The sequence below is a fragment of the Nansenia antarctica genome, assembly GCF_963989245.1.
Source record: "Nansenia antarctica genome assembly, chromosome: 12".
NCBI lineage: Eukaryota > Metazoa > Chordata > Actinopteri > Argentiniformes > Microstomatidae > Nansenia > Nansenia antarctica.
In genome coordinates this window covers 9,451,447-9,523,535 of record NC_137682.1, presented here as the reverse complement: position 1 = coordinate 9,523,535, position 72,089 = coordinate 9,451,447, and the positions used below count along the sequence as shown (strand labels likewise).

At 43.4% G+C, this 72,089-nt stretch overlaps 4 protein-coding genes across 4 annotated transcripts in view; 1 reads left to right on the top strand and 3 right to left on the bottom strand.

Annotated features, from left to right (window-relative positions):
- The window catches only part of LOC308168838 (histone-lysine N-methyltransferase 2C-like), a 69,897-nt gene extending 41,317 nt beyond the window's left edge, over positions 1–28,580 (bottom strand). Inside the window, exons 1-13 of the mRNA XM_080543482.1 lie at positions 28,492–28,580; positions 21,483–21,716; positions 15,505–15,897; positions 14,523–14,744; positions 11,832–11,983; positions 11,407–11,516; positions 10,818–10,980; positions 10,525–10,696; positions 10,199–10,302; positions 9,432–9,459; positions 8,117–9,264; positions 4,943–5,956; positions 2,293–4,154 (exon numbers count right to left, since the gene is read on the bottom strand). Coding sequence (XP_080399608.1) covers positions 2,293–4,154; positions 4,943–5,956; positions 8,117–9,264; positions 9,432–9,459; positions 10,199–10,302; positions 10,525–10,696; positions 10,818–10,980; positions 11,407–11,516; positions 11,832–11,983; positions 14,523–14,744; positions 15,505–15,897; positions 21,483–21,715 — 5,601 coding nt within the window. The 5' untranslated portion in view covers position 21,716; positions 28,492–28,580. The remainder of the gene's footprint in view (positions 1–2,292; positions 4,155–4,942; positions 5,957–8,116; positions 9,265–9,431; positions 9,460–10,198; positions 10,303–10,524; positions 10,697–10,817; positions 10,981–11,406; positions 11,517–11,831; positions 11,984–14,522; positions 14,745–15,504; positions 15,898–21,482; positions 21,717–28,491) is intronic.
- A 13,448-nt stretch (positions 28,581–42,028) lies between these two features.
- Positions 42,029–43,466, bottom strand: xrcc2 (X-ray repair complementing defective repair in Chinese hamster cells 2; the record flags this gene model as incomplete). Its single annotated transcript, XM_080543481.1, has 3 exons — positions 42,029–42,846; positions 42,987–43,068; positions 43,446–43,466. 3 exons carry the CDS (start codon positions 43,464–43,466, stop codon positions 42,029–42,031), a joined length of 921 nt encoding a protein of 306 aa, XP_080399607.1.
- Positions 43,467–46,618: 3,152 nt separating this feature from the next.
- On the bottom strand, positions 46,619–60,918 carry dnajc1 (DnaJ (Hsp40) homolog, subfamily C, member 1). The gene is made up of 12 exons (XM_080543728.1): positions 60,616–60,918; positions 58,243–58,344; positions 55,955–56,001; positions 55,597–55,762; positions 54,929–55,026; positions 54,034–54,127; positions 53,447–53,549; positions 52,745–52,911; positions 50,313–50,432; positions 49,237–49,285; positions 48,169–48,623; positions 46,619–47,863 (listed from the first exon to the last, which is right to left on the bottom strand). The coding sequence occupies exons 1-12, from the start codon at positions 60,769–60,771 to the stop codon at positions 47,795–47,797; spliced, it is 1,626 nt and encodes a 541-aa protein (XP_080399854.1). The 5' UTR covers positions 60,772–60,918; the 3' UTR covers positions 46,619–47,794.
- Positions 60,919–62,800: 1,882 nt separating this feature from the next.
- rpp40 (ribonuclease P/MRP 40 subunit) lies at positions 62,801–69,721 on the top strand (the record flags this gene model as incomplete). The annotated part of the gene is made up of 8 exons (XM_080543412.1): positions 62,801–62,917; positions 65,305–65,449; positions 66,981–67,049; positions 67,268–67,363; positions 67,500–67,625; positions 67,975–68,155; positions 68,413–68,547; positions 68,847–69,721. 8 exons carry the CDS (start codon positions 62,801–62,803, stop codon positions 69,043–69,045), a joined length of 1,068 nt encoding a protein of 355 aa, XP_080399538.1. The 3' UTR covers positions 69,046–69,721.
- Between the last annotated feature and the right edge of the window lie 2,368 nt (positions 69,722–72,089).

Sequence of the window (72,089 nt, the reverse complement as noted above, 5' to 3'; positions counted from 1 at the left end):
CACGATGTCAAATAAAGAAATGTTATGACAGACAGGCAGGCAGAAACCACAGCACAGCTCAGACATAGAGAGGTTTGGGACAAATCATACAAGAAGGCTATTTATTTAATCATCTATAAAACACAGCAAGTGGAGAAGACTTTCTAGATGTTTTCACCTGTCTACTACACAAAGGTCAAAGAGCAGTGTCTGTGATGTCACACTTTACTGGAGACGAGATGCTGTTGCTACTCGCTACGTCTGTTCAACCGCACCGCTACCCCACAGTGTCAGTTCGGTTGTCATGGCTACACCATTGATTATTGGCGTGTTCACAAATTAAAGTGTTGATGATGTCAGCGCGGTGACACGTTGCCCCATATTACCACGGCTACCATCGTCAGGGGAATTGCATATTAAATTGTCACTGGGAGCGTTTAGGCCTAGCTTGTTTAACAACCTAATCAACACCATACATCAGAAAAGGCCTAAATAACAGAGTCACTGCCAGGGATTTCCTTTTTGTCTGTTTTATAAAGTGAAATCATTTGAGAGCCATTAATAATAAAAACTGTAGCAGCTGTGGGTTGGCTTTCCACCCTCTCTTTTCCTCCGGTGTTCTCCTTCCCTTCTCATGTGTAGATTTAGCCCAAACCTCCATGCTTACGTGAAGCACTATCACAATACAAATAGCATTCCCTTCAGTGTGAGACATATGCAAGTTTCTATATTCAAAAACATGAACTTGGAAGAAAAAAAATATATATATTTTGAACAAGGTTGCAAGGGGATAGGGAGTAATGGTAGAAAGGGAAGAAGGGTGCAAGGGGTATAGGGAATATGAGTTGAATGCATTAAAAAGGGGCAATCTGGGATTCAAACGATAACAAAGCGGCCGTTGCCCTGGCACTTTGTTTGGTAAACAGCTGAGGGATCAGGCTGGAGAACTACTCAAATTCATAGACAGACATGTGGATGCAAGGACTGATCATCCATGAGATCAACATGATCGTTTTAATCAAGTACTATACAGCATTGTATGGGGTAAAACAGCTGAACTAAGCTCATGAAGCATTTCTAAGTTCTAACTAGGGATGTAACCATACACTCACGTGGATATACAATTTACGTGGATAATATGGTGATATTATGTGGTTCTAGCCCAGCCTCTCTCACTGCAACGTCCATATTCCTCGCATTGTCCGAAACAAATATCGCGATTCATTTCAAATCTCACCGATTTGAATCTTCACAGATTTGTGCATCGCTACATCCCTAGATCTAACTAACTAGAATAACTTTCTAAGAATCAAATGTATATAAAGTTAAAAGTCTGAAAATGGATGGACCAATCCCAGATTGCCCCTTTAATTCAAAGTGAAAAGAAGAAATGTAATCATGCAATGCTAACGGCCATGCCAGTAAATGAAGGAGGTTCAGTGATGGACCAGTACAGACCAGTCGACACAGGTTCTGTGCAGATTGGCTGACATATTGGGGGTAGGTGACACCAAAGGGTACAGTTTAACCACATCCCTGCTCGCTGCAGCCCATATTTGAAACTATCATTATCAACTTCTCCAGAGAAAAAAAAAGCAGAACTCGGGGGGTTAGGCTAGGCTTTTTTGTAGCTGTTGCTCTCTCAAGTTGAGTTCCTTCTCGATATACCAAGTAGAGTGTCCATTAATAGGTACAGGCGGCATGCACCCTTCTCCCTAGTTCCTTCATACTCTCTCTTCCCTCGGCACAACAGAAATGTTTGAGGTGTCCTTCGCGCTTCAATGAGCTCCTTTCTGAATTAAAACATCTCCAACACATACTCACACACAGGCGCGCACACAAGCACACCCCCAACCTCCCTCCTTCACTGCACTCAACATCAAATAAAACACACATTTCACACTGACACTAACCAGTGTGACTGAGACATACAACAAGGGGTTGAATGAGGGAATACTTCCAGGGGGAGGAAGAGAGAAGAGGATGGGAGGAGAGGAGTGTGGATCATATACATAGAGGAGCAGTAGATATTCTCTGCAAGACTAACTACCTAAAGTAGGGAACCCTCTGGAACAGTAGAAGAAAGCATGGATGGATCGAGAGTCGAGACGTCACAGAGCAAGACCTTATAGAGCCAAAAGTCTAAGAACTATACACGATAGAGCCAGGTGCCTTACGGAACTATAAATTATAGAACTACAAACCTTCTTGGAGAGTAAAACATCTTCTTGAAGAGCCAGCTAAGAGCTTCAACCCATACAACTGAGTTCTGAGTGACAGGGTTTTTGATAAAGGAATCAGAACGAGACTAACCTGCTTCACTCTGGGCCTTGCTGGGGAGAACCGTCTCTTGGAGATGGCAGGCTTTCCCATGCCAATCTTGGGGGTGAAGGGGATAACGGTACTGGGAGGCACACTGGCGCTGTATCCAGAGTGGACCTGGGACTGAGCCTGTGGAATCTGGACCCGAACCCGGGGAGGGTTGACCTCTCTGGGGGAAAAAATGTCCTCCCTGGGGGAGGCATCTGGAGAAAAATAAGTGAGCTCGAGTGGGAGCTCAGGGGGTATTCCAGGGGAGGGCTGGGGGTCTTGGTCGTCTCCTCTCCACAAGCTGTGGTGATTGGCAGGTCTGGTATCAGTCTCTGCTGTGCACTCCTCTTCAAGCACCTCCTCGTCCTCCCTCTCTTCTTTCTCCATGACTGCGTCCTGCTCCTCCAACATCGGCTCAAGAACAATCGCAGCCTCAGAAGAAACCAGCTCAGAAGGAGCAGACTCCTCAGTAAAGTTCAGTTCTGAAGCCTCCTCGGTAGAAACCAGTTCTGAAGAAACAACCTCTTCGATAGAGGCCCATTCTAAAGGAGCAGCCTCCTCAGTAGAGGCCAGTTCTAAAGGAGCAGCCTCCTCAGTAGAGGCCAGTTCTAAAGGAGCAGACTCCTCAGTAGAGGCCAGTTCTAAGGGAGCAGCCTCCTCAGTAGAGGCCAGTTCTAAGGGAGCAGCCTCCTCAGTAGAGGCCGGTGCTGATGCCTCCTCAGTAGAGGCCAGTTCTAAAGGAGCAGCCTCCTCAGTAGAGGCCAGTTCTAAAGGAGCAGCCTCCTCAGTAGAGGCCAGTTCTAAAGGAGCAGCCTCCTCAGTAGAGGCCAGTTCTAAAGGAGCAGCCTCCTCAGTAGAGGCCAGTTCTAAAGGAGCAGCCTCCTCAGTAGAGGCCAGTTCTAAAGGAGCAGCCTCCTCAGTAGAGGCCAGTTCTAAAGGAGCAGCCTCCTCAGTAGAGGCCAGTTCTAAGGGAGCAGCCTCCCCAGTAGAGGCCAGTTCTAAGGGAGCAGCCTCCTCAGTAGAGGCCAGTTCTAAGGGAGCAGCCTCCTCAGTAGAGGCCAGTTCTAAAGGAGCAGCCTCCTCAGTAGAGGCCAGTTCTAAAGGAGCAGCCTCCTCGGTAGAGGCCAGTTCTAAAGGAGCAGCCTCCTCGGTAGAGGCCAGTTCTAAAGGAGCAGCCTCCTCGGTAGAGGCCAGTTCTAAGGGAGCAGCCTCCTCAGTAGAGGCCAGTTCTAAGGGAGCAGCCTCCTCAGTAGAGGCCAGTTCTAAAGGAGCAGCCTCCTCAGTAGAGGCCAGTTCTAAGGGAGCAGCCTCCTCAGTAGAGGCCAGTTCTAAAGGAGCAGCCTCCTCAGTAGAGGCCAGTTCTAAAGGAGCAGCCTCCTCAGTAGAGGCCAGTTCTAAAGGAGCAGCCTCCTCGGTAGAGGTCGATGCTGAAGCCTCCTCAGTAGAGGCCAGTTCTAAGGGTGCATCCTCAGTAGAGGCCAGTTCTACGGGGGCATCCTCAGTAGAGTCCAGTTCTAAGGGTGCATCCTCAGTAGAGGCCAGTTCTGAGGGTGCATCCTCTAAAGGCTCCTCTTCTCTAGTGTCCTCCAAAGGCTCGTGGAATATCTCTTTGGTGGGCATGGTTAAAGTATTTTTGGAGTCCTCTGATTGAGTCTCCTCTTCTACATCAATAGGAAATGTCTCCGCTGGCACAGGCCCCTTTTCTGCTTCAGATTCATTGGTTAATTCCAGTTCCTGCTCATCGTCCCCAAGTGCAGCAGGATCCTGGGAAGAGATGGAGGAGACAGTGGCTATAGACCCCTCCGTCTGGGGCGATCTGGAATCTTCTGTCAGGGTGACAGTCACCTGGATCACCTGGGCAGCACCTGGGACAGAGAGGCAACCAATCAGATAAGGGCTTCTTAATCATGATTACACAATAAAAACAAATCAATATTGCAGTCTCATAAGTGACATTTATGGCAAGCGCATCCAAATTACCTCTCAAAACCAACTGCCAGATATCAGAGCCTAATAGGCCATTCACATGATAAGTGGCATCATTTGAACTCTCGACCTCAAACTTGGAAAACAGCTGATTAGGAAGCGCAGCCACTTCCTTCATTGAAAAACAATGGCTCGCCCGGCGTAATGACGTTCTTGCTTATCATGTGAATGTCCTTTAAAGGATAAGTTCAGATACATTTTTTTACCAAATCTAACATGGTGAAGTATCACTCAGTCCCACAAAATGGAATGCAGTGACTTCGGAAAGTATTCAGACCCCTTCACTTTTTCCACATTTTGTTGTCCTACATTTAAAATGGATTTCTTTCTTTTTTTGCCATCAATCCACACACAATACCCCATAATGTCAAAGCGAAAACAACTTTTAAGAAATGTCTGCAAATGTATAAAAAAATGCAATACAAAAATAAATACCTAATTTACATAAGTATTTTGACCTTTTTGTATAACAGTTCTAAAATCTTGTTTTCGCTTGGTCATTACGGGGTATTGTGTGTGGATTGATGGCCCAAAAAAAATTTCGGAAAAAAAAAAGTGAAAAGGTCTGAATACTTTCCGAAGCCAGCATAAGATCGGCAAATTTGTTGTGAGATTTATCAGGCCACTGCAATTACATGGACCTGGAATGTGCCCGTTGTCACTGTACCTGATGGAGACTGTTGGGAGACGGACTCCACTTCCTGCCGCACCACCACTTCTTCCTCTTCGAGAGTTCTGGCACAGGCATGCACCTCCTCCTGCACACCTTCCTCCTCCTCCAGAGGGCTGGTACCGGCCGGCTCCTCCTGCACACCTTCCTCCTCCTCCAGAGGGCTGGTACCGGCCGGCTCCTCCTGCACACCTTCCTCCTCCTCCAGAGGGCTGGTACAGGCCGGCTCCTCCTGCTGCTGCACTTCCTGCTGCACCTTCTCCTCCAAGTGCTGCACCACCACCTCTTCCTCCTCTCGAGTTCTGGTACAGGCATGTACCTCCTGCTGCAACTCCTGCTGCACACTTTCCTCCTCCTCTAGCGGGCTGGTACAGGTTTTCACTTCCTGTTGCTCCTCCTGCTGCAACTCCTGCTGCTCTAGAGGGCTGGTACAGGCCTGCACCTCCTGCAGCACTTCCTGCTGCACCTCCTGCTGCACTTCCTGCTGCACCTCCTGCTGCACACCCTGCTGCACCTCCTGCTGCACCTCCTGCTGCACCTCCTGCTGCACCTCCTGCTGCACACCCTGCTGCACACCCTGCTGCACACCCTCCTCCTCCAGAGGGCTGGTACAGGCCTGCTCCTCATGCTGCATCTCCTGCTGCTGCTCCAGAGGGCTGGTACAGGCCTGCTCCTCCTGCTGCACCTCCTGCTGCACCTCCTGCTGCTCCAGAGGGCTGGTACAGGCCTTCTCCTCATGCTGCACCTCCTGCTGCTGCTCCAGAGGACTGGTACAGGCCTGCTCCTCCTGCTGCACCTCCTGCTGCACCTCCTGCTGCTGCTCCAGAGGACTGGTACAGGCCTGCTCCTCCTGCTGCTCCTCCTGCTGCACCTCCTGCTGCTGCTCCAGAGGACTGGTACAGGCCTGCTCCTCCTGCTGCACCTCCAGCTGCACGTCCTGCTGCTCCAGAGGGCTGGTACAGGCCTGCTCCTCCTGCTGCACCTCCTTTTCAGTCACTGCCATGACGACATCTGGTGGACAGAAGATAAAGAAGACTGACGAATTTGGCTGACCAGACACCTTGGCTTGTAGACCATGAAGTACATTTTATGTTCTGAACACACTCCAGGGCAGGGGTAGCCAACACGGTGCCCACGGGCACCTGGTCGCCCGCAGAGACCACCTGAGTCGCCCGTAGGGCAAGTTCTAAAAATAGCGCTATTTACCATGAAGGTCCCTTTAAAACACGGGTCTCCAACACGTCGCTCGCGAGCTACTGGTAAAAAAGATGCTGCCTTCCCCCAAAAAACGACAACAAATAAATTCACCCTGGAAACCTTTTCCAATTTCAATCCCATACTGATGTCCCCACCCCCTCCAACACAAAAAAATATATCAGCTGTCAATCAAATTGCTACCGTCTGTCAACACGTCGTCACGTGATACGTTGTAGCGAAGACTACTACTACTGAGCTAAAGCAGAGTTCGGTGTTAGCAAGGCAGTGTAGCTTATACAGCGAGTGGCAAGCCCATGAGCTCGTTGGTAACATTAGTCCGCCAGTAGTCTTGCATAGCCAGACCTATCTCCACACTTCACTTCGCGCTGTACCAGCGCTGGAGAATATATACTTTTTGCGCAAGTGTGCGCGCGCGAGACACAAGAGTTTTTGCAGGGTGAGATGTCTGCAGATGAAAGTAAGCAAGTTGAAACGTTAGCAAATATACTTGCTGAGTGTTCTGACAGAGAAAGGTTGTTATTATTGTGACTAGTGTCTGATTATAGTTCCATGGTGTGAATAGTGTGAAAGAACTAGCTAGCTAGCTCAGAGGTGATGAGATGAGCTAGTCTGCTGCACACATGCCAGCAAAAGAGCTAACTGGAAGCACTTTATTATTTTACTTAAAGTAGATATACAATCTTTCTTATTCTGCTAGAATTGGGCTTTATGGTAATTGGTGGATTGAAGCATTGGAACAAACCCTCACTCATTGAAAATGTCTGTTTTCTATAGATTATTTTTCAGCAACCCAATATTCAATTCGAATTATGTTATGAATTGATATGGATCAATTTATACCTTAAATTTAATTATACATACTCTGGTTGTTATGTTTGCCTTTTGGTTGACAGCAAAAGAGGGAGAGAGGAGGATAGAGAGGGAGAGAAGGAGAGAGAGCAGGATGGTGTCGGCACACCAGAGAGAGAGAGCAAGAACCAGGTGAGAAAGTAGACAGGTAGTGAAGACAACATATGCCACAGTCCATGCCACCCCCCGCAAGGCAGCAACCAACGGAAACACTGAGAGCAGATAGCTGAACTGTTCAGTGTCAAGCCTGGAGAAATGGAGATGGAGGTTATAAAGCTCCAGAATAATGTCCAGCTACATTCACAACATTTCTGGAGCCTGGTAGACCCAAGCAACTATAAGAATATTCACCAAGCAGCCCTGAAAGTATTTGCTTTATTTGGCTCTACATGCCTTTGAGAATCAGATTTTTCTGATATGAATGTAATGAAATCTACTACTTCTGAACAAGACCGACAGATGAGCATTTAAATGACTCTATAAGAGTGAACCTAAGTGGATACACTCCAGCATACACAACTCTTGTAGACTCCATGCAGTGACATTCATCTCAAGTGTAGGAATGAGTGAATGCTGGAGTGTATCCAACTAACCTAACTGTAATTATTACACACATGCACATTTTTTTTTGAAAGAGACAAAAGAAGAAAAAAAATACTAATGTTTTCTGACTGAAAAGACTAGAAAAGGTGAATGCACTTATTACACACATGTGGACCATACAATGATACGCTTTTGATAGTGAATGGAGGTGATGTGATACATTGATGTATGGATACAGAATACACTGCTACTACTATAGTGAGCTTACACGTTGACATTTGAAACAGCATGCTAGTGAAGAATCTCTGAGTGTATTGATACGTTATGAGAATGAATGTAAGTAATAAGATATGAGTAGCTCTCGGCCACTTAAAACATTTTCAAAGTAGCTCTCGGACGAAAAAAGGTTGGAGACCCCTGCTCCAGGGAGTGCCATATCTAGAATATTGGAACGGTTATGACCGCATCACAGCCGCACCGATATCCACCAAATCAATGTTATAGCTGTTACTACCAGGTAGCCATCTACCCGTTTAACAACATGCAGGGATAGGTAGTTACCTATAGGGGGATCTGTTTCTGGTTCAGTGGCCTCCTGGGTCAAGATGGCCTGCGTCTGGCTGGGGCTGGCCTGGATGTAGGTGGGGCTGGCCTGGGCGTGGGTGGGGCTGCCTTGGATGTGAGTGGGGCTGCCCTGGATGTGGGAGGGGCTGACCTGGATGTGGGCGGGGCTGGCCTGGATGTAGATGGGGCTGGCCTGGGTGTGGGTGGGGCTGCCTTGGATGTGAGTGGGGCTGGCCTGGATGTGGGAGGAGCTGGCCTGGATGTGGGTGGGGCTGACTTGGGTGTGGGTGGGGCTGACGTGGACGTGAGTGGGGCTGCCCTCGATGTGGGTGTGGGTGGGGCTGACGTGGGTATGGGTGGGGCTGGCGTGGGTGGGGCTGGCCTGGGCGTGGGTGAGGCTGCCCTGGATGTGGATGGGGCTGGCCTGGATATGGGTGGGGCTGACGTGGGCATGGGTGGGGCTGACGTGGGCATGGGTGGGGCTGACGTGGGTATGGGTGGGGCTGACATAGGTCGGGCTGCCCTGGGTGTGGGTGGGGCTGACGTGGATGTGGGTGGGGCTGACGTGGGTGTGGGTGGGGCTGACATGGGTGGGGCTGGCCTGGGCATGGGTGGGGCTGGCCTGGGTGTGGGTGGGGCTGGCCTGGGTGTGGGTGGGGCTGGCCTGGGCGTGGGTGGGGCTGGCCTGGGTGTGGGTGGGGCTGGCCTGGGTGTGGGTGGGGCTGGCCTGGGTGTGGGTGGGGCTGGCCTGGGTGTGGGTGGGGCTGGCCTGGGTGTGGGTGGGGCTGGCCTGGGTGTGGGTGGGGCTGGCCTGGGCGTGGGTGGGGCTGGCCTGGGTGTGGGTGGGGCTGGCCTGGGTGTGGGTGGGGCTGGCCTGGGTGTGGGTGGGGCTGACATGGGTGGGGCTGGCCTGGGTGTGGGTGGGGCTGGCCTGGGCGTGGGTGGGGCTGGCCTGGGCGTGGGTGGGGCTGGCCTGGGCGTGGGTGGGGCTGGCCTGGGCGTGGGTGGGGCTGGCCTGGGTGTCGCCCAGATCGATCTCGATCTCGATCCCCTGTTCCTGTTCACAGCCGGTGCAGATGTAACCGTCCTGTTTGGGGGTTTCAGGGTCCCCCCCAGCCTGCCTCTCACACGCCACATGAAACCACCTGAGAGGAAACAGAACAGCACATTACCCAACCAAGACCCAGACCAGCAGTAACAGTACTGTATGAGCCTTTCCCCAACCCTGATCCTAGCCAGGAAGAACACAGACCATAAACCACATCATCCGGAGCAGGGCGGGAAGTTGACAGCGTCAGATTGCATACTGTACCTGTGGCAGGTGTGGCAGGTGAGGTGGTCTATGGAGGTGTCGGGGGAGAGAGCTAGACCACAGAGGGGGCAAGGCAGGGCAGCAGGTTGGCAACCCTCACACAGACTGAGGTGACTGGCCCACTGGCCAGTACCCCTGACTCCACATTGGCTACAAAGCCGACAGTTCTGAGAGAGAGAGAGAGAGAGAGAGAGAGAGAGAGAGAGAGAGAGAGAGAGAGAGAGAGAGAGAGAGAGAGAGAGAGAGAGAGAGAGAGAGAGAGAGAGGGAGAGGACTCAGTATTGAACTTTATAAACAAGGTTCCTTCCTTTATAACATGTGACCTCATACTGTGCTGAAACTAATTAGGGTATAACAGAATCAAATTCATTGTTTTGGTTAAAAGATTGCAGGCCGGATTAAAACTGTAGTTTGCCAATGCATGTTCTAGGGGCTACCAATGGCCGATGTTTCTACACTTGGCTTCACTCAGGTAATGTCCTACTGTAGATTCCATCTCTGTATGAGGCCTGCCTGTGGGCTCGCTCCACTACTGTCTGTCTACCTTTATATGTGCAAGAGACGGGAGACATCTCCACACCACATCTCCATACTGCATTGTTCATGTATAAAATCTAGATCCTTTCTGGGTCTAAAAGCTGATAATAAAGGCCCTGAAAGCCTGCAGCCTCCAAGTCTTTCAGCCTGAAAATAAAAAAAAACCTTAAGGGACTATAGACTGATGAACAGGGGAGGAAGAAAGTGTGTGTGTGCGTGTCTTACCTTACACCTCCAAGTGTAGGTGGGGACGGCTTCCATTAGAAGACAAAAGGAGTGGTGACCTTTATCACATAGATCACACACCAACATCTGGCTGTCTTCCCCAGGGTTCCTACAACACAGACACACACACACAGAGACACAGAGACACAGACACACACACACACACACACACACACACACACACACACACACACAGTTAGCAAGAGAGCTCAGCGCAACACTGTATAGAGTAAAGCCTAACCTCCTATATGTGTTTGCTCTAAATGTTCTACTGGAGAGAGCAATGAGCATATGGTCCAGAGGTCAGGGGCAGGGCAGTGTGAACTCTCACCTGCAGGTCTGACAGACTTTACATTTCGGGCACTGCCAGCCGGCCCTCCTCAGGGGGGTGAGGACGGTGCCCAGACAGGCCCCGTGGTAGTGCTGCCCACAGCTGGTACACAACAGCAGGTCTTGCAGCTGCCCGGGACTGGCACACACAACGCAGCTCAGAGAGTCTCTGACTGTAGGAGGACACAGGGTTACTCACCCTCTCGCGCACGGACGCACACACACAACTTACGCAAACATACGCCCCCCCCCCCCCCCCCCGCATGCTGTGGAAGGGACTAGATGTCCACTCACATGTGTGTGTAGCGAGCTCCAGGTGGTCAGGGCAGAGGAGGGCGTGTCTGTGTTGGTCCTGGAAGGTTCCGGAAGCCGTGGCACAGGGGTAGTGGTAGGCACGGTAACACCCCTCCTCACAGCACTTAATAGATGCTCCAAGGCGCTTACAGTAGGCACAGAACTGACAACCACAGAAGACAAGTTACAGTAGACCTGACAACCACAGAAGGGGGTAGTGGGGTAGTGGTGGTCTAGTGGATAGTGCGTTGGACTTGTGATCGGAAGGTTGTGAGTTCAAATCCCGCCTGAAGCCACACCACTACTAGTGTGCCCTTGAGTAAGGCACTTAGCCCTCAGTTACTCCAGGGGGAATGTCCCTGTAATTCCTAATTGTAAGTCGCTTTGGATAAAGGCGTCTGCTAAATGGCAAAATTAATTAAAATTAATTAAAAAAGACAGTTACAGTAGAGCTGACAACAACAGAAGACAGTTACAGTAACATAAATAACAATAAAAACATGGGCAGGCTCCCATGTAGCAGGCTGTCTCTCCAATCCCCCAAGGCCAGGTCTCAGGCCTTCACATACCAAGTTTGTCCTTCACTCACCTGGGTGGTCCCTGAGTCGATGGCTTTGTCGACGTAGAGCAGCGATTGGCCCTCGCCGCGACACACCCTTTCCGACCAGGCGGCACACTGCAGGTGAGCACAGCACTGTCCTGTAGGGGACATGGAGTTATCATTGGCCTGATTCATATTACACTGTCGAGGGACATGGAGTTATCATTGGCCTCATTTGTGATATTTTGTTAACTGAAAAGTCACATTTTTGCAAATTGCATCCATATTAACGGTGACGATGCAATAATATGAAAAGGACCCGTGGGCGATGCTCGCGGTGTTGGCCAATCCTGAAGAGGGAGCACTTGGTAATAAGATCATTTTAGCCTAAATGTTTTTATCTGTAGGGGCAAGAGGTTGATTTTGGGATCGGGATGTAGTGCAACAAGACACCCTCGTACAGCGCCACCTACCTGTTGGGTCGAACAGTGACTGGACGTTGACATCCACCGGGAGGCCGATGACACCCAGCTCCTCCCAGAACCGAGGGGCCGGCTCCTCCCCAGAAGGGTCACTGCTACCAGGGGCCGAGGAGGAGTGGAGACCACTGTCTGGAGAGCTGACCCTGCACAGAAGAGGGGGCGGGGGGGGCAGGTCAGACCTTAGATGGGCGAGAGTGAGACAGGTGAGAGCCTAAATAGGAAAGACAGGTCTGGAACCCCCCCCTCCCCGCCTCCCCCCGCCAGATGAGTTAAAACGAAGAGACTAGGGCAGAAAGAATCCTGCAGCTAGTGACTCATCATTGGAGCCATTTCGGAACCAAATGAATTGGCCCAAATTGGTTCTTGCAACATTAGCACGTGCTTACTTATTTGGGTCATATTCTCCTCTTCCCCACTCCTCTCCCTCTCTGGTCAACACAATGCAGTAACCATAGCTACAGTAACTAACGTGTCATCCATGTTTTCACAGTGACATTAGCAGGGCTTAAAGTGGGAAAAAATCCTGTGCCTGAAACTTTTTCTTGGGGAGGGGGGTCACAGTTTGAGATATTGGGAGAGCGGGTACAGAAGACAGCTTCTTGTCTCAATGTTTAAATGCATTAATACTATTTTATAGTCAATACAAAATATATGTCTCAATGTTAAAATGCATTAATACTTTAAATGAATGTGCAACAATACTATGTGCAATATGACAACCCTTGTGTACATAAGGTTCAGATATAGGAAAAGTTAGGATATTTATAGCATAGCATAGAGTACAGCACAGTGTTTTATTGTATAGTATAGTAGTATAGTAGATAGTGTACATAGCCTTTATTTATGTAAACCAGCTCTTTTCCCTTTTTTATTTTACCCTTGGCCCTCGTGTTTTTAGTCTTTTTCCAAGCACCAGGGGAGCCCCCCCTCCTAAATGTCGTTGTATGGTACCTGTACTGTATTACAGTTTTTCTCAATTGCTAAAACACATTTCACAAAACTTTCCTCCATTTCCCCAAAACTCTAAACACAACACACTTTTCTAAAGCTACATAAGCAAAACCACACCTTCTCTCTTCAAAACTCAAACGCAAACCCTACCCCTAATCCTAACCCTAATCTTACTGTAACCCTAGCACCTAACCCTAACCCTAGTTTTTTTTTTGTATGATAGTCATGCATAAAAATAAATCTGCGCTCCCTGTTTAACGTTATATCTAACATTACATATTTTACATTACAGTAAGGCAGATTTTGCATGATAGTCATGCATTTTTAGATATCTATTTCCCCCGTTTAAATGGCATATGATGTCCGAAATTTTACTAAAGTTCAGCCGCGAAGTTGTTGCACTGTTGTCCTATCGAGTTTTACGTAAATAAAGGTTTGAAAAATGTTACCGTATTCCCACATGTACCATAACATGTACAATACTGTACTGTATCACAACTCAATGCAAACACTACAGAGGATCATTACACACAACAATACTCACTGAAAACAATGTTCAGGGTGTGATGTTTTTTATTTTATTTATGGAACTATACCACACACACACACACCACAATCATTTGCAACAAGTGTCTTAAATTTTGAGTCGTTATGTTTAATGAATGAAGCCAGGTGTGTTCATTGTGTTAACATTTTGCTGACTGTGGCAAGCCTTTTGCATCACATGAGCTTTAATTTGAGAATTTGACATTTTGAGCAGAGTTTTTTGCAACTTGTGTTTTAGCAAGACAAAATGTGTTTAGATTTATGAGAAAAGGAGGATTGTGTTTTGTGAATTGTGTCTTCATGTGAAATGTGTTTATGGTTTTGGCAAATGGGAGCTAGTTTTATTAAATGTGTTTAGAGAACTGGTCATTTGGTTTAGAGAATTGGCTTTTGTGTTTTAGCAATTGGGAAAAACTGTAATGACAATAAAGACCATTCATTCATTCATAATACTGTTTTATACTTAATAAAAAATAATAATAAATAGATGTCTTTAAAAGGCCAAACTGATTGCATCACTTATTAAGCCACTATCACTATAACAATACAGAATAAAATATATACATGTCTTTAAAAGAACAAACTGATTACTTATTAAGCCACTATCACTTATATTCTCCTTCTTGGCACCACGTCCTCCTTCTAAGGCTTCCCGTCACTACTCAGGGTTTTTCCTGGCTCAAAATGAGGCGGAGGTGGTACCAGTGGTGTTTGACATCGGGGGGGACCCATGAAGCAGGGCTGTCTGGGGGTCCTTAAACGAGCATCAAACACTTTCTTGCATTCTGGTTAATTGATATGCACCAATTTGTGCCCTTTCGCCATCAATTTATGGTGGAAATGTCATTATATATGTAAAGGAAAATGGCCATTCAAAATATAATGTAATATAATGCAATATAAGGCTCTCAGGCATTCTGTACTTTCAAATATGTATTCTCCTTGAGCAGTCAACATCAACTATCAGCTGTTTCGCTAGCAAACACGAAAGCTAAGTTATTTGTGAAACAGCGCCCCCGCCACCACGTCGGCGCAATGCCGCAATTGCAGTTTTTTTTTTTTTTTTTTAAATTCTCCCGCGCCGGAAATCCGGCACTGTGCCGGAGTACTTTAAGCCCTGCATTAGTGAGGGAATTGAATCTAAAAATGTTAATCATTTTCAACCGACTCCTCCTCCCCACTTACTTTTTAAGACCCAGTCCGCGTAGCCCTGTGATCTTGTTGCCATGGTCCTCGTCTTGGAAGTAGTCGTCTTCGTCGTCATGGTAATCGTTATCCTTCTCTGTGCTGCCCCTCCTGTTGCGGATGTGCAGCGGGACGTATCCTGGTGTCGGACCGAACAGCCTCAGCTCGCCCTGGCCCAGGAAGCTCCTCTCGTCGCAGTAGCAGAAGGCACACAGCTTCTCACTGGGGAGGACAGAGAGGGGTTCAAACTCACACCTCACCTTAACCTCTGACCCCAAACCTTAACCCTGGACCCTAACCCCATAATGCAGGACCGTGAGTAAGTGAGTGTCCTCCTGCCTCCCTCTACATATTGCTGGGGCCTCGAAGTGAAACATTACCGAGTTCATGGAGCATCCTCCCTCCCTCCCTCCCTCCCTCCCTCCCTCACCTGATCACACTAGCAGCCCTTCAATCTTGGCTACCGCTGTGGGCCTCTACACATGCACATTTCCCCCTAACTTGAGTCCCCTCCTCTCTAAGCTCCCTCCCTCCCTCCCTCCTCCCTGCGCTGTGGCTCACTCGAGCGTGCAAGGCAAGTGCACATCCCCTCCTCCACTGAAACTCTCCTGAAGAAAAATAAATCACTCATCCTCTTTTCTTTGCTGGCTTTGGTCTTTTCGACCACTGCATCCTCTACAATGGCCACATCATGTGTGCTACGTGTATGGCAGGCACAAACACGCTGAGTGTGTTTTTATACAAAAATACACAGGCCTTGTGTCCTCTCGAACATACACACACACCCCCCCCCCCCACTCGTCTGCTCCATTTTACAGACAGACAGACAGGCGCACACACGCGCACACACACGCACACACACCCCCCCCCCCACTCGTCTGCTCCATTTTACAGACAGACAGACAGACAGGCGCACGCACACACACACACACACACACACACACACACACACACACACACACACACACACACACACACCTACCTTGTTTTGGCATACTCAAAGGCTGAAGCGGAGGATCCTGCAGAGTCCTCAGATAAAGAGCGCTGGAAGAATGGGGAGAGGAGTCTGTCTTCCCTCAGGCTAAAGATGGGGCTGGTACTGAGGCTGGGACTGGGGCAGGGGCTAAGGTTGGGACTGGGGCAGGGGCTCAGGTTGGGACTGGGGCAGGGGCTCAGGTTGGGGCTGGGGCTGGGGCTATGTTGGGGGCTGTGGATAGGGCTACGGGTAGGGTTGGGACTGGGGATAGGGGTGGTGATGGAGCACGGGCTATGTTTAGGATTGATGATGGGGGTGGGAGTGGGGTTGGAGCAGGAGCTATGTTGGGGGCTGGGGATAGGGCTATGGGTAGGGTTGGGATTGGGGGTGGGGTTGGGGCTGGAGGTGAGGCTGGGGTTGGGGCTGGGGATAGGGATGGGGATGGGGTCGGGGCTGGGAGTGGGGTTGGGGGTGGTGGTGGTGGGGACCAGAAGCGTCACTTCTTCAACTTCTAGCACCAGCTCCTTAACTTCTGTGGGAGAAGATGAAGTTGTTATTAAGCAAGGCACAGACCATTGTCAGTGTGGTATCCCTTCTACACAACCTACCCTGTGAGACGTGGAACTCATCAAGATTAGAAAGCATCCTCTATAAAGTGCTTCGTAATTTGTGATATCACTACCCCGTCCCATTACTATTGGGACAGCAACTTATATTACCCACACTCACCTGCCTGCCAGTATCCACTCACCTGCCTGCCAACTCTAACCTGCTATTCCTGCAGTCCTCTACTCATGCAGACATTATTTTGGACTGGCTTACGGGGACAGTGGGCATCTTTGCCCTCTCTCATGCATTCACAATACTTCCGAAATCATCTGCTCTGCTGGACGGTTTGAAAAAAAATAGTTGTTTGGAAGCGCTGACCCGAAAGTGATTCTCAGCCTCTCGATAAAGAGAGGTGGGGACTAGTGACGACATCCACTCCAGAGAGGAGGACAAAAATGCATAGTTTGCGACAGCCCTGATGGAGAAAGACTGGGTCTTTATTCCTCGCCAACCCCATGTTGTATAGACACAGATGACGTCACTGAAGTTAAGTCAAGCCAGGTCTCTGGTCACAAACTGCAGAACTAAATTGGAAAATGCAGATAAGATTCTAGGCCAGGCACACATCAAAAAATGTGTTGGTTGCACCAGGTGCGAGCTGCAAAAACATTCAGAGTGCCGACATAATGTTTTAAAACGCAATGTTTGATATTCATTCAGCCCTCTGATTGTAATAGCAACCTTAAAGTCTATGAGTTAAGCTACGCGTAAAATTATACATTCAACTGTTTACTGGATCTCAGACGAAACCGTCCAACCAATGAACTAAAATGATTATCCCTACATTATGTTACCAAATAGATATTCTCGAAACTCTGTGATGATACTGAATAAAGCGCCGCCATTTACAAGCACCCGTTAGAGTGGCAGGTGAGTGCCGCCATTTACCAGCCACAGCCACAGCAAAAGCCTACACGCATTTTGCATCTGTCGGGTGTTCATTTTGGAAACTACAAGTTGTGGTAATACAAGGATATTGTATCTAGCTTGCACAAGGCTTTCACGGAGCGGAGGCTTTCACGAAAGCAGCACAAAATGTCCAGTAAGAAAATATAGTTCGCTTTTCTCTCATGAGATGATCTGGGGTGCCTTCACTTGTATAGACTCTGATGCTGCTTCCATTGTGCTTCCGATCAGTTGATACTCAATCAAAAACCTTTGACTAATGACTTGGTTTAGAACAGTCCAATGCTGTCCAACACCCCTCAAGTGTGATATGGTCACAATGGACCTCCAAGGTGGCAGATCCCTACTGAATTATATAACGTGAACAATGGAGTGAATTAAATTAGATTCAAGATCAGTCACCTGGACAGCTTCCATTAAGAGATCAGCTCTCTAGACCACTGAGATAACATCCCGACATGTCATGTGAACAGGTAATAATAAATATTTGCTACTGATTTTCCTACTTTCTGTAACAAGCTATGACAGCTTTGACAACTGAATAGCCGTACCGGCAAGGTCAAATCAATACACGAACACCAGCCGAAACTTTAGTGGAAAGCTATTACTTTTATTTACAATCGCTTCATAATCCATGCAGATTTCAAGGTCATTAGGCTGTAGTACAGTGTACAAAATAATACAAAATGTAATTTGTAGCACTTTTAAAAGGTCAGGAGTGTGTTTATGTTTAAAACTCACCAGTTTTCTGGGTCTCTGTCCCCCCGACGGTGACATCATCTGCAGCCACTGCTCTGCCACGGCCCCGCCCCCTTCAACAAACAGGAAGAAGAAACAGTCAGTGTGTGTGGTTTGTCTATGGTCTGTTTTGCGCAGGGGCTACATTTCCTGTGTCTCTCATTCTCCACATGTTGCCTCGTACGCACATAGAGCACAGAAACACAGTGGCAACTTTGTCTCTTTCTGCTCTCTCGTTTTCCAAGCTGTAGAGACCACCGCTACCGACTTTCTCTCCCCACTACGTACTCTATCAGCACAAGGTGTGCCTGAAGGTCTGAGCAGCCAATGGGACTGAAACAACAATTCACCCGCAACTAGTGCTCAGCTGCTCGTCACCTTGGTGCCCAGAGTAGTTTCATTTACAGAACGGCAAAAAACATGGCGAAAAATAAACATTCATATTCAAAAGTGGATTTAAGCGCAACAGTGACAAAGAGACACATTAAGATTTAGATAGGCATACCACGGTGACAGAAGTCAGCATGTTTGTTAAGTGTTTTAGACCTTAAGATGGTGGCACGTTTCTGGACAAAGGTGCCAAAGTGTCTGGCACCCCTGTTTCACTTCAACATTTCTTCACAGATAGCTGGGGAACTTGTTATTTAAAACAACAGTCGAACATTATTATTTATTGGAGTTCTTAATAGCTAATCAAAATGGGGAAAAACTGAAACATTGGAATGCATAAGCAGGTGTGAAGGATGGGCAAAAGAAGACGGGTGTTGGCCATGGTTACTATATACGTTTCATTTTGTTCTCTTTGTCTAATACCGTCCTTTGGAGTATTATATTTTATGTATACATATTTTTTAATGTTATTGTGTTTGTTTTTGATTTAACACATTTCTTTACGGGGTTGTTTTTGTGTGTCTGTTCACTGGGGTTGTAGTGTAAGTGCATCTTCCTATTACTATGTATTTTATATTTTTAATATGTTATTTGTATTATTTATTTTCTTTTGTATATATGTTACGGTACATGTGGGAATACGGTACATGTGGGAAAACTAGGATTAGGGTTAGGTGCTACGTCCACTTGGTACATGCTGGCATGTCTAACCCTACCCCTAACCCTACCCCTAACCCTAACCCTACCCCTAACCTTAACCGTAGCACCCAACCCTAACCCTAGTTTTCCCACATGTACCGTTTTCCCACATGTACCGTAACATATATACTCTCTGTATTATTGTCTTTGATGGATGTTTCACCTGGGGCGGGATAAGAGCATCACAAGTATGGAAGCGGTTGTTGGGGCTTAGGGGGAAAATGCGGCACAGGTGGCTGTGGCGCAGGAGGTAGAGCCGCTGTCTAATGATCGCAAGGTTGGCAGATCGGCGGTTCGAGCCCCGGCTGGCCACGTGTCAAAGTGTCCTTGGGCAAGACACTGAACCCCAAATTGCTCCCAATGAGCGGGCCGGTGCCTTGCATGGTAACTTGCCACCATTGGTGTGTGAATGTGTGTGTGAATGGGTGAATGAGAGGCCATTGTAAAGCGCTTTGGAATAAGGCGCTATATAAGTCAGTCCATTAAAATGTGTTTAAAAGGATGGTTGAGACAATTTTAAGATGATATTACACCTAAACATGAAAATAGGCTGAACCATGCCTTTAAAAAAAAAAGAAAGACAAAAAGGATTGGATATGATGCAGGTAACACTATTTGATGGAACTTGATAGTTAGAGCCGATCTATCCAATCCTGATCTAATATAATATATATAATAATAATATTTTAGACATTTTCAGAATGAATGGGGCCAGGCCAGCACAGAGCTGTAGTGTGTAAAGCCCCATAAAGAGTACTCCTCCAAAGACAAATCCACACCAAACTAATCTGTCGATCCACATGTCTTAATTCCTGCAGTATCTCATGCAAGTGTGTCACCCAATGTATGTGGTATAAAGCACAACCAACAAAAATACTAAGTCTCTCCAACTCCTAGAGTGAGAAATGTACAGGGTAATAGAGAGAGAGAGAGAGAGAGAGAGAGAGAGAGAGAGAGAGAGAGAGAGAGAGAGAGAGAGAGAGAGAGAGAGAGAGAGAGAGAGAGAGAGAGAGAGAGAGAGAGAGAGAGAGAGAGAGAGAGAGAGAGAGAGAGAGAGAGAGAGAGAGAGAGAGAGAGAGAGAGAGAGAGAGAGAGAGAGAGAGAGAGAGAGAGATTGCTGGAAGTAGTTCCAGCTCTTGAGGAAGTGGTGAAATCCTGGCCTGGATTGGCTGGTTGGGATGGAACACACCCCCTTCTTTACAGGTCCACTGTTTCCCAGCATGCAATTTAAGTGCTTCCTCTCCAGTGCTGCACACACGCTTTCCTCTCCACTTCCACAACCATGATAATACCACATTTAAACTCCTGATCACCCAACGGCTGAGACTCAAAACCTCTGATGTGTTCCAATCACGAGCAGATTCACCATAAGAACAATTACTCAAAACAATTGCCAGGGGAGAGCCTCCTCAAAGCTTCACAGCACCAAGATCATCTTTCATCCGTCACCGACAACAAATGATGATCTGAGTGTCTGCCAGGTGTTGGGTTTTGGATATTTCCAGAAACAAATATGACTACTCGGTATCTAAGGGTGCAAAATACGAAAAACTGTTTGGACAGTCAATGTCGAGGGTAATACCAGGGAAGGATAAAAGAGGAACACCCATTTAAGATGATCTTAGTGCTACAGAGGTTTTGGGGAAACTCTGATGGGGGTATTGGTTACACAGGGCCCTGCACACGGCTTAACTCGAAGATACTTTTCCACACCATACAGCAGGTTTATAACAAATCTTAGAACCTCCCCCAGTGCTGCATTCCTCACTAGAGACACACAAACAAGCATGCAGCGCGGGAACACTGACATGACGTGCTGATATTTGGCCGCCAAATTAGCTTTCACCGTAATAAAACGCACTATTGTTCATCATCTTGCTTTCCCGATCATCCTAGAAAAGGAAACAGTATAAAAACAACACAGGTTGGAAGATTTATTTCGATTTTTTTTTTCTCCATAGCCCACAAGCCACGTTACAAGCATTCACACACTTCCGAAGGAGTTCACATGTTCTAGTTCTTTATATATTATCAACGCTCAAGGCGGACCAACACAAGACCTGCCTAGCAGTGTTGTGGTAGCGTGGTAGTAAGTTGGGGCCAATAAGAACTTATGCATCTCGACCGAACCAGAGGGCTTCGCATTCCGATTCACACCTGAATCCACTCTAACCCAGCTGGGGCAAAGACCCCAGGGTGTGTTCAGGTACGGCAGTGTCTCGGCGGGCGTCTCCTCTTCCTCTTCTGGGCTGAAGCAATTTTAACACTCAAGCTGATCCTCTCAGCTGGGCTCCAGACACGCACGCACGTACGTACGTACACATACAAGCAGTGTATGGGGTTATCTTGGGTCATCGGTTCCTGGCTCTCACATGATTCAGCTGGGAGGCCTCACAGTGAGAGATTACGACGTTGGCAAATTTAATAATTCATGCTTCTTAATAAATGTATTTATCAGACCTAGGAGGTTAGTAGGGGGAACGAGGCTAATTTCCCACACTGAAATAAATCTACTACTTCGGAAGAAATTACCAGATTATAAAAAGGCCAGTCTGACTTGAGTACAGACCCTAATAACACAGTCACAGATACATTCGTCTGCCGTGCTGGACTTGGAAAGTTGGAGAGCAAGAGACACCTACCTCTTTTTGAGTCTGGGCATGGATGCTCGTGTGGGTGCTCTTGGCGTGGGTGCTCTTGTAGGCATGCTGGGGATGGAAGCTCGTGTGGACATGCCGCAGCCCGCGTCCTTGCGGGGCCGACCGCGGGGCCGCTTGTCTGTGGGGGCAGGAGCATGGCTGGCGGAGGGCGGGGCTCGGCTCAGGGGAGGAGACGGTCGCTGGTAACTGTGCAGACTCTGGTCCTCTGATGACATTCTGGAGGAGGAAAGACAGATGGGAGGGGTGAATAGACACATTTAATTCATGTCCATGATGAACATCAAATTGAGCTGCAGGCATAGGCCTTAAGTATACAGGACAGGTATGCAAAGGTATACAGGTGAAGTATAGTACTCTCTGCCCCTTTTTTTTCTCCAGGTTGGTCCTCTCCTTTCTTTGCTCTGCACCTGTCCTCTCTGTTCATCTACTCTCCTCATATCCCCGGTAGAATTTAGGAGCTATGCTTTGACCTAAATTAATTTCTAAAGCGTTTTTTTCCCCCAGCATAGTCGTATGGTATGGTAGAAAGAGTGGAGAAGATACAAAAAGGAGAGAGAATAAAACAAAGGCGCTGTGAGTCTTTACCAGCTGTACTTAACACTTTATTAGGAGCACCTCTACACCTGTCAACAGTCCAAGCTGGTAGAAGTGGTGTGATGGTGTGGGGAATGTTTTCTTGGCTCACTTTGGGCCCGTTAATACCAATCAATCATGGCTTGAATGCCACAGCCTATTTGATTATTGTTGCTGACCATGTACATCCCTTCATGGCCACAATGAATGTACCCATCTTCTAATGGCTACCTACAGCATGATAATGCACCATGTTACAAAGCAAAGGTCGTCTCAAACTGGTTTCATGAACATGACGAGAGTTCAGTGTTCTTCAGTAGCCTTCCTAGTCACCGGATCTGAATCCAATAGAACATCTTTGGGATGTGGTAAAACAGGAGATTCACAGCTTGAACGTGCACCGGAAAAATCTGAAGAACTTGTGTGATCATGTCATCGCGGACCAGCATCTCAAAGGAATGTGTACAACATCTTGTGGAATCAATGTCACGAAGAGGCTGTTTTAAGAGCAAAGGGAGGCCCTACCCAGTATTAGTATAGTGTTCCTAATAAAGTGTTCAGTGTACGTAGCTGTGCATAGCAGCATTTGAACATTGATTTGAGGATTTTACTGGGCAACAACCCTACAGGTCAGAGTCAGTCCTGTCATACATAAAGGCCTAACACACACACCTGATACACACTCACCCACACACAAGCCTCGCTCTCTACAAACACAAAGCAACACGGAAGTCATCTGTATTTAGGTTTAAAATGACAGGTACGCTAAGTGTGTATCGGTAAAAGAGCTTTGGCATACCTGAGAAAACAACACAGACGTGAGGGACCGACATTATCTCATCTTACTAGGGGTGCAACGGTCCAGTTGGCCCACAGTTCAGTATGACCCTCGGTTTTTGTGTCACGGTTTCGGTTCGGTTTCGATATGTGTTTTGGTGAGAAGGAAAAAAATGCTACTATTTTTTTTACAAAATGTTACTTTACTTTATTTTGCTTATACTTATGGAACTTAAACATTTAGACACATTCCAGAATATGACTGGTAGCCTATATTGTATATTATAATATAAAAAATATACATATATATATAAACAAAAAACACTTCACAATGTAAAAGTGCCTCTTAGGCTTGATTACTGGCATTTCTGCCACACACGTTTCTGTTCACTGTTTTCTAGGGGTGCAACGGTTCTCGGTCCCCTTCCACGGTTCAATACACTAGTGAACCGTGGTGGTTTTCGGTTTATGCTGTATTTCATTCAAAGTCAGAGGTCGAGTCGGTCTGGAACGCAGTTGCTTCTTGTTCAAATGTTTGTTCATGGCGAGCAGAGTTGAGAACATGGCAACAGTTTGAGGAATCCCCGGATTGCTACAAATCTGCGTTGTGGGGTCATTCATTCTGGTTTTGGCATTGAATACAGCGATGAGGGAACAAAAACAGTGAACAGAAACACGTGTCGCAGAAATGCTTAACGCATGTCGTATATGCGCATAATGCTATGTGCTACAGCTTGTACAGCTGTCATGGCTAAAGTTCAATGTATGACATATCATTTGAAAGCTTACAATCTGTAGTTTCAGTACAAGTCACATTGGTCAAGTTCTCCTTGCGCACAAAAACACATGTCAAAACTAAACCGAAACCGTGACCCAAAAACCGAGGTTCAAACCGAACCGTGGGCCAACTGAACCGTTGCACCCCTACTGTTTTCATTCCCTTATCGCTGTATTCAATGCCAAAACCAAAAAGAATGACCCCGCAATACAGATATGTAGCAATCCAGTGCTTCCTCAAACTGTTGCCATGTTGCCATACCTGATGCTGCCATACCTGAAAAAGCTTAATGTCAAGCCCTGCCAGGCGTGCCCTGTGCTCTGCCACTGTGCGCTGTGTTAGCTTAAGACCAATCAATGGCCAGACAATCCGATCTTACCTGTATTAGGCCTATGTCTTTTGCTGTCGATATCATGGTGGATCAAGAAAAGATGTTGCAAGACAAAGGGATACTTGCTGCGAGCACTGGCAGAGACAAACACCCGTTTAAGATGGCAAGATTGTAAGATTGCAAACAGAGACTTCAGGATAGTGTTTGGCTCACCCGAGACCTTTGTTGGCAACGATCAATGGAGAAGCCAATCGAGGCCTAACTATAGTTAGTATAGTAAGTACGGTATTCTGCCCTGCAGAAGCTAACCGCAGTAACTACGCAAACAGTGAGTGAAACTGAGAAAAATGGCTTTAAGTCTGTCCTCGAGCAGCAGAGCTAATGGAGGATATCGGTGAGTCCCCTTATTCCCTCTATCTTGACGAAACCACAGACATATCAGTGAACAAGCTCCTTTGCCTTTGTGTGAATGCCGCTCAAAAAATGCTAGCGCTATGATCTGAAAACATGATTCGGTTTTCACCCTACTCAAAGGAAAGCAGCCAAGTTTACAGCGTATTTGCTGTGTTTGGCACTCGCTAGTCGCTAGATATAGTTGCAAATAAGGCCATGCAGCTTCTCCCCAGCAACCTTGAGTATATGTGATCAGGGAAACCTACAACTGGTTTGCCCATTCAGCCAAGAGCCAGTGTGAGTATAGGAACATTTATGAGACGATAAACAACGGGAGCTGTCCATTGAAATTGTTACGTCCAAGCTCTACCTGTTGGTTGGTGATGGCAGACTGCATTGATATAATTGTTGAACAAGGGGACGCTCTCAGACTTCACTTTAACACGGCTTCAAGTGCAGAACACTGCTATTCTGCCCGGTTATTAACAGATGTATAACGTAGATGTATAACATTGTTTCCTGGAAAATACAGGTTTATGGTGGATTTAGCCGTTTTTAGACTGTGGTTAGGCTGGAAAATGTCTGGCAACCCTGGCTGTGAAACCCCCATACGTCACAACTGCTGAGCCTTAAAGGGCCCTCGCCCAATTCCCACCATAGAAACATACTGGTGAATTATTAGCGTCTCACAGTAGCGTCCACGACAATATAGCAATTTATGACGATTTTGAAAAAAACTATAAAGCTATTAACTATAACGCTATTTTCGAAAACCCTGGTTCACGGTTAAACCGTGAAACCACCCAATCCTACCTACCGGTACACTTGTTCTAGCTTGGTTGTGAAATTCAAATCAGGTGTTTTTTAATGTAATATAAAGATCAAATCTATTGTTGGGCTGCAAAAACTAATAGTCAAACCTGTTCCTATCCCATTGAGGCTTTGGTTCTAGGTTGTCCATAAATTTTCCCCTCAAAGTAAAATGCCTCCCAGAATGCATTTCGCACCGGCCGGCAGCGGGGATTTTTAAACCTCCATTGGCTAAAAGCTTAACGTCATGTTAACGTCATTTTATGAAGTTTTCATGTTTTCAGAAAGAAAGTAACCATATATATTCCCAATATGTGTCCAGTTTATCAAAATAACCAGTTTATATATCTGATCTGATGTTTTTTCCCTTCTTCTGTTCACTAGCTACATTACGTTGCTTAGATACCTTCACTGCGGGGTTCGACAGAAACATTGTAACATAATTGCTAAACAAGTTGTAAAATTATTTGGGGGGCCAATATCTTTAGCTAGCTCAAGTAACTAGCTTACTATATTGTGGTCTTAGCAGTTGGTAAAAGAACAGGTTTAAAATAAATATATATGAGCATTAACATCTACAGCAAGCACAATAATAACCAAATTGTTCTGTCTGAAGCTACAATACTGGGACCATTCGTGACTGGGCTACAGGCAGTCAAACACTAGTGTGTAAGACACAAATACACTTGGATTTCATGCATTTCAAGTGGCATCTTTGTAAGCATGACGACGTAGTCATGTCTAAGAATGCATTTCACCATGTGAAGAAGTGAAAAATACCACCGCTCATCCGTGATCAGACTTAGCTGGGTTGCTGCAGCTGAAGAGTAAAACAATGTTTATTGTGAGCTTTCGGTCTCAAGGCTCTCGGACCATTGTAAACAACAGCTGTATGACGCGTCACATATCAATCAACCAATCAACGGTCTGCAGCGTCACATCATAGTATGGATAGTACCTTTCGCTCCGAGTCAGGAAGGGTCGCTAAAATCAGTACGGGTACTATGGCCCAGCATGGGCCAGTTGGCAGTGGGGAAAGCAAAACAAAACGGGCACACAGGTTCTGGTACGGTACGGTAGTGGAGAAGCGCCATAAGTAGCCTTGAAAACTGATGGTTCTAATGGCCCATAGGGCAGGAGCCTATCTACTGTTTCCGTAGTGTGAGGCGGCTTGATGTACAAATACACCCCTGGACATGATGCTGGTATGTCGCAGCAGGGTCTTACCCCCAATCCAACCGTTAAAGCTGAGTTATCTTTACCGAGGGGGGGGTCCATGGACCATGCCACGCCGCCACTCCCCCCCCCCCCCCCCCCAAGGCAGCAAACCTAGGGGAAACTCTGCAAGGGGAATGTTTTTGCTAGATAACCTCAAGTTCCTGCCTCCATTTGGAGCCATGACTCTCAGTCCTGTGATAAAATGAAATGATCACTAATTCTTTACTCAGTAAGGTCACCATAGAATTCTATGGCCTCTCGCACTAAGGCCAGCTTTTAGTGGTTGATATTCCAGGCTTATAGCTGACTAGTAACAACAACAACAACAACAACAACAAGAGTGGTAAGAATTACTGTTTTTGTAATTGATGTCGGTGTTTTGTTGTTGATATGGCCGGTTTGGAGTTTGCCAGCAACACTATAACCATTCAGGGTTCTCCTCAAAGAATGTATGTCGCTGAGCTGAGCCACCTAAACATTTCAATGCAAATTAAACTATACATTAAGAAATTATAGTTACTATCTTTGATCGCCAACGACATTGTACAGTACAGGCCAAAAGTTTGGACACACCTTCTCATTCAATGCGTTTCCTTTATTTTCATGACTATTTGGTACAAAGTAGCCACCCTTTGCTTTTTTGTTGTTAATAAAATATATAATAATAATATGTGTTAATAATAATATGTTATTATATATATATTTAATATGATTATTATATATTTTATTAACAACATTTTTTTATTAACAACAAAAAAGCAAAGGGTGGCTACTTTGAGGAATCTAAAATATAAGACATATTTAGAGTTATTTCACACTTTTTTGTTAAGTACATCATTCCACATGTGTTCATTCATAGTGTTGATGCCTTCAGTGAGAATCTACAATGTAAATAAATAGTCATGAAAATAAAGGAAACGCATTGAATGAGAATCAAGGACCCCAATTGAAATAAGCCAGTGGCTTTCTTGGGTTTTTATCCTGTTAGTTGACCTTGTATGTAATATGTACTTTCATGTACCTACTTCTGCAAATCTTCTAATAAAGTTTTCAATCAATCAATCAATGAGAAGGTGTGTCCAAACTTTTGGCCTGTACTGTAGTTAAAAACGAAAGTGAAAGTCTTATGACGTTCCTCGATGAATTGTTTGCTGTATTTTCGGCGTTAATGCATTTTGCATTAATACGCGATCGGGGTTTTGATCATGCAAACCAGCACCACGCTGTTAAACAATCCTGGGGAAACAACTCTAGCTATTCTGTGTAATGCATGTAGGGGAGCTGTCTGGAGAACTGTGTTGATATGGAGGGTCTTGGGGCGGAGGGGGGGGGGAATAACTTGATAGATGTCAGGTTAGTTCGAAAACAAGTGTGTCTTATGATGTCAAGATTAGCCATTATGTCATTATGTAGCCAAAGTTCCTTTACTAAAGTCCCTTGGAGGACCATTTGTTGTGCATCTCTCGTTCACATGCATTGGCCTAATGAGAACTGTGTCTTTTTGTATACCACAATGCACTCCGATATTAGCCGTTAGCAGCGTACCCGAATAATGCTACTATGTCCCGCCTCTTGATGTGCTTAGATCTTCTTTGGCGACACGAAAACGTTCCGTGAAAAGTTTAATCTTGCTCCTAATCACGTAAAAGCGTAGTTCTTATGTACTGGAAATAAATTAGCCTGGTCGAAAACGAGCCTTATATCTCACGATTGTTCGGTTTCGTCTGATCGGCTATCCGTTGGCTATCCGTTCCATAGACTTGCATGTTGCACTCCAGCAATTAGACGGGCCCCCGAACTCCAGCAATTAGACGGGCCCCCGAGATAGTGGTTCATAGCATATTTACCAACCAGAAATGTCAACTGCGCTCTGGTTGAAATGCGATATCAGATCTATCCGACATAGCTAATGTCTTTGGGAAGACTCCAAGCGTCTTATACTACAAGAGAACATTAGGAGAAATGTGACTCAAAGCACAACAGAATTAAAAACCCATAACACATGACAGCAGCTGTCAAGTGGCCACACGGAAACACCGTCTCCTAGGTGGCTAGCTAACCAGCTGGTTGAAACACACACAAACTATCCGTAAACACAGCATAGAACTTACCTTTTCAACCCTAGATGTTTAAAAGTATTCCCTTCATGACCTTTACATCCATATGAATAACGGAATACTTTCGTTTACAACGAAAAAAGAGTCTGGAGTTCAAAAAGCGACGGTATCAACGAAGGAAAAATAGAGCAATAAACATAGCTAGCTAAGCTAAGCTAATCCTCCACTACTGGGAAAGCATCTCACACGGCTGGGAGAAGCGTTCAAAGTATCGAGAGAGAAAAATAAAAACGCTTCTAGAATTGATTGCAATTCTTGTTTTTTTCTCCCCAGCTTTCAGCTAACTAGTTAAACCAGTGTTAGATTCCACGATAAACTTTTTTCTAAATAACTGCATATGCCTTCTATGTTACATATGGTATAATATAATATAATATCCGAACAACCGTTACTATCAGAGATACAGAAAATCAAGAAGTTTTCAGCTAAAATGTGAAAATTAAAGTTGAAGCGTTTTACTCCATCATGGTGGCCATGTTTAGGAGAGACCGAAGTACCGCCTGTCAACGTTAGTAGGAGAAATAGGTCCGTGTAAACATTCAGTTTTAGAGGTCTAACTCGTTATTGTCCGACGGTAATTAAATCGTTTTCGAAATGAAATAACACAAGGGCATGACTCAGATTAGAGGACCGTACAGTTTTTAAGGCCAGGGTAGCGTAGTAAACGTTTTAAGAAGAAGAAAAGAAAAAAAAAGTCTCGCTGACCCTGCGGAGTGATATACTTGAGTACTCTCCGAGTAAAGGGACCGCTCAGTCATCAGGCAAGAACTATGAAAACCAGGATCTGGAGTTTGTCAATAGTTCTGGACGGGACTGTCTGTGATACTATGGGCTATAAATAAGATACTTTATTCAGTGTAATATATAGCATAGTATAATATATACAATGCAGATAAATTAATTGGCCGTCCAAATCTATGAGAAATCGCATTGTAGAGTATGAAACATCATTGCTTTACCTGCATACATGCATAGAATATACTGAATGAATGAATGAATGAATGAATGGTCTTTATTGTCATTAATATAGTACAGGTACCATACAACGAAATTTGTGAGGGGGGGGCTCCCCTGGTGCTAGGAAAAAAATACTAAAAACAAGAAGGGAAAAGAGCTGGTTTACATAAATAAAGGCTATACACTATCCAATACTATACTATACAAATAAAACACTGTGCTGTACTCTATAAATAAGATACTTTATTCAGTGTAATATATAGTATAGTATAATATATACAATGCAGATAAATTAATTGGCCGTCCAAATCTATGAGAAATCGCATTGTAGAGTATGAAGCATTGCTTTACCTGCATACATGCATAGAATATACTGAATGAGTACTTGAATGGGATGGACAAATATAGACACCATTGCCATGTATCTAATGATGGCGGAAATGTAATAGACATATGTCAACACGGCATCATCCAACATTATCAGCCTGCTGCCCCATGATAGCTGTACTATGTTTTGCACAGCCCTCCGTGTAAGGTGTGAGGCCTCTCTCTGTCTGGTCAGAGTGTGGTTGACTGTGGGAAGAGGAGGACGAGGACGGCCCAGCTGGACCAGGTGCAGCAGGAGGAAATGAGCTGTGAGCGTCTGAAGAGCCTCCACTGTCTGATAGGACAGAGCTGCTCTGATTCACCAAGGGCTCGAGCTGTGTGTGTGTGTGTGTGTGTGTGTGTGTGTGTGTGTGTGTGTGTGTGTGTGTGTGCGTGTCTGTGTGTGTGTGTGTGTGTGTGTATGTGTGTGTGTGTGTGTGTGTGTGTGTGTGTGTGTGCGTGTGTGTGTGTGTGTGTGCGTGTCTGTGTGTGTGTATGTGTGTGTGTGTGTGTGTGTGTGTGTGTGTGTGAAAAAGAGATGTCAGCCTCTTCTCTGCAGTGATGGATCAGAGTAGAATGTTCTCGACTGTATTCTTCAAAAACATTATATGTAAAAACTAGCTCAAAGCCGAGGGCAACCCCAGTTTTTAAATTGTTTAATAATTGTGTGGAACATGTCCAAACAATGTGTTTTCAAATGTGTGGTTAGTGTGTTGTAGTGTGTTGATGTGGTAGGATATTTTACATTTACATTTTTGGCATTTAGCAGACGCCTTATTCCAAAGTGACTTACAACAAATACATTTGTATCCACCAGTCTTAATAGGAATACGTAATCTAAGCTCAATCCAGGAGCCATTGTCAGTCGTGCTAGAAGAAGGAAGATTTTATTTATTTATTGTTTAATATGACATAGGAGAAACAGCACAGGGGGTAGTAGCCGTGGGAAGCCGTGTTAAAAGTGTGTTGAGTGGGGTAGGACTCTTATGTCATGTGAACAAATATTAGGACACCCCATGAAATATTTAGGTATATTTTAAGAAATATGAACATATCAATATTTAATCTTCTTTCAAACAATATCTGAATGAATGAATGAATGGTCTTTATTGTCATTAATACAGTACAGGTACCATACAACGAAATTTAGGAGGGGGGGCTCCCCTGGTGCTTGGAAAAAAATAATAATACTAAAAACAAGGAGGGAAAAGAGCTGGTTTACATAAATAATACATAAATTACATAAATATAGACCACCCTCAGAAGCCAGCCTCTTCGACCTAGAACCAGAGATGCGGGCATGGCTACGCGACACCGAGTTGGACCTCTGACGTTACACGAAAGAAGAAGTACACTATCCACTATACTATACTACTATACTATACAAATAAAACACTGTGCTGTACTCTATGCTATGCTATAAATATCCTAACATTTCCTATCTCTGAACCTTATGTACACAAGGGTTGTCATGTTGCACATAGTATTATTGCACATAGTCTTATTGCACATTCATTTAAAGTGTCGCAGTTTGCAGGTTTGAAATGTACACATTTGTATTTCAATATTGCACTTATGATAACAATCTAGTAGCTGCCATCAAATTGTCTAGATTGTCCAGGGCCTAGGACCTAGGTCTTTGCTGTGTTCAGGGCCTGAATGGCCCTAGGGTAGAAGCTGAGCTTCAGTCTATTTGTCCTTGCGGACATGGTCCTGAACGTGATCCTGCTCCTCTACCTTTCTATCTTCCTGCTCCTCTACCTTTCTATCTTCCTGCTCCTCTACCTTTCTATCTTCCTGCTCTCTACCTTTCTATCTTCCTGCTCCTCTACCTTTCTGTCTTTCTGAGGGCAGCCGGACAAAGTGTTCGTTCCCAGGGTGGGATGGGTCCCTGGAGATCTTGGAGGCCTTCCTGAGGCAGCGTGTGTTGTACAGCTCTTCCAGAGAGGGGAGGGGGGCGCCGATGATCTTCTGGGCCGATCTCACGACTCTCTGTAGCGCTTTCCTCTCCTGCGGCTGTGCAGCTGGAGAACCACACGCATCTTTATCTATTGATAAAGGTGCAAAAATACTGAAAATGTAACTTTGTTATCATCTACTTAACAAAAAATTAACAACGATGAAGATTCCTATTGAGGAAAAAGTTATGGAACGAGAAGCCGTGGTATATCGGCACAGCTAGCGGGATGGTTAGGCACGACGCAAAGCAGAGTGCCTTTATACAACGGTTACCACATTTATCGTTCCGGGTCTGTTGTGAGTAATGGAGAAGCGTACCGTACCCGAACATCTCCTATGCGTGCTGAGTCGAGTCGAGTCGAGTCGAGTCGAGCCGAGCCGAGCCGAGCCGAGCCGAGCCGAGCCGAGCCGAGCCGAGCCGAGCCGAGCCGAGCCGAGCCGAGCCGAGCCGGTCAATGGAAAAGCGCCACTAGAGACCCGCTCAGCGCTCTGGCTCTATTTATTGTTGATCTCCCCAGAGTCTCAAACAGAGTCCATGAGCAGGTCCAGGTGCAGCTCATCAATCTGATTAAGGAGGCTGCGATAGGTTCATCACACAATAAAGAATTCATAGTGGATTATAAATATGATGGTGAGCTGGCCAGGCCCTGCTGCAGTAAAGCAGCCCCAAAACCCTGACATTTTCGCCCCTATGCTTCACAGTTGGTATGAGGTCCTTGTGATTTGGTTTGCACCAAACATGTCTTCTGCTACTGTGCCCAAATAATTCAACTCAGAATTGATCTGTTCAAAGCACATTATTTTAGAAGTCCTGGCGTTTGTGTAGGTGTTCTCTGACAAACTTCAGTCTTGCCCTGATGAGCTTTTTTACAGCAAGGTTTTCCTCCTTGCACACCTCCCATGAAAATCAAACTTGTGCAGTTTCTTTCTGATGGTAGATGCATGTACTTTGACATCAACTGTGGCAAGAGCTACCTGTTGGTCCCATGTCTGCTCTTGGGCTAAATAGCTAGGACTGCCTGACCTGACCATGTTGGCAGTTGTTTTAAATGTTTTCCACAAATTTGGAAATTATGTTCCGGACAGTGGAATGGCTATTTTCTAATTGTTTGGAAATCTTTTTAAATCCCTTCCCAGACTCATATGCATCTACAACCTTATTTCTGAAGGCCGCAGAGAGCTCTTTTGATCTCACCATGGTGATACCGCTCACTTCAACAATCAAGAGCAAACCAAACTAAATGTCTGAGGTTTAAATAAGACCGGCTCCTCCAGAATCGTCTCTCACAATGTCCTAATCATTTGCAACTGATGTGATGCACTTGATTCTAATTTTAGGCATTTTAAGTAGTAATAAATGTGGGGGTGTCCTAAACACATGGTTTTGTTAGAAATAATAAATCTACTTCAATGAAAGGTTGGATGTTTCTCTTTTTTGTGTGTGACATTAAGCTAACTGAAAAAAGGTGATTTTGTTATAACCCTTTTTACTCATCTTTACCAGGGCTGCCAATAATTGTGGAGGGCACTGTATATTTCACAGTAACAGTCCACAGTCACTTTCAAATGTTTGCCAAACAAAACCCCTTGATAGCAAAGTTGAACAGACCATACAACTATATGCACAATGGCTACTTTTAACAATTCCAAGTTTGGTAATGTAATTACCATATTTTTTGTTGGGGTGTCAGCTTTCATATGATACAACATATATGTTGAGTTCGAACACAATCTTTTTTGGTTGTTGGGCTATTGTAAGTGAACTGGATTTACATTCGGTAACAGAATGACGTGATTTATGGGTTTGAATGTCATCCTGTACATGATGATTTAGCTAACATAGGGAGACAAAGACAGAAATACACAATAGACCCTCTCATTCAGGTAATAATGTATTATTTTATCAACTGATGTATAACATTAAAATGGGAAATTGATAAGAAATGTATAAAAACAGTTTTCTTCAATATACCAAAAGAAAATAACCTACACCTTTGATTTTTGTTGTTGTTAAAAACATTAAACACAAGTAGGTATGTTATGTACAGACACAAACACAGAAAGACACCTAATGTGCTCCTAGTTTGTCTCAGAGATAGCCTCTGCAAAAGGAAAACGTTATTTATTGTCTGCAACCGGTGTGGAAAGAAGAATCAGTGCGCTCTTTAATGATTCTTTAATTTCTTTAAACCTATTTTCATGTGATGTGTGCGTAAGTGTGGTTGGATATGTGTGTGGTTTGATAGGTGTGTGTGTGTGTGTGGGGGGGGGGGGGGGGGGGGGGGGTACCTTCCACATCATCAGTCCTCCCATGATGAAGGGGTTGAAGACTGTGAGAAAGCAGTACACAGAGGCTGGGTCAAAACTAGTTCAGAAAGAGAGAAAGTGAGAGGGAATAAGAGAAAGCATGAGGAAGCTCCACTCTTCTGTATAAAATAATACAGAGTGGGAATTAATAACTTAAATTAATAACTGTATGCATCGATCAACTAGGGTACAATTGCAGTAGTCAATACTCAACAACATTCTAATCACTCAATATAATCTTAACATGAAAATTACTTTTCATCTTTTGTAAAATCTCCACAGTCCACAACTCAAGCTTAGTCACACCAAATAGCATGTAGAGCAACAGTATCAAGGAAAACATACAGGGCCTGAACATTTTGCAAAGCTGAAATAATCCATTTGTTTTCATCGCTATCATTTGCCCTCATCAGCAAACTTGTAGGCAACTTTTCCTGTATTTTATTCTGAAATGTTGACTTTTATTCAGAAATTAAATTATTCTGACTTTTATTCTGAAATTTAATTTTTCTGACTTTTATTCTGAAATTTAATTTTTCTGACTTTTATTCTGAAATTTAATTTTTCTGACTTTTATTCTGAAATGTTATTTTCCGGACTTTTATGGATGCTCTAATGAGCTCATCAGTCTGGATGTGTTTTACCTGGAGTTGTAATTAACTAAACACCGTTAGGCGACAGGCCCACTCTCAAGAGTCATGGTCATTATTATCCCCCTCAAACAGATGGCATCTCAGTCCAGTTACGGTGCAGTAACATTCTTCTACCACTGAGTGGCGCTGTCACCCTCCAATGAGAACACATCTCTCAGCGACCCGACGCAATAATGTATCAGAAGTTCTGACTCAGAACGTATAATAATGTAGTCACAAACAATGTTTTAACATTCCGCACATGGTTCAGTCACAGAAGTTTTGACCTGGCAGAATATACTCGACTCTCTAGCGAAATCCGTTTGTCACTGCGTTTTATTAGTATTCACAAGTATTCACGATCAATAACCATTATTGATTGTTCTTCATTCGGTATTTATTCCTCCAATGTATCAGAAATTCAGTATAATATGTTTTATATGTGTCTATATTTTATAGTTACTTGCTGTTTTAACTCGTTGGTTTTTCATGTTTCTCCCTCCCTTATGTTACCATGACCACAGTTAATATGGAGGGTGGTTATGATTATAAAGCCCTATTCCACGGGGAGGTAAGTTGAAACAATAGTCAGGCACAAATGCACAGGAGATAAACTGTTAAAACGTTAATGTGTGTCTCCCTCTTTTGCAGAAAAAGCTCATGAAGGCGTTCATGTTGCTGAAACGTCCGGTGGAGGTCCCCTCCTATATAACAGCTAAGGACATGAGGAACTGGCTGTACACGGACAGGCCCTTCCTGATTCATGAGTGAGTGATTTCTTTTTTTGTGATCAATTTTGTATTATTATTTCAGGGAATAATACAAGGGAGTGGTAACAAAAACTTAAACACAGGAGAGAAATACAATGACAAAATTCAAGTACAAATACAAAATTCCCATAAACCTGCTGGCTATGTCTATGAAGTCTAAGATCCACCTCTGCATAGTCAAAGATGAGTGAGAGATTTTGTCAAACTGTATAGATAGGTTGATATATTCTATGGATAGCAGTCTGATACATTATCAAACTGTATAGATAGGTTATTCTATGGATAGCAGTCTGATACATTATTTTATTCACATGAAGGTATAATGACATGGCTGAGAAAGAGCCCAACTTACAGCTCCATCTCCTTGAACTTGTAAGTAGCCTACTAGGACAACACATGAACATGTTTACTGACATACCCAGCAATAACAGACAGTCAATTCATTTTATTAACATATTAGTGCCCTGACTCTCCTGCAAGAAATAATGTGTAATGTTGTGCACAGCTCTGGAGAGCCGAGAGGCTCCTCAGAATGGAGAAGATGGAGGAGGAAGTCCGCAGGGAGATCCAGGATGAGCACCGCCTCTCACTGCTGATGGGCAGAACGGTATGACAACACAACACACTGCTATTTCCTGGAGACAAACCTCAAAGTGCTCGCTTGAGTCAACTCTCTGTCTGTCACATGAAGGTAACCATGGAGGGGATGGACCTGTTCCTGTGCAAGACCCGACCAGCTGCGGAGAAGGCGGTCAAGAATATCCTCCTTCCTGTCCTTCGCTTACTCCTGAAGGAGGTCGCTCACTCCAGGGTTAAGTTTCAAATGGTTGGAGATCTCTCCCCAAAGATCGTAGCGATGGCCTATGAACATTTCCTGGGTAGGTAATACAGAAGCATCATGCCTACTGTAAATGCACTGCACTTATACAGTGCCATATTCCAAAATGCTTTACAATGGCCTCTCATTCACCCATTCACACACACATTCACACACCAATGGCGGCAAGGTACCATGCAAGGCGCTGGCCCGCTCATTGGGAGCGATTTGGGGTTCAGTGTCTTGCCCAAGGACACCTCGACACGTGGCCAATCAGAGATTAAATCTCTGAACCGGCAACTTTGCGATCATTAGACGCCGGCTCTACTTCCTGAGCCACAGCCGCCCCATACTGTCAAATCTTATTTCACTTAAGAATGGCATCACAGAACAAGGCATCACATTACTGCAGTTAGGATTTTAGATGACAACATACATGCATATATTATATTATTAAATATTATTTATTATAGATATTTTATTTTTATTTTATAGAAGTGTCCTAACCCTAACCCTAACCCTAACCCTGAATCCTTAACAGAGAACAGGTCAGAGGCCAAACTGAAGACCTCCACCATGGAGAAGACATGGGAGGCTGCTGCTGCCAGGGACATCAGTGGGCTGATGGAGAATGCAATTGCCTCTTTTTTCTCCCAGTCTGGACATGGACATCTGATTCTGGGATCTGGGAATGATCATCTCTCTGCCATCACCAACAGCATGGCCCAAGATATGATCCGTGCCATCGCCCTAAAGCTCAAAGCAGGAGCTGAAACCTTCCACCTGTTGAGCTTTGCTGGGCAGTCGTCCGAAGCCAGGCTCATCGCCATGGACGCGGTGCAGGACATGGACATGAGGGTGAAGAGGGTGGGCTCTCGTCTGCCGCAGATCCCCAGGCAGATCATAGTCCTGGATGCCACACTCAGGCAGCTCTTTAATGTAGTACTCCTGCTGCTCAACCAGGAGGCCTTTGTTGGCCGGGGCAGCAAGTCAAAGGTCAGTGTTCTGACCAATGACGTGAAGGCGATGGCAACCTTCTTGCCATGGGTCCAGGTGACAGAGGTGGAGGAACGGGCGAATGTCCTCCTTCGAGACAATGACAAGTGGGAAGTCGTCAGGAATGTCATTTCCAAGCTGAAGAAGCTGGCCTACAGCAAGGAGGCGCTGAAGAGAGCAGTAGGTGACGGCAGTGCCTACAGGAACATCGCCTTTCTGGTGGGCATCGCCGTAGGGAAGTGTGTCCCAGACCAGTACGCATCCAGCCTAGAAGAGCACCGGGTGAGTTGTTTGGCGATGGAGGATGTCAACATCTTCTTCGAGTTCATCGGAGACGACGGCACCACCACAGCTCTCCTGGCAGAGGAGAAGAGGCTAGAGGAAAAGAGGCTGCAGAAAGAGGCGGTGCAGAAGGAGGTGCTGCAAAAGGAGGTGCTGCAAAAGGAGGTGCTGCAAAAGGAGGTGCTGCAGAAGGAGGCAGTGCATAAGGAGGTGCTGCAGAAGGAGGAGGTGCTGCAGAAGGAGGTGCGGCAGAATGAGGCAGTGCAGAAGGACACCCCAGTCCCACAGAGCACAGACGGACGGGCCTGCCACATGAGAGTGATGGTCAAAGTGGCAAACGAAAAAAAGGCAGAGAAAGACGTTTGGAAGAGGGAGATGGAGGAGAAAGAGAAAGAACGGGAGCAAGCAGAGGCCAGGCACACGAGAGAGATGGCCCGAGTGGCAGAAGAAAGAAAGGAAGAACAAGGGGTCTGGAAGAGGGAGATGGAGGAAGTCCAGGCCAGGTACATGGCAGCCCAGGCTTCATATGCTTCTGTGGAGAAGGTAAGACCCACCCCATGTCAGGAGACATGTGCAATGTGCAATATACAGTAGTACAAAGGTAGTAATGTACATCAGTAGTGCAAAGGTTATAGAGTGATCACATTAACCAGGGATGCCAGGGATAACCAGCCATTATTAAGTATTGTCATTGTCATCATAGTGTAGGCATTTTCCATTGTCTATAGTATCCTAAGGTGGGGGGGGGGGGTACTGAGAGTCATAGTCAAGTGTGTGTGTGTGTGTGTGCGAGGGGGGGCAATAGTTCAGTGGGGTATGTGGAGGGGGGGATTGTTTATCAGAGTGATAGCTCTGTTATCTCCATCGGGGAGTTTCAAAGGACTATGGTACTGTATTTGATAACTGCCCACTCACCCTATTTAGGATTGCTAAAAATAGACAATACACAAAGATGAGGGGAGACAACTGACTGGTTTTATTCTCAGAAAAGACAAGGGACCCCTCTTGCCAAATACATTTGAGATTGCACCTTAAGTGTGTTCACTGTATGTCCACAGGAGTGTAAAGATGCCCAGGTTGCCCTGCTGTTGGAGGCAAACCAAAGAAAGGCGGAGCAAGAGCTCTACATGGCAGAGAAGGCCCGAGTGGCAGAAGAAAGAAAGGAAGAACAAGGGGTCTGGAAGAGGGAGATGGAGGAAGCCCAGGCCAGGTACATGGCAGAGAAGGCCCGAGTGGCAGAAGGAAAGGGAGAGCGAAAGATCTTGAAGAGGGAGGCGGAGAAGAGAGAGAACGAGGTGGAGAAGAGAGAGAAAGAGGTGGAGCAAGCTCAGGACGGGCAAATGAAAGAGATGGCCAGAGTGGAAAAAGCTAGAAAGGTAGAGCAAGAGGTCTGGAAGACAGAGAAGGAGAAGATAAAGAAAGAAGGGGAGGAGAAGGAGAAGCAACACAGCGATGCAGAGAAGAGGCTGAAGGAAGAGAGACAGAGGGTAGATGAGGACAGAGAAGAGCTGGACAGGGAGAAGAAAATAGTTCAGGATCTTCAAGATGAATTGGAGAGGAGGAAGAAAGTGTTGGAGGATAGGGAGAGAGAGATGAAAATGGAGGTGAAAGAGAAGATGGAGGTGATGAAAGGGGAAGAGGAGGAGAGAGAGAGAGTCAGGAAGGAAGAGGAGGTAAAGAGAAACAAGATGGAGCTGAAGAAGTTAGAAAAGGTCAAGAGAGAGAGTCAGACAATCCTGGAGGATAAAGAAAAGGAGGTGAATGAAGTGAAAGAGAGGATGGAGGTGATGAACAGGGAAGAGGAGGAGAGAGAGAGAGTCAGGAAAGAAGAGGAGGGAGAGATGGAGAAAAGAGTAAGGACAGCAAAGCTGGCAGGCTTAGGGTTAACACTAGGCTTAGGCTTAACACTAACCTTAAAAATGTTTAGATAATTTTTGCATTTTAAATAACTGTCAGAGCAAATCAATAAATGTCCTGAAATGTCTAAAAATGTTTTTTCACTTTGTCATTCTGGGGTATTATGTGTGGATTGATGGCAAATTATGACTTTGCTTGTTCTGTAGACATGGGTTTACGGACATCAACTAAACTTGTTTCTCTAAAAGCTTGTTTACTTTGAGAGAACCATAAACAGCAGAGGAACTATTAGCTCTTACAGGAGATACGAGAATGATAGTGATTTGGGATATTAAGATACACAGGTTACACAGTGTCTAAACCAGCAAGATAAACACCTTATATTAAGATACCCAGGTTACACAGTGTCTAAACTAGCAAGATAAACACCTTATATTAAGATACCCAGGTTACACGGTGTCTGAACTAGCAAGATAAACACCTTATATTAAGATACCCAGGTTCGGTCTTGTTAAGATTGAGCTTGAGATGGTGGTCAGCCATCCAAGTTGAAATGTCAGCGAGACATGCTGAGATACGGGTTGCCACGTGTACATCAGACGGGGGGAAGGACAGGAAGAGTTGAGTGTCGTCTGCGTAGCTGTGGTAGGAGAGCCCATGTGAAGAGATACCAGATGATACCGCTCACTTCAACAATCAAGAGCAAACCAAACAAAATGTCTGAGGTTTAAATAAGACCGGCTCCTCCAGAATCGTCTCTCACAATGTCCTAATCATTTGCAACTGATGTGATGCACTTGATTCTAATTTTAGGCATTTTAAGTAGTAATAAATGTGGGGGTGTCCTAAACACATGGTTTTGTTAGAAATAATAAATCTACTTCAATGAAAGGTTGGTTGTTTCTCTTTTTTGTGTGTGACATTAAGCTAACTGAAAAAAGGTGATTTTGTTATAACCCTTTTTACTCATCTTTACCAGGGCTGCCAGTAATTGTGGAGGGCACTGTATATTTCACAGTAACAGTCCACAGTCACTTTCAAATGTTTGCCAAACAAAACCCCTTGATAGCAAAGTTGAACAGACCACACAACTATATGCACAATGGCTACTTTTAACAATTCCAAGTTTGGTAATGGAATGACCATATTTTTTGTTGGGGTGATATGTTGAGTTCGAACACAATCTTTTTTGGTTGTTGGGCTATTGTAAGTGAACTGGATTTACATTCGGTAACTGAATGACTAAATGCATGATTTATGGGTTTGAATGTCACCCTGTACATGATGATTTAGCTAACATAGGGAGACAAAGACAGAAATACACAATAGACCCTCTCATTTAGGTAATAATGTATTATTTTATCAACTGATATATAACATTAAAATGGGAAATTGATTAAAAAAAAATGTATACAAACTTTTTTCTTCAATATACCAAAAGAAAATAACCTACATCTTTTTTTTTTTTTACATTAAACACAAGTAGGTATGTTATGTACAGACACAAACACAGAAAGACACCTAATGTGCTCCTAGTTTGTCTCAGAGATAGCCTCTGCTAAAGGAAAACGTTATTTATTGTCTGCAACCGGTGTGGAAAGAAGAATCAGTGCGCTCTTTAATATGATGAAGACAAATCCCTTGCTGTCCTTTTTGTAGAAGTATGTTAACATATCACGTATGTTATCATTATCATCATGCTTTCCTTACTGTACTCAACAATGAAGTCTCAGTCCGGAGCATGAGATGAGGATGTTGATGCTGTGCTTGGTAAGGATGTTGAGGTAGTGGTTTGTAACTTCTACTGTATAATTTCCCACTGTCTGCTCCTGACCAGTTTGACCAGTTTTAATCAATTATTAGATCATAAACAAAATTGATATCAATAAAAAACTACAAGTATTTGGTAGGTCTATCTATTCTTCTTACTTTTGTTAACTTTCATTATCCTTGCTCCTTATGGGGAAGAGACATTTGAAAATATCTTATACTTTTTGGTAACAGAATGACCCAGAAACTGGGCAATGATTGCAAACCATTTCCTAAAAACTAAATAACTGTTGATATTAGCTGACCGACTTGAACATTAATAAGGTTTGATGTTTTTCTAAACACTTTTTTCTTGTATATGTTTTCTTAGATCTTTTTCTATATGTTTGTTGTTGATGATGATGATGTTTGATCAGAAGTCAAAGCCTGTTTATCTCTATTATTAAGACACATATTTTGTGCTTAGGTTTAATAAAGTATGTATGTATGTGTTCTTATCTAACTGGTGTTTTTGTGGGCAGTGTTCAAACTGATGTTGCAGCCACAAGATCATTGCCAAATTCCACTCCACCCAAGAGGACATCTCCAACTCCACTCAATTGTTGTGCTGAATATTTAGGGGTTTTAACAACCAGTCCTATTAAGAATCCTTGCAAAACGATATATATATACAGTATATAGAGTGAGAGATAGAGAGAGAGTTTTAAAAACAAATGAGAAAATAACACTTTAAGCAACACAAATCCCCAAATGACTGAACATTGACAATGTACAAAACAAGTAACATGTTACAAATAACTATCCATCAGTTAGACCCTTCAGACGAACTGTACCCCTCCTTCAGTAACACGGAAAGAGCTGCTCCTACAGCCTCGTGTTCTGGTGGTGGTGCACACGACTGAGAACAAACTGTGATTGGTTCCCTCGGCTGAGGATACCTGTCTGTGATTAGTCTGCTCAGCTTGAGAGGAGAAATTGACAACTTTAGAGAGTAGCAGTCTGTGGGTGACCAGCTTCTGCCAGGCTCGACAGAGATAGGGCTTGTCTAAGTCAGGACGTCCTCTCCAGGAGGAAGAGGCTGCGTCTGAGGAGCCAGGCAGCACGGCCGCCGTGTCTGCGGAGCGGCCGTAGTTTCTCATGATGGCGTGTGTGGTGGAAAACAACGTTATCCCGTAATCCCTGAGGAGTCTGGCCAAGAGATTGGCACATCTCTGCAGGTTGACTTCTTGCTTGGCCAGGCTCTCCCCGCCCCCGCTGCGGTCCACCCAATAGGAGGACGAGATGCTGTCGATGACCAGCAAGCAGACGGCCGGCCGGCTGCAGAAGGTGGTCTCCAGATAGGTGAGTGTGAGAAGGAGCTGGACAGAGCCGGAGCAGTGGACCACAGACAGTCTCTCGAGACAGGCGCGCACTCTCTCCTCCGAGTCCCCCTCTCTGGCACCCTCCCCAGGCTGAGCCAGGCGCTGCTCCAGTATGGTGACCAGCCGCAGCATGTCAAAGTGGTAGTCGGTGTCGACGTAGAGCACCTCCACCTCCAGTCCACCTGTGTCAGCAGGGAGGATGCAGCGGGTCACCAGGTGGTACAGTAGCTCTGTTTTACCTGTCCCCTCCATACCATGGAACTCAACTACATCACCTGGGGGATAGAAGAAAATCAAAAGATAAGCTGAAAGTCATATGTGGACTAATGATGATCAAAGAGACTGTAAATGAATTAACTGTACAACTATCTTACAGGCTCGTCATTATTTTAGAGAAAGTGCAGTCAAATTGGACCTTGGTTTGGTCCAGCGTTCTCTGGGAAGATGTGAGCTTCTATGTCGCTTAGAGACTTTCTCCCCTCCAGCCTGGCAAACAACTGAGGGGGGAAATCACCAAGATTAGGTTATAAGAAACACCTCTCTAATTCATCACTCACACACACACACACACACACACACACACACACACACACACACACACAGACACAGACACAGACACAGACACAGACACAGACACAGACACAGACACAGACACACACACCCACACCCACACTCACACTCACACTCACACTCACACTCTCTCTCACACTTTCTCTCACACACTCACACTCACACACACACACACACACAACTTAAAAAGATGCTAGCTGAAGACAACGGCTTTCTAGCGTAGTAATCTTTCATGGTGGATATTATATTACTGTTTACCAGTTTGAACGAGTTGTTAGCGAGGTTAGCTAGTGCCTTCACGTACCTGTGCGCCGCTCTCTGCCATTGATAAAGACGGCCTTCAGTAGTTTCAACTTGTTTCAAGTCAACATATTTGGCTCGTGACGTCACCATACCACGCCTACTACGGTGGCTGAGGAAGACAAATCGCCGCCCACTGTGCATTTACTAAGCATTTGCAGATAATGTATGTGATAGATCATTTTCGTATTTCAAGTATTTATCATGGATATAACAGATCAAATTCACGTGAATCACCGCCCATTGTACGTTTACTATGCATTTCGATAGGAGATAGATCATTTTCGTATTTCAAGTATTTACAGATCATTTTCGTCCTATTCGCTTAACGCTTAGTATGCCTAACATTAACCAAATAAACACATTTCCAGCCACTTCCATTGCTATATCAACTTGAATTCATTGTTGCAAATACAATTATGGATATGATATAGATCATTTTCCATTAAGGGATTCTATATAAATAAATAAATAAATGTCAATGTACCCAGGTGCGGGACTTTATTAGTGCAAACAGGTTTGAGGGGTCAGGCGATCGGTGCATGGGGTCAAGGTGCTGGGGGTCCACTAATGAAATGACACCCTGCTGGAACAAAGACCCACATGAGTTCCTTGAAAAAGTCATTTTCACCTGAATAATATCTCAGATGTGTTCCAGTGGTGAATACATGACTCCAGAAATCCATAACTCCATGGTTTCTATGGGGATCTTTGGTTTGACTTGTAGATCAGAAAACGCTGCATATACACATTGCACATCTATTTGCACCTGCTTTGATTGATCCATTTTGAAATGTGTATTTATTATTGTTATTGCTCTTATTGTGTCTTATTGTTGCACTATGTATGTTTATGTATTTATTATGTTGCAATGTATTTGTATATCCTGTACACTCGGCCCCACCGAAAATGAGGGTCTCCCTCAGTGGTCCCCGAGTTGAAATAAAGGCTTGAAATGACATTCCATTTTATTTTGGTAATTTATACGTAATTATGTTAATTATGCTACCTATAGCAGTGTCACATCGATCTGCTCTGGTTTTAAACGACAAACAGTAGCAACCCGCATTAGTTGTCTATGCTAGAACATTCAACCAGTTCAGCTGTGTATATGAGATATATATATATATATATATATGTATATGAATGGGATATAGTAGATATTGCCACACAAAAATATGTTACAATAGGATATGTTCTGCTTCCTCTAGATTGCACATACAGTATCTCTATGGGGAACACGTGATTACACTCTTGGCTCCCCATAAAGAGGTCCTTTGGTGCTGTGGATCAGTGTGTGTATTGAGGAGCAAGTGTATACATAAGAACTAGTTATGGCTTTGTTATGCCTACCATTGAAATTGCCGTCGCTAATTTCTTAGCCGTTTGACCACTGATTTTTAGGCCATTTCATACACTGAATAAAAATATAAACGCAACACCTTCGTTTTTGCACAAAAAAAAATCACGAGTTGAAATCAAAGACCTAAGACTTTTTCTATGTACACAAAAGGCCTATTTCTCTCAAATTGTGTTCACAAATGTGTTTAAATCTGTGTTAGTGAGCACTTCTCCTTTGCCGAGATAAACCATCCCCCTGACAGGTGTGCTGAGACAGCATGATTACTGCACAGGTGTGCCTTAAGGCCAATGCACACGGCGTGCGATTTTGTCGCACCGCCGATTTCGATTCCATTGTTTTGAATGAGACCCAATGAGACAATGCACACGGCGTGCAATGCGAAATTGTCGCACAACAACATTCATTGGTGTGAATTGAGAATCGAATGTTGTCGTGCGACAAAATCGCACGCCGTGTGCATTGGCCTTTAGGCTGGTCACAATAAAAGGCCACTCTAAAATGTGCTGTTTTATCACACAGCACAATCAATGCCATAGATGTCACAAGTTTTGAGGGATTGTGCAATTGGCATACTGACTCCAGGAATGTCCACCAGAGCTGTTGCCTGTGAATTGAATGTTCATTTCTCTACCATAAGCAGTCTCCAAAGTCGTCTCCAATTCCAATTCCAATTCCAGGAAATGCCTTTGGAGACGGCTTATGGTAGAGAAATGAACATTCAATTCACAGGCAACAGCTCTGGTGGACATTCCTGCCAATTGCATGCTCCCTTAAAACTTGCGACATCTGTGGCATTGTGCTGTGTGATAAAAAAAGCACATTTTAGAGTGACCAGCCTAAGGCACATCTGTGCAATAATCATGCTGTCTAATGAGCATCTGAATATGCCACACCTGTTAGGTGGATGGATTATCTAGGCAAAGGAGAAGTGCTCACTAACACAGATCTAAACACATTTGTGAACACAATTTGAGAGAAATAGGCCTTTTGTGTACATAGAAAAAGTCTTTGATTTCAACTCGTGAAAAACTGGAGGAAAAACTAAAGTGTTATAGTAGTATATTTTTTGTTCAATGTATGTGTAGTTATGTGTTTTTAGCATGTTGTGATCAACATGCACTGTTGCATGCAAAACATGCAATTAGATGTTCATAGCGATGTTTCTTCTTAGCTGCTAGCAGCTGATTTGCGTGTCTTTTGATTCAGAGCGAGCTTCTCCGGTACATGGTTTGAAGTGCACCAACGTGGTGGCCCGCCATAGTCTAATTTGTCCCGCCAGACATTATGAACTGCAAATATTTTTTACACGCAAGCTACACGATTTTTACACGTGAGCGACGTGATATTTGGGATTCCTCCCAACCCCACCCACCCAGCTCATTGACCAGATTTTAAACAATGTTTCGAGGGTCCGAGGTTCGTCCACCCCAGTCTCACGGAATCCTGTGGGAAACAGTGGACAGAAATTATTGGACAGGCCTTTCTTTCTACTTTCAGAAATTATAACTCAAAAAGGAGGTCCAGACTTCATTATGTTCACGTTATCATTGTGGGACGATTCATTTTTGAACATTGCATTAACCTGTACATATGGACACTTGCATTTTAAAATAAAACCTTAACAAGAAGAACAGTCTTGCCTGTTTCCCCTTGACATCCTACTATATTACAATTATCTCTTACAGACCCCCTCCAATCAAAAACATTGTCTGGTCTTCAGTCACACATAAATAGGGTATATAGAAGAAACAAAATAGTAAATTGGTTTCAGATGTCATCCTGAAAAAAAATAAAACCTTTTATTTCAATGTTTCATACCATTTATATTCAGTACATGGTGATGTAAGAAGCAAATAGCAAAGCAAAAGTCTAAATAAGTACAAACATTTTAAGTTTTGTTGATAGAAAGGACAGAAAGGAGGCTGGATGGCATGCTTTGGGGCGCAGCTAAGGCACGTAACAGATGTGAGAGGATTGGTTGGTTCCATTTTCATCCCATATCCCTTCCCCTAGCCCCTGTAGTCTTCACAGGTCTGAACCCAGCGGGTAAAAATGGGCTTTTAGACATAATGATGTATTGTTCCTCAGATAAGATTGTAGGAATGAGGACAGAAGTTCTAAAAATATATATATTTAAAAGAAAAAAAGAAGAAAAAAAAAAATCCAGCTCAGAATAGGGGGCAGGATGATTTTATGAATCAACCAGGAATTAATTTCATTCAAAAGAGTAATTATGATTATTACTTATTTCTAGTCATTATAATTACAACAATTTGAAGTACAGAATATGGTTCTCGTTCACATTTGGTACCATTGAGTCTTGGCACAATGTTTCAATCAGTTATTTGAATAGACAATCATGGAGGAAACATTGTCCCTTTTATCCAAGACTCAACCTTACTAAATTGCGAGCGTGTCATTGTCAATCAAATGTTGCAATACTAAATACATTTGACACAGGCTGATTGAAAATATGTTCTGCCTGACACAAAGAGTCAGTTGCCTTTTCCTAGCGCTTTCCATATATGCAGGCATACACGTTACTGGTTCAGATCTGATCACTTTGACCACTATGAATCATGATTACAAATGAAGGTGAAATAACCTACCATAATGTAACAGAATGATGAATTAAAAAACAATGATTATTTGAAGAGCGCTACATATCCACTGGCACAAATTGTTGGGCAAATAATGATAATCAATGTTGATTTAAAAAGTCAAGAATGAGTACCGGTATTAAGTAAGGAAATAAAAGTACCAGTACATGACCGGAATAAGTTATCACCAATTTAGACCGCTCGGATAGGTGTAAGCTATATGCAGCCCAATGCTATGCAATATGCTATGTATTTTCAACATATTGCTTTCGTCTAGCCAGGTGTTTCAGATCTAGGTACCTTGAGCGCATAGGAGCTAGGAAAAAGGGGTTATGGGCCAAAATGAACCTCAGTCATTAAGTAATATTATCGATGGTCATCCATGGGGAGTCAACTTTTGACCTGCTTCCTTTTCTGCACCAGTTCTGCCAAAAGTTTGTAACGGATCATACACTCTTCCTGAAAAGGAATCATGGGGAAAAGGGTACAGGTCATTCACCATCCAAAATCCTAGGTACATGTAATATTGTACTGATATTCTCCACTATTCATGACAAGTTTAGGTTGGTTCTGCTAAAAGTATTTCATAAAAAATCATAAATCATGAACTGAGTAATGTAGGCGTAAGATAACAGGCAATTATAGGTAAAGCCACATAAGTACCACTATGTGCTACTACAATGTACACTTTATCCAAAATAGATATAGAGTGCCAAAAAGGTTTTGCTGACACCCAAATTGTGGCATTGTGGGAGATCTCTCACCTTGCTCTTCCCGGGCACCAGCTTAGCGATTCGGTCCCAGCGTTCTGTGGTGCCTCGTGGGTACTGCTGCAGCGCCTGCTCCAGGAGCTTCTGCTGGTTCTGGGTCCAAATCTCATCCGCTGCACCGGCCTTCTCTTTAGGCTCTTTAGGCTGCAGTGGGGCTGGTGGACTCTGCTGCTCCTCCTCGCTGTCCTCCTCAGTAGCTGCGGGGTCAAAGTCCATCTGTCTGCGGCCCTTGGCCTTGTCCTCCCCTGCCCCGCCGCCCCCCGTCTTCCGGGGTCTCCTCCTGAGTGCCTGAGCACCCTCTGAGGCATCGTCTGCCCTGCCCGCCGGCTCTGCTGAAGGCTGGGGTTGATCTCGCTGGGTCATGAGGCTATCTGGTACAACTCCAGCCCCTTCTTTGGAACCCATTCCTGTGAGAGAACTCCCCTTGAGATCAGAGAGCTTCACCAGTCCTGCATCAAGAGGCAGAAACCATAAAAACAGAGCAATTTTTCTAAATAGTCTGCTTCAGCACTACTTCGGTTATTTCAGGATTTGAACTGTCTATAGCGTTTCACCTCATTACATATAATATCATAATAAGGCTTCTTAGACATTCATGCTGCTTTTTCGGTCATTATGAATGCTACTAAATGTGACAACATAGTGGGGGAAATAAGTATTTCACCCCCTGCTGATTTTGTGAGTTTACCCCCTTACAAAGAAATGAACAGTCTATACTTTTAATGGTACGTTCATTTTAACAGTGAGACAGAATATTTTAAAAATCCCAGAAAATCACATTATATTAATTTTGCATACAGTATATACATGAAATACTTTAACTCAATACTTTAACTCAATTTCACAATTCATATAACGTGATTTTCTGGGATGTCTTTTTTATATTCTGTTAAAATGAACCTACGATTAAAATTATAGACTGTTCATTTCTTTGTCAGGGGGTAAACTCACAAAATCAGCAGGGGGTGAAATACTTATTTTTCCCACTGCATTCCATGGTATAAAATGTATCATAATAGGTTTTACTATAATAAAAAAAAAAAAGCCTGACAACCGACCTACCTGAGGTGTTGGTAACACAGTCTTTAAGCTGTTTCACTTTTAAGGTGACCTGTGGAGAAAGGTGACATCAATCATTCATTACAACATGTGAAAGGGATTATATTATTACCATATTCTTTCTTATTGTTCACAGATTGTTGACCGCTATTGATAAAGTTTGTGAACAATATTAACAAAACACTGAAAATATGTGTGTTCAGAGCTTTTTGACATTTAAAAGACAATAAAGGTGAAGCACACAGTTTTGCGCTTTTCTGCCTTCTCTAACCACACTGATGAAACTCATAATATTTGCTACGTTCAGCTGCAACTGTGTGTGCATATCATTGTAAAGAAACAAAAGGTACCAGCGTACGGGCCAGTGACGGAAAACATTTTGTTTCGATCAGAACAGCGCTCTTTACTGAACATTCTTTATTAGGCCATTTCATTCCATGACTGCTACCGATTTCTCATGGCCATTTAGTACAAGTTTAAAGCTCAAATATACATACTGGACCTTTAAGTTGAAACCATTTAGAAATACTTTCCATGCCAGTTTTGCTTTCTGAGATTAGTGCATTTAAATGGTGGGTTAGAATCAGACTGGTATCATCAGAGTATAGGAAGTAAAGTTAAAGTTACAGCAGCACCGTTACTTCCATCACATTAGGTGGATCAAACTACAATAATGATGGGTAATGTCCTTTATTGTAATCTAAAGGACTCCCCTTCAGTATTTATGGTCTTTTTAGAGAGGCCAATAAATTATGAAATTAACATGAAATTGCAAATAGATCAGTAAAGGTCTTTGTACGATCAGTAAATGTGATGAGAGTGTAGCACCGGTGTTTCAGCACTACTTGTGGAAAGTGTCTGAGCAGGTTCACAGAAAGGAGAGGGCCTAATCATTTCTAATTGGCGGCTCAGTCAAAGCCTGACAACAATGTGATTTGGAATCCCACGGTTTAACTGAAAATCACCGTTTTATTTGGGGACGTTATAAAATTATTTATTTGGGGACGTTTTATTTTTTATTTGAAAACCGCCCAAGTATAGATCCTACTCAACATATACAATTGCTAGTGTAGACTCACCTCAGACACTGATCTTCCCAGTTCGTGGGCAATCTTCTCCCAGCGCCCCGGAGTTCCCCCAGGAAACTTAGCCATACTCCGGGTCAGCTGACTGACGTCTTCTTCTGTCCACTCAAGAGCCTGAGGACATTTCAAACAAATGAAAATCAAATACATGAAAAATAGATTCATGAGGTTCATCCCACCTCCCCCCCATCATCTCCTGCATAGCATTTTGAGAAGGTGAGGAAAGAGGATGCAATATGGCACATATCTCTAACGCCACACCCACACCTGCAGACTTAAAGGGCTTAAGCCTCTAACGTATATATGGATATATAGATCCCAGCAAACACACTACATACCGACAAGTTAGGCTGTGATGAGGTTGTGGCGACGTTGTTGTCAACATAACCTAATGACTACCATCTGTTAACATAGTGTTGTGGTGGCATTAAGGTTGGTGCCATCCTGGTGCCAACAACAGCATGATGACTTTGGGTTACGTTATGGAACCCTGGTTCTCTGAAGGAGATGAGGGAGAGGGAGGGAGACTCACTATGGTATTTTCAACCTTGCATGGCTAACCCCGCCCCCAGCCCTCTGTAGGTGTCATGGGTTTTCATCATCTAAACACCAATGATGGATGGTACCCACCTGATGACCCCAATGAAGCAAGTACCCCTACCTCCACTCAGGATCTCAGTGAATAGCCATTTATCATAAGGGATTGTAAGTCCTATGAGCTCAACGAAAATGAGATGTCGAACCAAGTCGACGGAAAGTGTACTTCAGATGATACTGATGATACTAACTAATGGCAACTTTGTTCCTGGTTGCCCCCTAGTAGGCAAAAGGCTTCACAGTTATTTTGTCATGACCCTTGAAAGTATTTCATTTGTATGGCTTATCTTATCTGACGATGTTGCTGCCACCAAAATCAGTCGCTGTCCCTAAGTTTCAACAACGTGGCTGTGTTGGCCAGGATTCAGTTCTTTGTTTTAACATGCACTGCGCCTTGTTTTGGTGTAGAACTGCAGGATTGGGCTAGGGAAATGTAGTCCCTCTCATTCAAAGACAGTGTTCTAGATGCAAGGACTAACAAGGACGGTCGACGACATCCACATGATAGACAGGATCTTTTACCTCATATTCATTATCTCCAGAACAATACTAGTGTCCTCATATGTGAAAACGGTGATGTTCTACAAAATATATTTAAAAAAATAAAATAATACATATCTGAATGAAAGGTCGTACAAAAATTACCCCCTAATAAAAAACAATTCTGTGCCCAACATAGCATTACGTATCTTATAGAGTTCATGTTACACACAAATTAGAAGACCTCTACAAATCTAACTTTGCCCCCTTGTTGACCTGAATCCTGAGAAGACTGAATGCTAGTCTGTGCTCAATCTATCTTTAGCCGCTCGGGTCAGTTGTGTTAAAATGAATATTCTTCCACGGTTCTCCTACTTGTTCCAGTGCATTCCACTTTTCCTCCCTCAGACCTTCTTTCGTAAAGTGGATAGCCTGATCTTGGAGTTTATATGGAATAAGAAGGTTCCTGGCTGCGTAAACAATACTTGCAAAGGGCTAGACCACGTAGAGGGTTGGGTCTACCAAATGTATGGTTTTTACTATTGGGCTGCCAATTTTAGGATGTTTAAATACTGGCTTCAATATGAGGTCTTTGATCCTCCCTGGTTATAGACAAACTCCTCCAAACCTGTATCACTGAAGGCTCTAGTACACTCTCCTATTCATTCTTCCGCTTCCCCCTATACTAAGAATGTGATTGTTAAAACCTCTCTTCGGATCTGGGTTCAGTTTAGCGCTACAATAATTTTCTACCAAAGTCCCACTAGCTGCTAATCATTCCCTCCTTCCTTAGCAGACGTTCTTCTTAGTGAGAAGTTCTCACATGCAGTATGTAGACACGGTATGGTGCTGGACATAATAAATATGAGTAAAACATCTGTGATGTCCCCCTTGAAACATATTTTGTAGATATGTATGGTTATGTTCTTGTGTGTAGGCTACATGGACAAATACATTGACATATAAAGTAGTGTTGTTCCGATACCATTTTTTGATCCCGATACCGATACCGATACCTGACCGTGCAGTACTTGCCGATACCGAGTACCGATCCGATACCACGGCGTTTGAAAAAACAAAACAAAAAAACATGTTTTTTGAGCCGCATACTCACCTCGATGTAAAATTATTGCTAACACTTAGTCTGGCACTGCTCAAAACCTTTGTAAAACTCGTAAAGTTTTTGTAAAACTTAAGTAAAAAAAAAAAAAACAACTTGCGTTTTTGTAAAGTACTCGCCGATACCGATACCAGCATTTTTGTGCGTATCGGCGGCCATGCCGATACTAGTATCGGTATCGGAACAACACTAATATAAAGTAATACAGTGGAAAATATCCCAGACTTACCCTCTTTTTCTGAGTCTTCCTATCCTCAAGCCAGTCATCCATCTGGTCCTCTATCTCTTCGATTGATGTGCCCTGATCATATGTCGGTATGAACACGTTGTCCACGGTCGAGGGCTTATGAACAGGGAACTCAAATTTAGGTTTCTTCACTTTGGGTCGCTTCTCTTCTGTGGGTTGATAAGCCAGATGTGGGTGTGGACATAACAAAGTATGCTAATCCATTTTAGGACAACATCCTCAGTTTTAAGCCGAAGTGTGGCATCCATCAGGCAAAATGTATCTGAAATGGACTTGGAATCATGAAATTTAAGAAAAACGTCTGAAGCTCTGGATATACTGTGCCCTGCGTAAGTAGGCTAATGGGACAGTGAACACTCATCGGTTGGAATAGTTTGTGTTTCTAAAAATCGCAGTGTCCGTCTGGCTTTAGTTGTACGGTAATCCGTAAGGCACTGTTTGAGGATTGAGAAATGGCAACATTTGAGGTGAGCAATGATGCCACACTTTCAGCTTAAATCTGTGGATTTCCTTAAATTGATTCCGTAGGACATCTACAAACCGACAAGACATGACTAAAGAAAACATCGCTTATACTGTACAGTACACTGATCCATTTAACATTTACCAGGTAAATGTAATAGTCAACATAATGTAATGGTACAGGCATTGAGCATGGAGTCTAAAGTTTGTGTAAAAAATTACTTTGTGTAGCTTCTTGTTCTGCTGCTTCTGCTGCTTCTTGTTCTGCCTCCTCTTTCTCTTTGATCTTCATCTCTTTATATTCTTCATAATATTGCTTGACATCCTGAAACACAATATATCAGTAGCAGTATTAGTAATCAATCAATACTGGTGCCTTTATTGAAACCTGCATCTTCTAAAACAATATGGTAATGTTTGGCTATACCTGATCAATCCTTTTAACATATTTAGTTAATATTTGATGCTTCAACTCTTGGATACTATTAACTGTTATTCAGTTAACTATTCCTATTCAAACATTAAATACAATTCTAATCAAATATGCCAACAGTTGAATGGCAACAGCCAGGTGTGAATCATTCCTTTAAAGTGCTCTGTCACTTCTAAAGCAGTTTTTTTTTACATCCATTTACACATTTCATCTAATTTAATTCAAGACTGATAGAAGTCTTGTTAGGGGTCCATGCTGTGAAGCTAGTGGAACCCTATTCTTTTTGTTCCGATTATGAAAAGCAAACAATTGTAACAACAAATTCAAAACAAAGTTACAGGAAAGGTGTTAAATAATAAATGAATAGAGTGACTACCTGGATAACATGCGGAAGGGACTTGACTGAGACATATAACCAGATGCTCAGCTTGAGTGGCAGGATATCCTGCCAATGAGGTTTGTCCAGGGATCTGAAATGAAAAGGAGAGGGAGAGCCACAACCATGTTAAATCATTTAAACCAGAGATACAGAAATATGATTGACACAAAACAGGGAAAGGTTACCCAATAGAAATGTATCATATCTAGCTAGCTAGTTATATACAGTAGAGATGCACCGAATTTTAAATTCTTGGCCGAAGCCAGAGCCAAATTTAAGGCCATTTTTGGCTGATTACTGAATACCGAATACTGAATGCAAACCATAACACCCCCTCCACCATGTTTCACAGACGAGGTGGTATGCTCTAAAATGCAGATCCATTTTTTCTCCAAACTTGCAATCACTCTGGTACATGACAATATTCTAAACTTTGTTCTAACTGTTGATTTGGGCAAGCCTTGTTTCAAGTTTTGGCTATGTTTCTGATTTCTCATGGCATCCTTGACTTTCATCAACACCTCTTTGGTCCTCATGTGGACCAAAGGATAGAATCAATACTAGACATTGACATCTCTCTTATGCCTGCATAAATAATGTGACAGAACTTGCCAATTATTGTTGGGGCCCTAAAATAGGAGCCCTATGTATAACAAGTGTTGTCATTTGGAAACCAATACGTAAACAAATGCCCTTAAAAAAACGGAGAATCTCTATTTTAACCTCATAGTACCGTAATTGTTTGCTATCAACAATCCCATTACTCTGGCAGGGCACAGTAAGTAGCACATGTTTCCTTCCTGTATAACGGAAAAGGACACACTGTTTGTTGTCATGTTATCTTTATAAATGATGGAAGGGATGGATGTGCCATAATATATGCTCGACTTACCTCTCAATTCGATCCTGACCAGCGAACTTCATGTCTTCAGCAGTCTTGCAATTCAACTTTTTCTTTTTCTCCTTTTTCTTTTTGCTGAGAAGTTCATCCTGATAAGAAAAGCACCATTAAGGGATCAAATCTGGGCCAATTCAAATATGTTTTAAGAGGAATGGAAACACTCCCCAAACTACCTCTGTTAATTATTATACTATTTTAGTATATTTTCCCTCAGAGGAGAATGGCCATCTTGTAAATCATCATCTTTGTCTTGCTGTGAATATGACATTGATAGATAGTATAGCACACTAATAGCTACTACTCCTTGATTTTCTGGCCGTTTTAATGTTTTTTCCTGCATTGAAAAGGCTTAGGTGGCCTGCTTTTTCACGCAAGAAAAAACATGTAAAAATGGTTAAACATTTTCCATGCATTATTTTTGCACCTGCACTCATTTCTTTATAATTTAGTCTTCCTACTACACGCATGATTCCCTCTAAACCAACACATGGAATTGGTCAATATAAACCTGTTATGTCAGATAAAAAAAGACTGTTTCTGATTTAATAAACATTTCAGGGGTTCTCATTCAAGCAGCACTGTATTGCCTGTGAAAAGAGGCTACTTCTTGGCTACAGAGGCTATTCACATAAATAACTGAAAGGTCATGGTCCACTTACCAGTTGCTTCTCCAGGTAGATGGACCAGATGATTGCGTAATGTCCGACTGTCAAGATGAGGAACAGCAGAAGGCCCAGCTCCCCATTGCTCATCCTCCTGACCCGCCTGTAGTAGAACACTGGTTGCCTCCAGTCTGGAAGGCCATTGACCAGGATGTCATTGTACCTGTAGGAGACACGTAATACATTTATACAATATTGTTGTTTTGATGACATCACAATATAACAATTCAAAAGTGGGTTATAGTGCAATATAGTGACTAAGAAAAAAAAGAAAAAAACGGATGTTGAGAGAAATATTAACGATTTATAAAAATGAGGTGAACAATCACTTCAAGGACAAAGACGATAAACTGACCTCTGTCTCCTCTCCTCATCTTTTAGTACTTCGTAGATGGACACCAGCTATAAGAGAAGATGATCAGTGAGACAACAATATTTTCTATTTAACCTTTATTTATCATTAGACCTATTTTAGAGACCTGGCCAAAAGGTTGCTTTAGTACAATGCACACAATCATACTGTCAAGAAACAGGCAAATACATAAATATACAAGAAAACAGTGCAATAAACAAATATGCAAATCATTAGCTATCAGAGCTGGGCAGCGTTTAAACATTTTCACAATATAAATCGATGTATTTCTTTGGAAGATATGGCAAAGGACTATATCGTGCCATAAATATTGTGATATACAGGGTTCCTGCAGGTTTCAACAAGTCAAATTTAAGACTTTAAAACCACTTTTAATATAATTTAAGACCTATTTCAAGACCATACTGGCAAGAAAATTCAAGCAAAGTAAAGTTCAGCATAAGAAGAACTGTGAGGGAAATATCAAAGTATCTAAATAGAAAATAGAAAAAATGTAGCCTGGTTTCTTCAAATGCATAGAAAAGGTATTTAATAGTATTTTGCAAAAGGAGAACAGTTTTACAAGCAAACCGTTCTCAGAAAAGTCCAAACAGAGAGGATTTTTACGCACAGGTAATCAGTCCCGCCCTCAGGTATGGTTCAAGCCAATCACAGACATTTCCTGTCTGCATCTGTGATGAGGGGGTCGCATGACGCTAGCAGTGATGCAAATTATGAAGAGGTTATGGGGGATTGACCCCCACTTTCTCTTAGAGACATAAAGGGGTGTAAGGGACACAAAGGCAGCGAAATGGTTCTGATCTGGCTTTGGAGTACTGGGCCTGGGACACATAAAGGCCCAGAACGGCTTTAGATTGCTCAGTCTCTTCTAGGTGCAGGTCAAGAGAAAAGAGAGCAATTAAGTCTTTGTGATCATTTACATGTGTCTGTTGTCTAGCCAATGTCAAGTTTCAAGTAGAGAAACTGGTTTTCATTGTAGAAGAGGTTGAGGTTGTTAAGTGTGTTAATTCTGCCCAGATAGTCACAAGAATATAATAATACTATAGTAATGACAACATGTGTTCCCCCTACAGAACGAACATAACAGGATACAGAACAGTGCATGCAAACAGGTCCCCAACACTACAAAAACTAAAACACTGCAAGAACAAGAACACTGCAAAAACAAGAACACTGCAAAAGAAGGTCTGTGTGTGTGTCAAGAGCAATCTTCTGAGCTCTACTCCCTTGGCCACAATCTCCTTTTCAATGGTCTCAAGATCAGCCAACTTCTACTTGCGCTCCGAATATTTGACTTGGAGATGAGTTCGGCCATCTTGCTGCCAGCCTTGTCCTCAGCCTCTTCTGCAAACCTGTCTGCATCTCTGGCCAGACCTTCAGACACCTCTAGGATGGTTTTCCTTCTCTTTTTCAGGTCCTCCAGGTGGTCCTCTTGAGCCTTTCTCTTCTGACCCTGTGCTTCTGACTCCTTACTTCTCTCTTGATCAACGTTGACCTGGCTGATGCCACAGAAGTGGGACCTTGGTAACACCTCCATGTAGAGTGACAGTCACACACAAGCCTCTGCGCAACAACAGTGCCCTCCTCTCTTGATGTGTTTGACTTGGGTCTTGTGTTTCTCTTTGACCAGGTGATTCTAAAGCCTTTACCCCCCCATGTTCCTAGATTCACCGTTTTCTTGCATAAGGTGCAGCAGGCTTAAAAAATGTTCCCCTCCATGGGTTTCAACTAAGCACTAAACATGCTTTTCTCTAACCAGGCAGTGTTAAAATTACACTTCCCCATAGTTCCCCACAAAGGTACAAAAGATTTTAAGACGCTCTGCGCTGTTAGAATTGATCTTTTACGTCACGCCTAGCTCAATCTTGTTTGCTACATGGGTGTCGTCCGAAAAGCTCTCCGCGGGGGCTGCAAAGCTAGTGTTTATTGGTTCCAGTTTATTTCCATACTATTGTTGGGGGCGGTGGGGGGGGGGAACTGATAGGCTAATTACCATACTGCTTACGTTGCAGACCAGACATTGTCCCCAAACACATTTAAATGCGATGTTTTTGCAACTTGCTAATCCAATAATTTAAGACCTAAGATTCTGATGATCAAATTACACTTTTGACTTTTTGACCCCGGATATATTCCACTTTTCATTCGCATTTTTCTTATCTCTCATTGAAGATGCATGTTAAGTGTAGGGTCCAAAATATTTTTACGATGGTGTTGAAACAGGGATGTTAAACAACCAAAGTGTGTTGAAAACATATTGAATATCTCACCTGTCTGAATTGTGTTTCAGCATTTTCATCCTTGTTCTTGTCAGGATGTAGAGTGAGTGACAGCCTGCGATATGCCTTCCTGATGTCTGCTGACGAGGCATCCTGGAGTCAGAAGAAAGGAGGATGAGAAAGAAGAGATAATGGTGTTTATCCCACTATTAACTTTTTGGTCAACCTGAAACAAATTTAGATTGCACTGCTTCTATGCTTCTACTATGGCATACAATCAAACATTTCAGAAACACTGTCTCAAACACAATGGACTTAGGCCTACTAGTTCTTTATGACGTATCAATTCAACACCTGCTATAAGCAGTCATAACCAAATAGTATATAATGGTCTATGGTCTATCTATTATATAATGGTCTAAGAGCCAGTGGGTGCAGTTCTGTGGCTGATAATGTCACTTTGGGCTCAAACGAAATCAAGCTGACCATGAGCAGCAGGCACTGAGTTTTGTTTATTTTTTCAGCTTGAAATGTATGGTGGTCATTAATGCAGGTCAAACGTGCAGTGACATCACTGTGGGCTGAAAACTGTAAACGTATTACATTACCCGTCATTGTCAGTGTAATTATTCAGCTGTGCATTTATTTTCTTTCTAAATAGGGCATTTCTGCTTTATTGGGATAGACAGTAGAGATTGACAGGAAGGATGTCTGACACAAGACGTTGTCACATGGAACAAGTTAACCAATCATCACAGCAAGTAGTTTCTCACTTGGTACTTTTGGTTCGCTCCGCTGATGTTAGGGAGTTGACTAGTTAACCCACATCACATCTGATCAGCCAAAGTAGTGATGAATATAATTCTACAAGAGAGACATCAACAAACTGTTAAAGAAACTGAACCCCTGCAAGACACCTGGACCAGACGTTGTCTCCCCCTCTATACTGAAGCACTGTGCAGACCAGCTGTCTCCAGTGCGCAGTCACAGACATCTCCAACACCTCACTGGTTGAATGCAGGTACCTGCTTGCTTCAAAACATCCACCATTATCCCCGTTCCCAAAAAGCCGAGGATGACAGGCCTGTAATGACTACAGACCAGTCGTCCTGACCTCTGTGTTCATGAAGCGCCTTGTGCCGACCCACCTCAAGGCCATCATCAATCCCCTCTTTGACCCACTGCCGTTCGCCTACAGAGTCAACCGCTCTGTAGACAACGCAGTCCATATGGGACTCTACTTCATCCTCCAGCACCTAGACTCCCCCCGTCACCTATGCCAGGATCCTGTTTGTAGACTTCTGCTCCTCATTCAATACCATCGTCCCAGCACTTCTCCAGGACAAGCTATGCCAGCTGAGCATGTCTGAGCCCACCTGTAGGTGGATCACTGACTTCCTGACAGACAGGAAGCAAAATGTGTGGCTGGGCAAGCTTGTCTCGGAGCCCTATAGGCCTAGATAGACCATCAGCACTGGAGCCCCACTTTGAAGTTTGAATGAATGAATGGTCTTTATTGTCATTTATACAGTACAGGTACCATACAACGAAATTTGGGAGGGGGGGCTCCCCTGGTGCTAGAACATTTTTTACTAAAAACAAGAAGGGAAAAAGAGCTGGTTTACATAAATAAAGGCTATATATTATACACTATCCACTATACTATACTATACAAATAAAACACTGTGCTGTACTCTATGCTATGCTATAAATATCCTAACATTTCCTATCTCTGAACCTTATGTTCACGAGGGTTGTCATATTGCACATAGTGTTATTGCACATTCATTCGCAGTTTGCAGGTTTGAAATGTTCACAGTTGTGTTTCAGTATTGCACTTGATTACAATCTAGAATTACGAATTGTACAATCTACAATTTAGATACAACCCTGAGCTATAAAACAGCAGACCTCATACACAAGTCCGTGGCGACCCCATTGACATGAACGAATAATTCCAAATAAAAGTGTAGGATAATTACATAGCGAACGTCCCCCACACACACCCGGCATATGACATGCTGATGTTTCAAACGGGACATTATTTTGTCTGTCTCTCTCTCTCTGTCTGTCTCTCTGTCTCTCTCTCTGTCTGTCTCTCTGTCTCTGTCTCTCTGTCTGTCTCTCTCTCTGTCTCTCTGTCTCACACCCGGCATATGACATGATGATGTTTCAAACGGGACATTATTTTGTCTGTCTCTCTCTCTGTCTGTCTCTCTGTCTGTCTGTCTGTCTCTCTGTCTGTCTCTCTGTCTCTCTGTCTGTGTGTGTCTCTCTCTCTGTCTGTCTCTCTCTGTCTCACACCCGGCATATGACATGATGATGTTTCAAACGTGACATTGATTTTGCAGGAATTAGTCGACGAAGGACGAAGGACCATGCATGATCATCTGGCTAAAAAAAGCAGAAAAAGGTCGAACTCACCTGCTCCACTGAGAGGAATTCATAAAAGTTTTGCGGGAATTCCTCCACTAGATCGAACAGCTCCAGGTCTGAGTCCCACGCGTTAGTGGGCGCTGGGAGGCAGGCGGTGAGAATACTAATGGCAAGGAAAAAGAGATGCCCAAACGCCGGGGTCATGATCAAGCTTTGACAAAGTTCACGATATACCCATTCATGAGGTCCCCCCAAAAATGGAACATGTGACCGTAAATTGATAAATCCTCTAAAAAAAACTATTGCCCTGATGTCGCTTCTGGCTACGGTTGACTACAATGCGTGGTTAGAGTTTTCTTAGCAAACCACCTACGTGTTGGAACCGTGTGAAGCCGGACAGGAGGTAAATGTAACGCATCACTTCCGGGTCACCTCATGCCCAGGCAAGAATTTGTATAATATGGCAGATTCCATTTGAATGAATGAATGAATGAATGAATGAATGAATGGTCTTTATTGTCATTAATACAGTACAGGTACCATACAACGAAATTTGGGAGGGGGGGCTCCCCTGGTGCTTGGAAAAAAATACTAAAAACAAGAAGGGAAAAGAGCTGGTTTACATAAATAAAGGCTATGTACACTATCCACTATACTATACTATACAAATAAAACACTGTGCTGTACTCTATGCTATGCTATAAATATCCTAACATTTCCTATCTCTGAACCTTATGTACCCGAGGGTTGTCATATTGCACATAGTGTTATTGCACATTCATTTAAAGTGTCGCAGTTTGCAGGTTTGAAATGTTCACAGTTGTATTTCAGTATTGCACTTGATTACAATTTCTTTGATGTATTTGTGTTTGTATGTCAAGGAGCGTGGGAACCGCATGTAAGAAAAGATTATTTAGAACTAGAAGATGGTTCATTGGTCGAAATCTGTCCACACAGGAAACTTGCCACCTAGCCACTACAGAGAGTTTTGTCACTGATACGTTTCATATTTCGTAATATACATTTATGAAAGTAGCTGGACAACGAAGTGCAAGTAAGTAAGTAGGAAGATATTTTAAATTATGTCAGAAATATTTTTTTCATGCCTATCGACGAGAGCAGGGGATCTCATCCGACTGCGCATGCGTGTAGCAGTCACTCTGCTTAAATAGTTTTTTTTTGTTTTTTTTCGGTTGGTGGGATAACATGTTCGGAAATATCCTAAGACCCTGGACATTACACACGTTTAACTTAAATCATTAATGACAAATGTTCACAATCACAGTGTTGCCAGCATCGAAAATACGGCCCAGTCCGTATTGATCCACAGACTACGGACGGAAAAATGGATGGCGAGTGAACCCTCTGGCTCCACCTATCTCTGTGGTTGAATCTCTTGGTTTTCTTTTCTTTGTAGGGCTAACATCGGAGTGCATTGTGGTATATGAGGAGACAAGGTTCTCAGGAGGCCAAGGAAAGTGAATGAGAAAATGCACAGTAAATGGTCCTCCAAGGGACCTTTGTAAAGAAACAGCTTGCCAACTATTTATTAAAAAATATATATATAATCATACAATACATTTGTTTTCTAACTAATGTGATGTATATATCTGAAGAAGAAGCACATACAGAATGGTCAAGGAATGATGGCTCTTTACACCAGCCATACACCGACAGATAGGCCCCTTTGATCTGTATGGCCGGAGTAAAGAGCCATCAATATTGACTAGCAACCCTGTAACATTAGCTAAGGCATCGCTTTAGATTCAAATTCACCTGATATGCATTCTAGAAGTGTTGCTGAGTAGTGGTACCAGAGATTAATTGAAATCTATCTCTGTCTAATCTATTTCTGTACAGCCCATTATGCTGGGGCAATACTATTTCATCAGGGTAAATAAGGATATCAGAACAATTACGGTACAAGACCTTCTGGGGGCAATACTATAGTACAAATATGATATGTTGATGATTGATATATTTTTTTTACGATAATGATCATATTGTTTATGGTTCCTTGATTCCTATTTACCATGTTTAAAATGTTAAATAATGTTTACACTCTTATTTTGAAGAAATCCTAATTTACAAGCATTTACATTGACCGGAAGTAAGTGGGCGGAGTTCCACTACTGGAGCTTAGATAACACACATGTGCATTCAGCACACGGCGCTTTCGCGGTAATCAGTTAGTAAACATTTGGTGTTTAACTTTAAACAGATCGCCGATACGATGTCCACGCAGCTACAGAAGTGTCCGAGAAGTTTACTTGTTTCTGAGAAATCAAATTTTGACCATGAAAAATCTAGGTATGACACCCACGTGTCAAAGCATTATTTCAACCACAAGGTAAGCAGAGCAGAGCTACGGGTTTAGTTGGATGACAGTAGTGTTTGGTTCAGTGTTATGGAAAGAGAAGCCGTGGTATATCGTGGATATTGGCACAGCTAGCGGGGTGCCAGCTATACAATACAATACAATACTATACAATATTAGGGCTAAAACTCACCGGGGACCTTACGACTGCGTTACCTGCGCGGCGCGTGTGAGTCTCATTTAAGCCCAAATTACACTGGAAGCGTCAACCTACGGTCGCGTTACCCCAGGGTATCCGCGGTGTCTTGAAAAGTATTACAAGTTGATAAATCAATTTTGGGAAAATCAAGACCCTTAATAAGTATTAAAAAGTCTTGTCACGATTTTATGAGTTCTTGAATTTTGTAGGTATTTTTCTGAATTAGACTCTGTCCAAAGAGTTTGAGTCCTAAAAACGTTTAGTAAAAGTTTGTGAATTTATTAGTTTGATTAAAAAACAAAGATGAACCGGAAATTATGTTGTATAGACTCAAACGGTTAAGTTAAAGGTGTCACTGATGTAAACGGTTACAGCTCCAAGTGGCGGTGAGGTCTGGAAAAATATTGACAAGGTCTTTAAAAAAGTATTAGAAAGGTATTGAAATTAACCTCAAGATTCATGTATATGAATGAAGGATCCATGATCCAATGATACCAGCAACATAGACTACAGTTTCAATGTCTACATCTGTGAATATGTATATATTTCTTTTAAATCAACACGTCCGCTATCTGTTTCAAAGCAGCAACCCCACATAGACTGTCTGTAATTATATGATGTTAATAAGTTAAAAGAACATCAGGTGAAGGGCAATATTTTTCCAGTGATTTCTCCCTCTCTCTTGCCACGGCAAGCACCTATCGAGTCCATTCAACGTTGAAAGGTTAGCCTTCGCCCTTTCCACTGATCAATCAGTGTTTATTCTGTGAACACCATCAGGGATGCAGAGTGAAAATGAGTCTCTCTCTCTCCCGCTGCGCGCATCACCTCGTCCGGGTGTATTTGCATGAAAACGACAGCGTCAGTTATTTCCCGAACGTTGCTTCTCGGTCTGTCAATCTCGATAGGAGAACCGTATCGAGTCCATTCAAGGCTGGCTATCTTTCCCATTTTCATACGGTCACTGGGGTGTGTCGTTTTAGACAACAGTACCCCGGGAAGTGATGCAAAGTTCCCATCGAAGCGCACCCCCCCCCCCCCTTCCCCCAGGTAGCAGGTGTCTCTGCCCGCAACAGGCGCACCTCTCTGGGGCACCTCTCAGCCTGCGTTCCATAAATTCCTCCGTTGAACGGAAAGTCCTATCTAGTCCATATAAAGTGTTTATCCCCTTTCCACTGGTAATAAGGAATTGGCAAGAATAGATCGATATAAATAGATCAACATTTAACAACAGATGAAGAGAATGAATACAATATAGAGATAAAAGTGTTAATTACTGGAACTGTATTCTATTAGCGGGATAATCAAGCACTCTATTTCGGGCTAAACTGTGCAGTGTTGCCGGCGTCCTGGTTCCTCCAGCAACCAGACACTTCCATAAATAACCAAAAATATGGAATGTCCCCATTCTAATGTAAATTATATAGGCTAGTTCACAATAAGCACACCTCTGAAAACCTGTAGAACAGAAAACCCGCTGTTTGAGACACGCGCCGCTGAGGTAACGCAGCAAACACGCGTCTGGTGAGGACGACGCAGTCAAAAGTCCAGCAAAAATTCCGCCACGCACAAGTAAGGTAAGGTAAGGTCGGTGGTGGGTTTTATATCCACGATATACCACGACTTCGAGTTCCATAACGCTTTTACAACACGGTTACCACATTTATCTATCAATATTTCACAAAAGAAAGACAAGACAAGACAAACTTTTAATGAATGTATTTTAATGGAACTATGTTTTATTGTAATTCTTCCGCTTAGCAGTTGTTTATTGGTTGCTAAGCAACGGTAAGAATGTTACTTCGATAACGGTAATATATACAAACGCGTAGTAATATGAAAAGATGTGTCTATGTTACGGTACATGTGGGAATACGGTACATGTGGGAAAACTAGGGTTAGGGTTAGGTGCTAGGGTGACTTGGTACATGCTGGCATGTCTAACCCTAACCCTAACCCTACCCCTAACCTTAACCCTAGCACCCAGCACCTAACCCTAACCCTAGTTTTCCCACATGTACCGTATTCCCACATGTACCGTAACATCAACATTCCATTTAGCTGTGCGTATATCATGGATATTGGCACGGCTGGAATGCAAACTGACCAATTAAGACAATGGACCAGATCTATCTGTTGTATAATGAAGCTTATGTTGTTATTTAAATAGTCTTATTCTTCCGTGGTGTTAGAAGTATTGTTTTTATGGATCCCTTTTCAGGTGACGCTGTTCATACCCGAATGCCGTGCCATTACTTCTCACCTGGCCAGTATAATTAATGGGTTCAACAAATATTACCTAGTCAAAAATGTACCCGTATATGAATTTCTGGACAAAGAGTTCTTGAAGAATGTTGTGTGGAATGGTAAGTGAATCGACTCTTCCTCATTCTGTATACAAATTCACAACGTTTTAATCTGATATGGCTCTGACGGGACAGTGTAATATACATTTCATCACTTTTACAATCCATCAGTTTTTGTCTTGAAGCGTAGTGAGAGTGCTATGTGATCAATAAGGAAGTGTCCAACGTCTTTCCGTCTTTTGATTTAAGGGAACATCCGGTTTGGCCAAAACTTCAAAATAAAATCGCTCCCTCAAAATATGAAAAGTTGAAGAAAACGTTAAAAAAAAATAGATTGGACTGTTTGTTTTACAGATATTGATTCAGTAACTAACATTACGGAATTAATTGCACTCGTACAAAAAAACAATACATTTGTTAATCAAATTGGGCTAATTCCACCGTAACAGAATGACCCTGGGACTACATTTTTTACTTTCAAACTTAAGCCAAACAAAAACCCTTGATCGCTGAAGTGTCTTCCTGGACAGTGACATCTGGTGGACAGTGACATCTGGTGCAGGCTTGATATTTGGCACTAATCTGACTCCATACAAAAGCCTGTAGAGAGTCTACTTCGGCTATGGCAGCATATACAGTACCTATCTACCAATAGTGTTGTTCCGATACCATTTTTTGATACCGATACCTGACCGTGCAGTACTTGCCGATACCGAGTACCGATCCGATACCACGGCGTTTGAAAAAACAAAACAAAAAAACATGTTTTTTGAGCCGCATACTCACCTCGATGTAAAATTATTGCTAACACTTAGTCTGGCACTGCTCAAAACCTTTGTAAAACTCGTAGAGCCAGTTTCACAGACAAGGCTTAAGCCTAATCCTGGACTAAAAAGCATCTTCAATGGAGATTTTACATTGAAAGTGTGATTTAGTCCAGGACTAGGCTTAAGCCTTGTCTGTGAAACCGGCCCGTAAAGTTTTTGTAAAACTTAAGTAAAAAAAAAAAAATAAAAAATTACGTTTTTGTAAAGTACTCGCCGATACCGATACCAGCATTTTTGTGCGTATCGGTGGCCATGCCGATACTAGTATCGGTATCGGAACAACACTATCTACCAATACTGTTTTACTGCTGAACTAGTGTGAACTCCTCCCATCCATTGGATGTTGCCTATTTGATGATGAGGACAAGCCATAGCAATAAAAGTCGGGGGCGGCTGTGGCGCAGGAGGTAGAGCAGGCGTCTAATGATCGCAAGGTCGGCAGGTCGGCGGTTCGAACCTTGACTGGCCACATGTCGAGGTGTCCTTCCTTGGGCAAGGCACTGAACCCCAAATTGCTCCCAATGAGCGGGCCGGCAAGGTAACTTGCTGCCATTGGTGTGTGAATGGGTGAATGAGAGGCCATTGTAAAGCACTTTGGAATAAGGCGCTATATACGTAAGTCAGTCCATTTACCATTGAAGTCAGATACTATGGTGGGTCAGTGGGGTGGTTTAAAAGCGAAATTCCTCTCCAGGCTACAAGGCCCATTAGAGTCCTAGGTCTAGCTTGATATGCCAATGTTTTATTGTCTTATCTTTTGTCAGGTGCTGTTTATGCTCTTTCCTTCAATACAAGAATCGACCAGGACAACACCATTGCACTTCTCCCAAACAGTGAGTCTAATTACCTGCTCCTCTCAATCTGTTTCTGTAGACATATTCTCAAAATGAATGGGACAATTACAAAACAAAATATGGCTATGAAGTGTCTACAAAACTTTCTTGGTGAATCAACCAAAGCAACAATTTGCATTTGAGTAAACTATCCCTTGAAGAAATAGAGCCCTGTAATATTGACAGGTCTGTATGTAAATCTCTTTTTTTCACCAAAGGACAGCTGATACTCTCAGTGGACAAGGACACATATGAATTGCTGGGTCTTGAAGGAAAGCCATCACAGTACAATCACAGACAGGTCATGAGATTTGGTGAGAACGGTGGCCATTGGGCGATGTCAACTATGGTTAGCCTCCATTTATGTGATGATGGCATGATCTCCTGAAATCTAGCCTGGTTGAACAAATACAAATGCCAGAAATTGTCATAATGCCTATTTCTGTGCAGTGGTGACCATCGACCTGACGGACAAATCCATGACTCCAGGAGAGAAGCGTTACGAGCGCGTTCTTTCCAGCCTGAAAGAAAGGGTTGTTCTCAAAAGTGACTTCCTGCTGGCACAACACAATTCAGGTATGTCGAGAACGTATAATTAAAATGTGCGTTGAGGTGAACACACATTTATATTTATTATCTATTATATCCAATCTATTGTTTGTCTGTTAGCTGATTGTGTTAAAGCTAATATAAGTCAGTATTCTTTGACTGGAATGCATTGCCATTGATCACTCGTTCTGGTTGCTTGTTGCATTTGGACCCCAGGGTAGGCCTGCCCCAAGGGTACTGCGTTAGTCCCACCCTTGGGGCAGGCATGCCTTCTGGTTGCATTTGAGAGTTTTTCACATCATAATAGAAAATGTTGCAAAGAACTGAAACCATAGAGGTATAACATGCAAACCATCTAGGTTGTGTTGATCTGCAGGGGTCGAGATGGAGAGCCTCCTGTCTCGTTACCAGTGGACAGAGCACAGGCCCCATGTCAGTACCCGCACCTGGGGGGACCTGTATTGCCCGACCCTGCACCCCTCTGACCTCTGTGGGGATCAGCGCTCATCTGACTTCCTGGAGTGGCTTGGGGGCCTAAGCGTCGGTGGTATAAAAACGTGAGATAAGTCATAATGACAACAGCTTCTAACACAGCTTTTCACTTCCTTGATCAAGAGCCGCTTGATCACTGCAATTTTAATCGTTTTTTTCTTGTGTTCCTTTTACTTTCTTTTTCTTATTCTAGTCCCAATTTTCAGTTTCATTATCCTTTTTACATTTAAACAAAATAAGAAATCCCCCATACCATTGTAACCAGCTTGAGGAAAAACCCTTGCTATACTTATGTATGAGGCTTTTTGACTGTTTTTTACAGTAAAAATACAGCAACTAGCTTCCTGTCAACGTACACTTGTCCAGAGCCAAATAATTCAGTGTGCCAAGCCCTGCAGTACACCATCACTGGCTTTCTGTTGCCTGAAGACATCTACAGACTACTACAGGAGCTTCGGTATGTTCACATTCAGGAACTTGACTGAAAATATTACTGACAACAATGAATATAATACAGTACATTAGCATTTACACTTGTTCCAGTCCATTGTACTGATATAAGCAGTGTGGTTGTTTTCATTCTGTTAGTTATTACTTTTTCTAACTGAGTGATGCAGTTTTGTTGTATAAATTAATTTAAATCAGTTGTATGATTATCTATATGTACACTGTAACTCAATGCATAAACAGCCTACCCTTCAAACAATTGAGTTTGGCTGGAGGATCTGACTTCCTTTGGTGTCCTTTTAAACCTAGGCGGTACTTTGATGACCTCAAATTCTCCTCATGGCTGTCATTGACTGTGCATGGCTTCATGGACAGTCCTGTTTCCTGGGGAGTCACGGAACATGGCTTCCACAAAGGGGGTGAAAATTTCTACAGTCTTGTCCTCTTCAAGAACCAGGACTATTGGCTACATATGTGTACTGGCTTCCATGATGGATGCCCCCCCTGACCACATGAAAAAAGTTTAAGGTTCAGTCTGTAGATTTGAGCTTTGAAATAGCCGTGATAAATCGGTAGAGATCAAGAAATGGGATCACATGATAAAGAACGTTCAGTGAAGTACACTGTTTTGGTCCAAATCAGCACTTCTTGAAATCTGCTGTTGTGGTCATGCATCGATTTTATGTAGCTATTTTATGTTTTGTTTGCTTGCATTGGATATGCATACAATTGCCACTGTTCGAAAATGTAAAATATGTACAGCCAGAGGAGCAAAGTGCAAAATGACATACTTCACTTTTAAAGGTAGACTTAGTGACGTTATCACAGGATGTTGGATGATGTTTCAGATCACTACTTGCGAGTGATTCCGTCAGAGCGCAAGCAGGGCAGTGCAGGACTAGCTGCAAGACAAGAAGGCTGCTGAGTGAATTATCTTACTTTATGCCAACTATCTCTGCCTGTAGTCATATTGCTGAGTTTACCTTAAAACAGAATAAGGCACAGTGTGCACTAGAGAACTACCCCCAAAATGACGTATTCATTTTTATGTTACCTCTCATTTAACCCCTTTTCAAACAGAGGGTAAGCGTGTATTGTATTTGAGGTAATGAGGGGTGGCACCCCTGATCTACCCAAAAAATCTAATGAGACAATATGGTGCAAGCAAATTTCACATCAACTATGACCTGTGCTTACTGAAAGGTGAAGAAATGTCACTGCTTGTAATGTTTTTGGATCAAGGTATGACATTAAATTGATATTTGACTGGGAAACCCATTTTTGGTATATTTCTGGTCAGTTCAAGGTCAATATGGTCTCAATATATTTGATTTTGTGCATCCAAGCCTTATAGCTATCCTGATTGCGGCCCTGTGTTCACTACCTTGAAATGTCTCATGGTGACATGGTAACTGTTTTAAACGTAGACTATGGGATATTGAAATGTCTCATGGTGACATGGTAACTGTTTTAAACGTAGACTATGGGATAATGGGATATAACGTCAATGGAAAAAGAGCAGAGCGACGCTACTGGAGATAATTCCAAAAGAGAGACGATAAAGAAACAAGAGGAAACCACCTGACACGCATATCATTGTTCTTTTTACTTCAAATATCTTTGGTTCTCTATCTATCTTTTTATTGAAGTTGCTGTGACTTCCTGGCATAGCGTCATATCCTAGAGTCCTACCTTTAAGAATACTTGTGTTTCATGAATGACAACTTGAGATCCTGCACAACTTTCAGTTACAATTTTAGCTATTAGTTATTCAGCCCTGTACAGTTTCATGAAGAATGACCATGACTCCCACAAATATTGGTAATTTTTGGGGTTACCAATACCCCCAGCCCACACTTTTACCTCAGTAAAACTGAAAGGTCCCAAAGGTCCCAAAATAATTGCAGCTATTTTGTGAAAAACACGAACAAATCGTAAAACTAGGTCCTATCGACATTAAACTTTGTACATTAGAAGTATGTACCGGTCCCTAACAAGTTTGAGAACATCATCTTCCCACTTAGAAAAAATGACCACTCTACATGCAAATTAATCTGCACCATAATTAACGAAATATACAAATGAGGCTATTTCGGCCATATTTATGGAAATTAATGTGAAACCTGGTGTGCCTCAAGACAGTAGTATGACACGTGTACCAAATGCCATCATGATGAAAGCATGGCTGCCACATGCCACTCAATATTCTGCATTTCCTGCCATCGTCACCTTCATCACCTCCCGCCTGGACTATAGCAATGGTGTCTTGTTCGGGGTACCCAGCAAAGCCCTGGACAGGCTCCAGTAGGTGCAGAACTCAGCTGCCAGGGTTCTTAACCACACCAAGCCCTGGCAGCACATCACCCTCAACCTCATCCACCTCAACTTTTCTTTGGATTTCAATGTATGACACATAATTTGAAAGCTTACAATCTGTAGTTCAGAATATATTTTAAAAAAAACTTCAGTCTGACCTCCTCCTCAACATACCCTATCCCGGAACCTGTGGTTCTCAGACACAGGACTGCTTTCCACCCGCCGCACCAACCTGTGAACCTTCAGCGCGAGCGCCTTCAGTGTGGCAGCCCCCACCCTCTGGAACTCTCTCCCCACAGTGATCCGCAACGCCCCTACCCTGGACATCTTTAAATCAGCCCTCAAAACCCACCTGTTCACCAAGGCCTTTGGCCCCTAGTTTAGATATTTTATGTTTTGAGGGCTGTGTCTGTGTTTCAACTTTGAAAAATAAAATATATAGGGCCGGTTTCACAGACAAGGCTTAAGCCCAATCCTAGACTAAAAAACATCTTCAATGGAGATTTTACATTGAAAGTGTGATTTAGTCCAGGACTAGGCTTAAGCCTTGTCTCTGAAACCGCCCATAGGGCCGGTTTCACAGACAAGGCTTAAGCCTAGTCCTGGACTAAATCACACTTTCAATGTAAAATCTCCATTGAAGATGCTTTTTAGTCCAGGATTAGGCTTAAGCCTTGTCTGTGAAACTGGCCCATAGTGTTTGAAGCCTTTCTGACTAGTAAATGATGTTCTTATAGCATTATAACTGGACCCTGGATTTGGCATAGATTATTATTTCTTATGATTACTGATGGATAGATGATTCACTTACTTGTATAATACAGATGTATTTATTGTAAATCGATTTGCATGAAGGCGTCTTTTAAATGTCAAGAAAATAAACATTAAATTATTAAGACGGCTCTTTGGTCAATGCACTAGGGGAATGATTCTTGCTTAGGGTGCGAGAGGTACCGGGTTCAAATCCCGGACGAGCCCTTTGACTAAACCCTTCACCAGCTGGGACCACCAAATGGAAGTGCTCTGGCTCAATGCTTCACCAGATGTTGCATCAGGTTACTGCAAAAATCCATGTTCAAACATCCTTTCGTCACGTCCTGGCTTCAAGGATCCGGACGGAAGGGCTACCAGTTCGATGTGAGCGTATAACGAGTTGGCCGAGTGGTTAGGGCTGCTAATCCTTTGTGCTCTGCACGGGTTGACTGGAATCCCATCCTCATCACACAGCCTTGCTGC

Bases quoted from the DNA above. Each gene is read 5' to 3' on its own strand.
- dnajc1 (XM_080543728.1), bottom strand. From the start codon at position 60,771: ATGACCCCGGCGTTTGGGCATCTCTTTTTCCTTGCCATTAGTATTCTC. The intron at 56,002-58,242 runs GTGAGATATTCA...CTTCTCTTATAG, and splicing joins CTGAAACACAATTCAGACAG to CTGGTGTCCATCTACGAAGT. The intron at 50,433-52,744 runs GTAAGTCTGGGA...AAATGTCCTCAG, and splicing joins GGAAGACTCAGAAAAAGAGG to GCTCTTGAGTGGACAGAAGA.